General features: G+C 43.4%; 2 protein-coding genes and 1 non-coding gene across 4 annotated transcripts; 2 read left to right on the forward strand and 1 right to left on the reverse strand.

Moving 5' to 3' along the window:
- Nucleotides 1–1,379: 1,379 nt before the first annotated feature.
- Gpalpp1 (GPALPP motifs containing 1) lies at nt 1,380–25,963 on the reverse strand. The gene is made up of 8 exons (NM_026177.3): nt 25,765–25,963; nt 22,469–22,601; nt 21,202–21,300; nt 17,594–17,699; nt 14,208–14,339; nt 13,602–13,766; nt 10,155–10,253; nt 1,380–5,894 (listed from the first exon to the last, which is right to left on the reverse strand). The coding sequence occupies exons 1-8, from the start codon at nt 25,850–25,852 to the stop codon at nt 5,676–5,678; spliced, it is 1,041 nt and encodes a 346-aa protein (NP_080453.2). The 5' UTR covers nt 25,853–25,963; the 3' UTR covers nt 1,380–5,675.
- Nucleotides 25,964–26,038: 75 nt separating this feature from the next.
- Nufip1 (nuclear fragile X mental retardation protein interacting protein 1) lies at nt 26,039–52,527 on the forward strand. 2 transcript variants are annotated; one of them, NM_013745.5, is made up of 10 exons: nt 26,039–26,474; nt 27,072–27,145; nt 29,323–29,421; nt 30,126–30,188; nt 30,932–31,008; nt 39,634–39,726; nt 41,286–41,479; nt 45,961–46,077; nt 48,120–48,346; nt 49,934–52,527. In NM_013745.5, the coding sequence occupies exons 1-10, from the start codon at nt 26,081–26,083 to the stop codon at nt 50,048–50,050; spliced, it is 1,455 nt and encodes a 484-aa protein (NP_038773.1). In that variant the 5' UTR covers nt 26,039–26,080; the 3' UTR covers nt 50,051–52,527. The 2 variants fall into 2 exon arrangements, with proteins under 2 accessions (NP_038773.1, XP_006519135.1); XM_006519072.1 differs by lacking the exons at nt 26,039–26,474; nt 27,072–27,145; nt 29,323–29,421 and having other exon boundaries at nt 30,917–31,008; nt 49,934–50,235.
- A 15,394-nt stretch (nt 52,528–67,921) lies between these two features.
- Nucleotides 67,922–67,993, forward strand: n-TEttc6. Its single transcript has one exon. It is a non-coding gene; the product is annotated as a tRNA-Glu (tRNA).
- The last annotated feature ends 3,270 nt before the right edge of the window (nt 67,994–71,263 follow it).

Below are 71,263 nucleotides of genomic sequence, written 5' to 3' on the forward strand. Positions count from 1 at the left end.
GAACAGCTTCCTGTGCAAGAACAATCCCTCGCCTTCTTGGCTCTGAAAGCATACATTTACGAATGATCTAACTGCTGTGTCTGAGAGGCTGGAAGCACCATAGCAACTTATTTAATTGCGAATGATAATACAACTGTAAATTAAAAATGACCTCTACTCAAATCCACTGAAAAGCCATGCCTAACTACTCCATGCTAGGCTTTTGCCAACGGTAGGTTTCTCTTTTCCCTCCTCTAGATTTTGTTTGCCATGAATATACGCCATTGTTCTGAGAACCATGCCTTCCCTTCCTCTGAGGGATCCTATGGTTCAGAGTCAAGAAATACACACAGCACTGAGAGAACCCAAGGACACCCAGTCCAAGTCACCCTGACCCCTGATTGACAGCTAACTTCGGGTTGCTAACACTACATCCTGTCTTGGGCTTGAAGGAGTGAAGTCCAGCCTGTTTGCTACCCTGACTAACCTGTATCCAGGGCCGCTGTAGCCACTGCCCTTCTATGTAAGAGATGTGATTGATTTCGGGGTTGGGGCTTTCTGGCTGCTGACTGGGTTGGAGTTGGAAATCCTATTTTTTCATTATTTTCTTATTTGTGGAGGGGAAAGTCTAAATATATCCTTTTGAATTGCGGTGTGATTTATAAACGACAGCAGGCTGTGGTGAGCTAACTGCGATGGCCTTACTCTCCATCGTCCCTGTTTGTGGTAGATGGATGTACTTCTTGATGTTAGGGGTTTGAGGGCGGTGAACGAGGAGGGGACGAGCAGGCATTTTAGACACAGTCCATCTCCTGGACAGCACCAAACACCAGCCCCAAAGCTAATGTGCGCCCTGTGTGCCTGCCCCCTCCCACTGCTGTTCTACACAAAGATTCTGAGACATGGGTTAGCAGTTACCTACTGAAAAGGAGATTCACAATGGGCAGACGTGGACACTGACAAATCTGGGGTGAACTCAGGACTGATTGACATACCTACCATAAGAAACACTGGAATTTTCATTAGAACCCTGGCGGGAATCAAAGGTAAGATGGACTCCATGGTCCCAGCACAGGCTTTTGACCCTGCAGTCAGTTCCATGATAGTGCTTCTCGCTCATCGCAGCTGAACTGGAAAACATGGTGCAGCCCATGCAGGCCTTTAGCCTGTGATTCTCCTGCCTTAGGCTCAATAGTGGGGTTGCAGGTCTGTGCCACCAGCATCTTCACTCCTCCTCCCCCACCCGAATTCTTTTTCTCCTTCCCATCACCTGCATAATAGTCCACAATGACTGGCTAACCAGAAGAAACCTGTTCAGGATATTCTTGCTGCCAGTACTGCTTGCTTCAGGAAAGCTAAGAATATCAAAACAAAGAAAAACAAAAAAGGAAGATTCCAACTTCTCAGATATAGAGGACATTTTATTCATATATGTATATATAAAACTATACTTCAAAATGATCCTTTTCTAAAAGCAGCCTTTCCTAAATGAAACGGCTACAAGGAGTATACAACCTTTCAACCTTGTACACACCATGGTCACAGTTAAACAATTTCTGGGTGGTGCTGAGAACTGGGGATGGAGCCAGGACTTCACGCTCACCCACATGCCTGGGCCCCGTTAGAGTGGGTTTTTAAAGCTGTAAACAAAACAACAACAACCAAACAAAAAGCTCTTCTACAGCAGCACAAGGCTCTGTATCTGCAGCCCAGACGAAGCCTCAGTATGGCAGCAGAAGTCAGGTAGGTGGTGCTTCGTGGTCTCTCATCTGGAGCCACTTTCCTCGATGTAGACTCCTCCTCTCAGGTATAATGCCCTGGAGAGGCTTTTCTAGAAGCACCAATAACACCATGGAGAAGTGGAAGCGGACGAGGCCTCGAGCTTATGAGCTCTGCACCACTGTCATGTATTTCACAATGGTATCAACATGATTAGTCTGCATAAGAACCATAGTATCATGTAACAGCGAATGATTTATGTGACTCTGAAACATGGAAGGCTCAGATCTATACACATAGCAATCTCACACCTAACAAAGGATAAATGAATAAGTGAATGTGTTCTTAAAGCTAAATAAATGAAAAAACTCATGTAGACTATGTCCCCCACCCCACAAGCAGAGCTCAGTTTTCCCTGTGGAGGCCAATCTGAAAGTCTTATCCTGGGTTGGCCAGGTCCTCTCTTGTTTTAGTCCCTCATCTTCCCCTACTACTAAAACCAACCGTCTGCTCACCAGTGATGTGAATACTGTTTGAGGCTGAGCAGTCGGACCTGGACAAGGCCATCCAGGGAATTGATGGCCAACGTTAGTGGTGAGACACCAGGGTTTGACCTGGTGCTAGTAACTCCTTTCTTCTTCACTCCCTGTAAAACATGGCCAGGGGTTGCAGGGCTGCTTTTATTAGGAAATGCTGACTGTCAGGGCAGTGGACTCCAGCAGGCCTCTGCTCTTTGGAAGATGGGATGATATGAGGAACATCTTTCTGTAATGCACACAGAGCTGCTTCATTTTTTTATGGTCAATATTAATTGAGATTTATGTCTCCATGTGGCCAAACCTCCCTGGAAATGGCATATACTTTACTGCAACTGTCATCTGGGTAACAGAAAATAGCACTGGCTCCAGGGTGCCAGCGAGGTAATCATACATCTGGTGGGCTGTCCTTTATCTGAGGTCACAGGAAATAGTAAGCATAGTACAGATATTCCTAACCCCTTCCACTGAGAAAGCAAGGCCAATGAGTGTCCAGAAGTGGTATTTTTACTTTTAAGATTATTTTTAAAGTTATGAGTCTGAGTGTCATTTTGTACATGGGCACAGATGACCATGGACCCCAAGAGGGGTCAGACCCCGTGCAGCTGGAGTTACAGGGAGTGTGGACACCAGGTGTGGGTGCTGGGAACTGAGTCAGGTGATTTGCAAGAGCTGTACACGCTCTGCCGACAGCTACCTCCTTTAAATTGATTGATTTCTTAGTATTTTAACTTTAAAAAGAGGCTGGAGAAATGGCTCAGCAGTTAAGAACACCGACTGCTCTTCCAAAGGTCCTGAGTTCAAATCCCAGCAACCACATTGTGGCTCACAACCATCCGTAAGGAAATCTGATACCCTCTTCTGGAGTGTCTGAAGACAGCTACAGTGTACTTACACATAATAACTTTTAAAAGTAACAAATTTCACAAAATATGTTAGGTTTTCTAATAGCTAAAAAAACATTTTCCTCTCATGGGGGGGGGGATAATCACAATATGAAAAGGACAGAATAAATACTCCTTTTTCTTGGATTTTTGAGACAGGGTCTCTCTACACAGCACTGGATGTCCTGGAATTCACTCTGTAGAGCAGGCTGGCCTTGAGCTTACATAGATATGCCTGCCTCTGCCTTCCAAGTGCTGGGATTAAAGGCACTCATGACCATGCTAGTCAGAATTAATACTCTTGTATAAAGTTTTATATGCAGAAACCCATTCACTTTAGCCAAAGGGTAGATCTATCTAAATCTATGGGGACAAGAAGTCTGTTTAATTTACTCAAAATAATTCAGGTTTTAAGAAGCAGCAGTCCTTGAATAGGCTGTTTATACCAGTATAAAAATTGTGCCACTATTAAGAAATACTTTATATTGTAATTTGAACAGTTTGCCTAATTTTTATAAAGTTCACATGAATTGGGAATCAAAACATTTTCCCATTACAACTCTATGCTTTGTGAAAACTAGAATACAGAGTCGGCAGAACAAAAAAACCTGCTAGAAATGCCCAGAATTCGCATTTAGCTTTTCTCTCCCTCATTAGGAGTGTCTGTTTAACAGCTCAAGAGGCATTGCTTACAGCACTAAACCATATAATACTCCCACTGGGTGGTTGCGAGTACAGATTCCCCATTTCCAGTGATTATTTGGTTATTTTTAAAAGCCATCCAGAATTAATATTCCAGTAAACCAGATACAAAGTGCTATATACATATATGAATCAGATGATCACATGTGACGTTCCAAGATGCAGGCAGCTTTGGTGAGACCATGAAGACAGCATCCTAGACTTCACATGAATGAGAATAGGTGAGTATAATGTCCTTCAGATTGCCTCCCCTACAAATATTTACTGTTAAAATCACAATATTTCCTTAACCTGAGATAATCCAAACAGCTTCTTTACCTTAAAACCAATAAAAACAATTAACCTGACAGGAACTAAATAAATACAACAGCAGGAAGGACAAACCCCCATGCTCTGTATAGACTAGGTTCAGTTTGGAAGACAAGCTAAGAAATTTAAAATTGATGGATTTGCAAGGGCCTGTGTGATGGTTTGTATGTGCTTGGCCCAGAGAGTGGCACTATTAGAAGGTGTGGCCTGTTGGAGTAGGTGTGTCACTGTGGGTGTGAGTTTTAAGACCCTCATCCTAACAGTATTCTGCTAGCAGCCTTCAGATGAAGATGTTGAACTCTCTGCTCCTCCTGCACCATGCCTGTCTAGATGCTGCCATGCTCCCACCCTGATGCTAATGGACTGAACCTCTGAACCTGTAAGCCAGCCCTAATTAAATGTCCTCACAAGAGTTGCCTCGGTCATGGTATCTGTTCACAGAGGTAAAACCCTAACTAAGACAGCCTGACACAATGATTCTAGGGCAGGTTAAATATATTTGAAGAAAAATGTCCAGACTGTGGTAGAGAGTATACAGTCTCACCCAGAACTAAGGAAACATGTAAGACACCATAAAAAATTAGGGGCTGTAGTATTGTGGGGATGGACTCTTAAAATAATTACATGAAGAAAAGCCAAGAACACCCAAAATCATTCCATTCTATATAAGAACACAGATTGTCTGTCCCCATAGTACTTTAAAGGATACAGACCATGGCAAATTTATATGTTTTTAAAGATCATTCTCTAACAAATTATGGTGGCCAGACAAACATCACACGGGGAAATCTCTCTTATGTAACAATGCAGTAAGCTGAAAAACATTTTAAAGTTCATATTATCCTTTAAAATCACACCTGAATATCGATATCTATTTCATGATACTACAAATCACGAGGAACTTAAGAAGCATCCTCAGCTCTCACACAATTCCTTAACCAACATCCCAGACTCTCATAGATGGACCCATGGGATTATGGATATTTAAGGCGTACCAGCTGACACTCAACTTACAGAGGCCTTCTGGAGCAATGCATGTTTTTCTAACTGTAATGTTGTTCAAAGAACGGTATGGTGGCACTCACCTTTAATCCCAGCACTTGGGGACAGAGGCAGGTGGGTCTCTGGGAGTTTGAGGCCAGCTTGCTAGTAGTATACACAGTGAGTTCTGGGCCAGCCAAGGTTACACAGTGAGACCCCGTCTCAAAAATCAACAAGCAAGTGAACAATTAAACACACACAAATGCCCCTAATGGACCACATGACCCCTCAAGCTGCACACCACACTCTGTGAAGAGCCCTTTCTCTTCATTGAAACCCTTTTCTAGTAGCAATGTTCTGTTGGGCTATTGTGAAGACAAAGCTTTTTTTTCCCACTATCTCCCCTCCCCCAACTTTTCAAAAGTCACAATTTATAAAAATGTAGACCCTGAATCTACTTTATACAAAAGGAGACGTATTTGTGCACATAATTACTATTGACAAAGGTATATTCTGAGGGGTTCAGGCTGATCAGTATAAGTGTACCTCACTGAAGTACACTTACTTATAAAAACATGTTGCCTTTGCCATGTGAAAACCGGGTGTTTAGTTCTCTGGATTTCTTTATTAGGGCTTTTTTCTGAGCCTCATCAAACCGATTAACCTTGAGATCTTTATCACGGTCAAATGGTATTCTCTCCTGGTGCTTGTTTTTATCTTCAGCAGCCTTACTCTTTAACTTCTTATGATGAATGTCCATGAGGGATTCTGATCTTTTTGATTCCTAGGGAAGTAGAACAGAAGTGAACACCTTAGCTCAGGTATGTTACAGACAGTCTACAACCATGAAGCAGACAAGACCAGTGCATGTGAATAAGAGATGTTTGCAAACCCTGATGGGGTCTTCTGGATCCAAGACAGCATGTATGCAGAAAATGTACACCTGTGGCAAATATGACTCAGATGGAACGAAGACATCTACCAGCTACATGTAGCAAGAGTTAAAAAAGGAAGGCAGCAGGGTCACATGGTTACTTAAGTCCTAACAGGAATGTAAACCAACAACAAGGGTGTGAAAGATGGACACTCTTATTCTCACGTCAGAGACGAAAGAGGCACTAACAGGTGGGAGCCAAACCAGAAGTGAGTATGAAAATGCAGAGCACAGATGCGGCCTAATTCTAGGCCTGCACAGAGAGTGCACGGCCAGAGCTCAAGGGGCCTTACCCACTACTTTGCTTGTACTCCCCCCCCAACCCCATTCCTCTTAGCTCCTGCTGATGCTCACACTTTCAGGTCTATCTAGACAGCATTTGCAGACAAGGTCTGTGCTAAGCAATTGGTTTAAGAAGTTTAGGGATTTGCTGTAGACCTCTGAGTAGACTAGCCTGGGACAGAAGGACCAGGGATTCCTCCAAGCCGGGTGTACATGTACACACACCCTGGGCTGCATAGAACGGGCATTCAGGACCAGGGAAAGTGGGAGTCATTTTAAGGTCATTCACAATGATTGCTAGTTAGTTAGTTTCTTTTCAAAGATTAAAAAAAAAAAAGTGTGTTCATGTGATCGTGCATGTGCTTCTGTGCACCACATGTATGCAAGAGTCCACAGCGGCCAAAAAGGGATTGGAGTCCCTGGAACTGGAGTCATAGGTGGTTGTGAGACATCACGGGGTGCTGAAAACTGAACTCAGGTTCTCTGCAAGATCAGTAAGCACTTTAACTGCTGAGCCAGCTCTCCAGCCCTCATTTAGTCTTTCTTAAAACAAAGCATCTGTAAAGGGGACCTTCCTTTAAGGCTATGAAGGGACAGGGCCTCAGGTAACCCAGGCTGGCCTCCAACTTGCTTGCTGTGTAGGCAAAGCTGGCTGTCAATTCCTGACACCCCCCCCCCTGCTTCCACTGCCCAATGCTCCACCACACCTGGCTCTTTTTCTAATTCTCAAACACTGTTCTTTTAATTTTTTTTAAAGACAGATATAAAATATTGGGTTCTATGATACATATTTCCTCTAAGAGCATAGTACTTTTGTTGGAATGCTTTAAAAAGAGGGGGAATGGCAAAAAGGATATATTTTGTTTAAAAATTGTAACTGTTGAGGCCCTGACTATGTCAAAGAATACCCATGAAAACAACATAGTAAAGACAGCTCAGCGAACACAGAGCAAGCGAACAGTAAGTGATGTGGAGTGGGGTTGGGTATTGGGGGTGAATCTGCAACCCTGGCAGAGGTGGGAGGATCCAGAGTTTGAGGTCAGCCTGGACTACAAAGAAAGTTCTAGGTCAGCCTGACATCCGCTCAGTTGTGAGCCTCTGTCTTGAAAAAAATCAAACGGCAACTGCCTGTCAAGTAGAGGGTGTAGCCTAGTGGTAGGGCATATACAAAGACTGTTCAATTCCCAGCACCCGAACCAAAACAATGCTTGTAATTTCCGAAATTTTAGGAAATTGAGAGCAATTTACCTTGAATACAATGGCTTTCACATTCTTTATTTTTTGTGTGTGGCTGGGGTTGTTGGGTTGTGTGTGGAGGTCAGAGAACAACTAGTGGGAACTGATTCGTTGTCTACCACGTGGATCCCAGGGACTGAATCAGGCTATCAGGCTTGTGGCAGGCGTCTTGACCCACTGAGCTGTCTATGGCCCTAGGGCAGCTTTAGCATGGCTTCTGAACGCTCATGCTTACTTTCCGGTTGACTGGCTTTTATTTGCATGGCACTACAAGAAAGAGTGTCCAGTTCATCAAAAGGAGAGGGTTACACAGCAGTTTCATAGTAAGACATATTACTACTTTGAACAGTAAACATCATAGTAATCGGAATTTCATAGAAGATTAGAATGTTCATTTCTTGGATGCATTAAAAGTAAACTGCAGAAATCACTATATGCTCCCTAAACACTTCAGCACATTCATGGCCACACTCAATATTCATTTATATTTCCTCCTAACAGTGAAATTGAACATACAGCTAGTAGGTGTACATTCACTGATATTTTCTAATTCAACCCCTCATGAGGATCTTGGCCATTTCTACATCATTCCAGTAAGCTCTCAATGTCACTCCTTGATAAATCCTCCTGTTCCAACAGCCACCACTGGACAAAAAAAATCCACCCTGCACATGGCAAGTTCACCCAGTGAGTGCTCCTGGCTGGGTCAGACTCTACCACTTGGGGTAATTACTCTGGCTCACCGGTACTGGTGCAGTCACTCATAATCTATTACATTTTATTGATGAGTATTCCACTTTATGCCTCCAGCTTTTCTTCCTTTCTCTGGTGGACACCTAGGCTGTTAGAGCGATAGCTATTATGAATCACCTCCTGTTGATATTTTTGCATCTTCTTGGGGCTACTGCAAATAGTGTTCTATTTTTTGGGAGCCATGTTTCCAGCGTCACACTGCAGGTGTCTGGTTTTATAAGAATGTTGGTTTGGAAAAGATCCAGCTAATGAATTTTTAGCCATTCTTTCTAAGATAGCCCATTATGGTTATAAACATATGTCCCACATGTTTCAAAAAGTTATGTTCTTTTTCAGGTCTACATATCCTGACTTTCATTTTCATTTCCTCTTTGGTTTTTTTTTTTTAATTTATTTATTTTATGTATATGAGGTCACTGTAGCGGTCTTCAGACACACCAGAAGAGGGTATCAGATCCCATTACAGATGGTCGCGAGCCACCATGTGGTTGCTGGGAATTGAACTCAGGACTCTGGAAGAGCAGAAGAGTCAGTGCTCTTAGCTGCGGAGTCATCTTTCTAACACCATTCTCTCTGGATTTTTATGTTTCCCAGTTATGGATGTCTTTTAGGTGATCCTGAACCCAGGCAATGTGGTCTACATGACTATAGCTCTTCCAGCTATACTGGGACTTGACTCCTGAGCTTGTTGGCTTAAGCAAGGGTTTCAGTTTTTCAAACACATTTCATGTGTGTTTTACTGTAACCAGTAAACTGGCTCCAGTCACACATGGTCAAGGAGTCAGGTTTTACACAGCTTTCATGAACTCAGACCCCCAGAGCAAAGGCACTTCTCCTAAGTGCCTCAAGCAACACTTAGTGTTTGCACTAGATTACTCCCCAGGGTTTGAAAGAGAAGCTAGGACAAAATATGAAAAATGATATATTAATAGGGACCTTAATTTATAAACCTAGATTCAATTAAATTTTAAAGTTTTTTTCTCCAATAAATCTTCCCACCAAATTTGCATATAATTTAAAAAGCTATACACTAAGGATCTCTATGAGTAAACAGAGCTCTTGCTTTCGGATCCAAGTGCCCCTGGTAGTAATTACATTGTGTGTGTGTGTGTGTGTGTGTGTGTGTGTGTGTTTGAGACAAGGTCTTACTATGAAGCCTCGGTTGACCTGGAACTCAGTGTGTAGACCAGGCTGGTCTTGAACTCACAAAGATGCTCCTACCTCTGTCTCCTGAGTGCTGTGATTAAATGCATGAGCCACCACACCCTGCAGGGATTAAACTTTTAATAAAAGATTTGGTAGGTAAGAATTAAAAGTTGAAGACATCTTATCAAATATATGAAAGGTTCTTATGCAAATGTTCATAGATAACAGAATCAAGTCTTTTTCGGGACGGAGACAGATATGTCTGAAGTAAAAGGAGATGAATGTGGCAGTTTAAACATGCCTTTTTTTTTTTTTTGGACTTGCATACTTAGCTGTTTGGAACATAGTTGCTTCCTTCCTAATTTTAAAGATAAGACTGATGCCTCACATCACAGTGTTCAGAGGTGAGATGCTGGTCTTGCTATTTTCATTCTTTTCCTTTATAATCCAAGTAAAGCTGGTTTTAAATAATCAGTGAGAGAAACAGAGAGACAGAGAGAGAAAAAGTAAGAAAAATAAAAACAATAGAATAAAAACAGAAAAATATGAGACAAGCAAACTGAAGGACAAGTCAAGAGGGCAGCCTGGGCTATGTAGTAAAATCTCAGCACAAAACAAAGGAAATGGAAACAAGAGGAAGAGAGAGAAGGGAAGAAGAGACTATATTTGTATGTATTTTATTTTCTTACTTACATTGTATGAGGATACTTGCTCGGCCAGTCTCTTATCCCTTCCTGACAATATGTTTTCTTCATCTTTCTTACTGAATGACTTCCTTGCTTCTTGTATTTCCTGAAGAATGAACATAATAACATCACTTAAAATAAAATTAAAAAGAAATACAATTAATTTTACTTAGATTAAATGACAGGAAACTGAACTAAAGCCAGGCCTGCTGAATTCCTCCAAGTCAGAAATAGCAACATTCCTCCTTGAGAAGGAGTCAGTCAGTGCAAGAGCCTGGGGTGTCCAGAAAAGGGGAACAATAAGATCAAAGCAAACCATCACCAGCTGGGGGAGACTCAGGGTGAGGCTAGACTAGAAATGGCGAAGTCTAGGAAAACAGCACACAAGAGCTCTTCCACTGCTGTTTTCAAAAATAGTAAAAGGAAAAATCACAAGCTATATACATCCCGACAAAGGAGGAGGGAAAAAAGAAAAGAAACAGAGGACACTATCACCATTCAGGGGTGGTTTGAGTGTCTATAGAATACCCAAGAAACCTGCTAACAGACTGTAACAGAAGCAAGGAGAGCAGAGGTTCGTGACACAAAGTCAGAGAGAGAATAAACCATGGCAGAAAGAAAATAAACATCCCATTTGCAAACACATGCACGCACACACTTGGATGACCCTGTAAAGGGCTACAGTGATACCCTAGAGATACCAGAACGAGACAGCTACACAACAGGAGTGGAAACCATTCTGAAGTTATATTTCAAAACTGTTTTCTGCTTATGAAAACCTCATATAATTTCCGGCATCCTCATGGAGACTCGCAACTATCTGCAACTCCAGTCTCAGGGATCTAACAGCCTCTTCTGGCCTCTGTGAGCATCATGCATGCATATGGTACACAGACAAACAAACAAGCAAAATACTTGTCCACATTAAAAAAACAATGAAATAAAAACTTTAAAAATAATCAGCTAAGAGCAGTGGGCAGCTTATGTCTGTAACCCCGGCGCTGGGAAAAAGGCAGGAAGAGTGCTGAGTGAGAGACTAGCCCGAGCCAGAGTAAAACCTCGCCCGGACAAAACCAAACCAGGCACTCAGAACCACTAGCCTCGGATTACTTAGAGTTGACATCACGTGTTGTTTTTCCTTCTCCTGTGCATACTGCATTACCTCACCTGTTACCATACTCAAATTTCTTCTCATCTTTGAGACCAAGAGTAGTGATGATGTTGGACAGTGTACAGCAGTTTGCTAGAGTGTGGAGAACGCATCACAACACCCACACCTGACCACCTTTACAAATAAATATCTTTTCCATTTTAATTCAGGGCAGGGGGACCCATGCCATGGCGGGCAGGCACGTGGACATCAGGGGACAACCTATGAGTCATTTCTGTCTCTCCACCCCGTGGGTCCTGGCGATTGAGCTTAGGCCATCCCACTTGGGAGGAAAGCACCTGTACCCACTGGCAATGCCACTGCCCGAGCCCTTAGCACTTCTAACTCATAAGCAGCTCTTCACAGAATAAAGTTTCACAGACGGCTTTCACCTTATTTTTTTCTTTCTATCACTTGCAACCAAACACTAGACTTCAACTCCCAGCTACATGTGGTAAACAGAAATCCTTAGATGCGGGGGATGATAAACAAGATAAAATAAGTCAAATATAGACCTGTTAGATCAGAACTGACAGAGCGATCATTACAGGTAATAGACATTTAAGACTTACGTGGAACACTTGATAGAAATGAAAACATTTAGAGGGAGTAAGTTTAATGAGCACCGCTGGGGACCTTGGTTCAGATCCTGACACTCAATAGAGTACTTCTTAATAACAAAAGTTTAATACCTAAGATACTTTATGTATGCAGGCTTTTATGTTTGTGTCCTTTGTTCGACACAGCAGTGGAGGTGCTTTTTGGCTACACTGGAGTTACTGAGCTTACGCAGCTGATGCAGTCGCTCTGAGCGATCCCCAGGTATCATTTCATTCACTGGGTTCATTTACTTTTAAAGACATTTAAGTTATCATTCCATGTATAGTATAACAGGACACAAAGGCCAGGGAATTTGAAGTTAGAAACTTGAAGATGAATGTTTTTCAGCGGTTACTTACTAGCTCCGTGACAAGCCATGAAGGGTGGCTTCCTGTCTATAAAACAAGGGCACTGAACCCAGACCTGGAGCCTTCCTTAGGTTTTAAAAATGGTAGCAGACTGGAGAATGGGAACAAGGAGTGGGACTTTCCTTCTATTCTGCAGAGGGTGATTCATGTCTTTGCTTCAGAACATAATCTCAGAAGGAAGTAATGCAGGGGCTGGCACGATATGGGCAGGAAGGGAATGGGCCCAGGGTGAAAACGTCAAGAGGGTGGGTGGTGTGACAACGAGGAACACTAAAGATTCAATGAAATACCAGGGTGACGATAATGAGGAAGGGCACAGGATGAAGAAAAGAGAAGTTGCAGCAAACACGAGGGAGCCAATCGGGTGATTGCGGGGCTCTGTCCAAAGTCTGCTGTTCCCCATCAAAACTGCTGAGGACTGTCACTCTTTTATCCTTTAGGTATCCATAATTGTACAGACTGGAAGTAAGGATAGCTTCTAACAAGAAACTTCCCCCTAACTGGGCAGTGCTGGCACATGCTTTTAATCTCAGCACTTGGGAGGCAGAGGCAAGAGGATCTCTGAGTTCAAGGCCAGCCTGGTCTACAGAGTGAGTTCCAGGACATTCAGGGCTACACAGAAAAACCCTGTCTCAAAAAAACAAACAAACAAACAAACAAAAAAAAAGAAAAAAGAAACTTCCCCCTAGACCACAGACAAGTGCTTAGATGTAAAGAAACCAGTACTTTGTGCAGCACTTCGAGGTGGCTATGAGAACAGAGTGCATTTGGAATAATTAATTAACAGCACTGAAACACAGTGAGAAACAATGGTGGTGGCTGACAGCTAGCAGACAGTCAAGGGCAATGGCTAACAGAGCTTAAGCCAGAGAGGAACACGGGAGGCTTTGACCATCCCTAGCTGGGCTGCCAGCACGTAACAGTGCATCTCTCCTACTGGACCATGGAGCATGCGGGCTATCCATTAACTTTATGATAGCCCAGAGAACTAATCAACTTTGTAGTAATTACTGGATTCTTGTCTCGTCTTAGCTTCCAAAGTGTAATAACCTGAGACAAGGGAGTTCTTGGAAACCCCTACCCCTCTCAAGAGTTCCAATTTCTCTTAATTTCTCACTTTTCCTCAATTTCTCACAGCTCTGTAACTCTCCTGAATAAAACTTGCTTCCACTTTGCATAATGCCACTGGTACCCGTGAACTCAGAGCCACCATCCCAAGTCCTTGGGTCATGTACAACTGTCCTGCTGCCCTCAAAACCCTGCACCAGTAGTACCCCTAAGTAAACTAGACAGAACACACGAACAAAAATCAAGAAAAACAAAACCACCCTGTTACCTTAGCTTTCCTCTCCCGGTCAGCTGGGGTGTCTGTCCAGACGGATCGGTCTCCGGATTTGTCATCTGCTCTTCTCTTAAAGGTTCTTGGCCCCAGACCAAATTCTTTCATTTCTGGTGGAAGCTCAGTCATCCAGGACTCTCTTGTAATTGGTTTAGATGAATCCTGCATGAGAAAGTGAGAAACAAGGTAGTAGGTGTGCATGGTGGTTTGGGCCTTGGGGTCCAGCTCTGGGGAGACAGGCTAGCAGATTTCTATGTGTTCAAAGTCAGTGCTGGCTACATGGTGAGTTCTAGGCTAGCCAGGACTACAGAGTGAGACCCTGTCTCAAAACGAAAACCCAAAACTCTACACAAACAAAACAATATTCATGCATGCACACACACTTGGAGGGTAGAAAGTTGATTCAGCGGCTGCTTGCTGCTCTTGTAAAGGAATGGGTTCAGTTCTTAGCACTCACATGGTAGCTGAAAACCATTTGATTCAGTTCCAGGGGCTCTGATTCCCTCTTTTAACCTCCTCAGATACCAGCATGCACTTAGTATGCATGCAGGCAAAACACTCATTTGCATAAAATAAATCAATAAAAAACCTTTGAAAACTTACATCATCTCCTTTGGTCAATTTTTCCTTCATCCTCTGGGCCCTTTTTTCAAACTCTGTCGTGACGCTATAGTTAACTGGTCCTTTTGCAGGCATTGGTCCAACAATATCCTCATCTTCACCGCTCTCTGCTTCCTTTAAAACAAGATAGTATTAATCTAGGAAGAGACCAATAGGTTATAATGATCTTAAACTACCTGGATTTTAGCTGTGGATTATACATAAGCAATAAGGCAAAAACAAAACAAAACAAAACAAAGCCACCAACCAAAAACCCCATAAACCCACAGTGCTAGCCCATCACTGAACAATGAGCTTTCCCGTGGCTTCCTTGATGACAGTGCCATAGCATGTAGATGTGTCCCATGTCTCTTCCTATGTCATCAGGGACCTCATTATATTATTCCTAGTCATTCCTGTTCTCTATCTGTGTGTGTGTGTGTGTGTGTGTGTGTGTGTGTGTGTGAGCTGTATTGCTGGTAGGAACCCAGGCTTTGCATGTGTTAGGCAAGGGTGCTACCTCTGAGTCACACCTCCAGGCGTTCAGCCCTCTGATTGATGGACAAAGAGCTGGTCTTAGAATCTTTCCACGTAGCGTTCCTGATATTTATTGCCAATTGGTCAGAAATGACACATTTCAAAACTATTTTATTCTCTGTACATCAAATGCTCTTTGGGATATGGCAAGTGAATCACGATGTCATCAGCTATTGCGAAACTAGAACTACGTAACAGCTTCCAAAACACTGACGCAGACACATCTGCTCAGTTCCCAGCACGGCCCACTCAGTACCAAGTCACAATAGCTCTGTGTTAACCGCAGACTTCTTGCTTGAGTTTTAGATCTGGCATTCTTTGACTGAGCTATCCCTCTCTGCTCCCTTGTCTTTGACACCCGCGATTCTTTCTCATGTCCTGAACTTTGATGGTGAGGCTTAAGTCTGAGGTTGTTTGACTTGCTAAACGTTTCATTTCAGTTTGCGTTTTCTTTAGTGACTCTTTGTTAAATTCTCCATTTAAATCTTGAATTGTTTTCATTATTTCATTCAACTGTTTCTATTTTCACAGACTTCGTTGAGGGATTTATTCATCCCTTCCTTAAGATCCTTGACTATATCCATAATTGCCATTTTAAGGGCCTTTCCTTAGGTTTCGGCTATATTGCATTTCTCAGGGCCTACTGTAACAGGGTCACTGGCTTCTGGTAGAGGCACAGTATCTTGGCTATTTATGTTTCTGTTTTGTACCAGGACCTATGCATCTGGAGCTACAATGTGTTGGTGTCCATATCAGGTCTTGTCTTTGTTGGGTGGGTTTTCTGTTCTCTGGTTGCTGTTACCCTCTCTGGATACTGAGCAGGGGTGGTGGCAGTGGGCCTCTGGTAGACAGTGCTTCTGTAGGGTAATGGGTGAAGAAAGGACTGTAGATGGGCTAGGAGGAAAGGCTAAGAGGGACTATGGTAAAGAGCTAGGGGTACTAGGGTCCACATGAAGAGGCAAGTCCTCAGAGAATGTACGTGGGTGATCAGAGGGGCTCCTGCAAGCAGGCTGCTACGGGACTAAGAACAGGTCTGGACAGGTCCTTATAGAGGACAGAAAGGACAGTGAAAATCGCCACCCCCTGAATTCCAGCCCAGTGTAGCCATGGAGGCCCACAGTAGGTGTTCTGCTGACACAAAAGAGTGAATGGGCTAGAACTGCATCCTGTTCTGAAGTCACTTCTGAAGTCACAGTGATAAACAGTTCCCAGGTATGACTCTGTGACAGATGCTGTGATATCTCAAGGCTTATAGTTTCTCCTTGCCTCAGCAGATTTATTACATCGAATAACAACATGCATGTCCTTTGGTTCTGACAGCTTCTGCGCCTTATTTAATTTTTTTGAGCTCACAGGATAAGGAGTTCATTCATACCCTTTTCATTTCCCCTTTAACCTAACAATAGCTTTCTATCTGGGGCTGTTCTCGTTAAACTCATACAAGTATAATTAAATAATTTTATCCCTGCTCTTGTGGCTTACTTTGAAGTGCACACACACACACACACACACACACACACACACTCACAAGAGTAACTGTGGTGGGCTCTGTCATTCAATGCCACAGATGGTTCTTACAATAAAACTATGAAGTAATATTCTTGACTTTTTTTTCGTAGTGAAGAAATGGAGCTTTAAATCAGTCTGTTAAGAGGACTAGAGAACTTACATCAAGTTTTAAACTTAGTACCTAAGAATAAGCCTTCCAGGGCTAGGGCTCTCTGCGCTCTCACAAGAGTGTCCGCTCTCTTCTTGACCCCATCTGCTCATGCGTTAGCCTTAAGTGTCTGCCGCTTACCTCTACAGTAGTTAACTGTGCTGCCACAAACACCTTCAGACTTTTTAATAATAATGATGATGATAAAGCGTGTGTCTAGGCAGAGAACAACACTATGGAGTCTTTCTCTCCTTCCAATCTCACATGCATTTCAGGGATGGAACTCAGGTGGCCAGGCTTATGTAGCAGGCACCATTACACACTGTGCCAGTTCATCAGCCCACAAACATTATCTTAAGTGAATGTGGAATTTTCTATAGATAGACACCTTTGTGACATAAAGTATGCAAATATAAAGCATACAATGAACCTTTAAAAGAGATGTATTTTTATTTATGTGTGTGTTTGTTTGTGTGCATATTCCACATATGCATAGATGCACACTGAGGTCCACAGCTGACATTGGATCCTCTACAGGTAGAGTTATACCCAGTGTCGGTGCTGGGAACTGAACTTGGGTTCTCTGCAAATGCCCTAACTGCAGAACTATTTCTCTATGATGAACTTTTAAAGTTTTAAAAAACATTAGCATTTGGGGCCAGGCATGGTGGCACATGAGTTTAATCCCAACACCTGAGAGGCAGAGGCAGGTGGATCTCCATGAGTTCCAGGCTGGTTTACATAGTGAGTTCTAGGATAGCCAGGGCATGAAGATACCCTGCCTCAAAACAAACAAGGGAGGGGTGCTAATGGGTGGGTGAGGTATCTATATTGCATTAAGGTGGAAAGAGCCTCCCACTGGTGGTACCATTCCCTAGGCAGAGGATTTTAATGGGTAGCAATTTCCTCCAAAGTTAAAACCTTCCACCTTAAAAGAGGAAATGAAAAGTAATGAAAATACTACCCTTCAAAGATAAGGGGCATAGGCCACAACACCTGACTCTCCTATTTTGTTCAGACTTGCAGGAACAGCTTTTACTTCATCTCTGGGTGTCCTACTCTCACAGGAAGCTGACAGCGTGTTAAGAGAGTCATATTTGGAGTCTCCTATCACATGTGAGCCATATGATTACAGATACCATTCAAGCTCTGAGTTTGTTATACATTTTATTCTTTAAACAAAAAAACTCCAAACCTCTGAGTTGAAGAATGATGACACTTGCCCTGGATCCTCTCTGCCTTTGTCATTTTTCTGTGGAGACTTAATGAAACCAGGTGGCAATGCGGGACCTATTATAGGCCTGAAAATAAAATATACCATTATCATCCTCTCTTGACCTTAAAAAGCTATTTTCAGAAAATAGTTCACAGTTAAAAGAAAGCTAGATAGTAACAAATGTTGAAAATAAGAATTTTTTGTAGCCGGGTGTGGTTGCTCACACCTTTAATCCCAGCACTCGGGAGGCAGAGGCAGGAGGATTTCTGAGTTCGAGGCCAGCCTGGTCTACAAAGTGAGTTCCAGGATAGCCAGGGCTATACAGAGAAACCATGTCTCGAAAAACCAAAAAAAAAAAAAAAAGAATTTTTTGTAACATTACTTTCAGCAGTAGTAATAATTCTCTAGTAGGTATTTAAAAACCTAATTTTTGCACCTGTTATTTTCTACTTAATTTTTAGAAAAAATATTTTTATTTATCTATGGGTATGTGTGTGTCACAGTACAAATGTGGAGGTCAGAGGGCAAGCTTAGGGAATGGATTCTCTTTGTACTCTAGAGCTGGGGATGGAACTCAAGTTCTCAGGCTGTAGGACAAGCATCTTTATCTGTTGAGTTATCAACTAGACACTAGAGCATACAGTTTCAACCTTCTTGGTATGACTGTCCTCATGAGGGTATTTTCCATTGTGCTTTGACTTCCACTCTGTTTTGATATTTCTTATCCACTGAAAAATTCCATTGGGTCTTATAATTCAATGCATTCAATGCCACAGTTGATTCTTAAAATAAAACTGTGAAATAATATTCTTGATTTTTTTTTTACTACTTAAGTAGAAAGTGTTTTTCTTAAGGACACCTACCGTAGGTACACACAATAGATACCAGCAGTCAGTGACAACGCACCACAGCAGGACACACCTACACAGTCCTTGCTAATAATCCAGTAATGACCCAGAAGCACAGAAGAATGCAGCTGGTCCACCGTGCCCCACAGAGGAGGGAGAAGGTCCTGTGCCAATCACATTTCACCTAGTTGTATGCATCTTGTTCTTTCAACAACCCTTGTCCATGTAAGCCACAGCAGTTTGGGAAACAGTAATAGCCAAGATTAACACAAGCAGTGAGGGGCTGAGATGCAGTCTAAGCCCTGGGCTTTCTGATATCAAATTTCACCATTCTTTGAGTTGCATTACTGCCCTATTCTTAGGGAGCTATCATCAACACAAGAGGGAATGGCCTCGATCCTGAGCCTTTGCTAGAAAGGAAAACCTACTTTCTTCTCATCTCATACTTTCAGTCCCTTTATCCAATTTGTCCTTGTGGTTCTTGCTGGTTAGTGGTGACTATGCCTATGCCACTGAAGTCCTTGGCTGCACTCCCAGGGGGTGCATGTTACTTGGAGCCCCCCTGGCAGGCTTCTTGGCAGAAATCAAACAGTATTGAGAGTTATCCGTTCTGACCTCTTAATAATCTTGCCTTGGTTCATGAACCAAGTACAGAATAGTTTTGTATATGAATGGGTGCAGTTTCAGATTATCAGAAAGACCCAATTAGTTGTCATTTACAAGATACAAGGAAATGCTTGAGTTGCTTTTTTCCCCCTAAGTATAATCCTTAACAGAGCCACACGGACATTAATTGTTCAATTTTATGACTTTAGAATTTGTGGAGATGAAATCCATAGTAAGATCTTAGAAGACAGTAAATCTATTGGGTCAGTGAGAAGGCTCGGTGGGTAAGGAAGGTTCTTGCTGCCAGGCCGAGGACCTGAGTTTAAGCCTGGGACTCACAGAGAAGAAGGAGGAACTGACTCCCACAAGTGCTGTGACCTCCACAGGTGCAGTGGTGTCATCTGTGTACCCTTCATGAATAAATAAAGTGTAATAAAAATTTTAAAACATCAAAAAAAAATACATAGTAAATGTAAAACAGATATGACATTCTATAGTTGTTATGAGTTTTTTTACTTTATTTCACACAAGGATTTTATTGTCCAAAATGTTTTTTTAATTGAAAATAGCTTTTTTTCCATATAATATATCTGATTATGGTTCCCTTCCCCCAACTCTTCTCAGATCTTCCCCACTTCCCCACCCATCCAAAGCTACACTCTCTCATTCTCCCTCTCATTAGAAAACAGGCACCTAAAAATAAAATAAGGAAAACTAACAGAAAAAAGCCAAAGAGAAAACACAAGAGCATATCCAGATGCAGACTACACACTGGCACACACAGAATTCTCATAAAAACACAAGATCAGAAACCATCATATATGAGCGAAAGACCTGTAAAGTTAAAAAAAAAAAAAAAAAAAAAAAAAAGCTAGACCAAGCATCAAGTGTAATTTTCAAGAAAGGAGCTGCCAAAGGTTAAGTACAAGTTAAAATGTACTTAATCCAAAATGCTTAGACCACAAGCATTTCCAATTTCAGATTTTTGGATAATTTACATATGTATAATGAGAAACCTTGGGGGAAGACCCTCAAGTATAAACATGAAAATTCATTTGTGTTTCATATATATACCTTCTACACATAGCCCCAAGGCAATGTATATACTATGCTAGGTGATAATTATATACCTAGAACAAGGCAGTACATGCTGGCTGTGCTCAAAGTCTGGGATCTGGAAGCACGCTGGATTACAGAGTTTCAACTGAGAACTGCCCATCTATAACGGGTTCCTCTGGAAGGCATGTTACATTGCAGGGCCAGTATTACCTATGAAAGGTGGAAACAGAGCCTAACTTGTAGGCTTTGAGAGCCACATCTGTGAAACTGGAGCATTTGTACTATTCTTAAAATATGTAAAAAGCATTATTTGTTTGGGGATGACACAAAACAAACAGCAGTAGACTGGTAGTCCCGCTACACTTAAAAGAGACAGAGTTACATGGACATTAGGAATCGGCATCTGAGATCCTAAACTCTGAATATAAAAAGAAACAGCCACTTCTTCCATACAGTCAGGCATGTGGCATGCATTATACTAGAAAACTGTCATGTACTCCCTGAAAAGTGGTTTTGGAGATGGGTCCCACTTCAGAACCAAGCACATTTGTCTCACAGTGTCCTGCAAGGCCCCTTGTCCAAGGACAGGTGGTCCCTGGCCCTGAGAGATGGGAAAAGAAGAACAGAAAGCATGCCCCTCCCCCAAAACTCATGACCTTGAAGTTCAGAAGCAGAGTAGATTGGTTGGGTAGAAACACTGCTCTGCACACAGCTGCAGGGCGAATGATCCCCAGCCTCTTCCCAGAGAAAACTCTGCTTCCGTTTACCCTGTTGTGGGAATGGCTAACTGAAGTCTGAGCCAGGAGGGGACCTCCTGCCTGCTTCCTCTTGCCCATAAGAGGCTCTAGCTGACTGCTTTCCCAGTGCGTCTCCAATCTCTCTGCAGGGTGAAGTGAGTGGGACTTAATGCTCGCCTCCAAGCTGCTGTTTTAGCCTTCTAGTCTCACTTGCTATACACTTAAAAAACTTAACTCATTCAAAACTAAGAGGATGGCACTCATGGGCTAGTCTCTGTATAAAACAACATAGTGTTATGAACTTTAAAAGAATGGCTGACACATTCTAATTTATCACCTGGGAGGAGAGTCATCCTGCTTCTTAAACCCAGGAGGAAGGGCTGGTCCAAAAAACCCATCATCATCGTCATCATCATCTTGATTTCGCCTCTGCTTTCTGAAAACAAAAATAGAGTAACTTACATTAAACATACCTGAAATTTTTGCAAAAACAAAAGCTTTAATTTTGATAGAAAAGATTCAGTAGATGTATTTAGACACTGGAACAATAAATCAACCCTGTTCCCCACACAAAACAAAGAAACAAACAAAACAACAGCATACTATAACCGTTCTTAATCTTTTCTGGAATTTATCTTCAGTTACTTATTTGTCAGCACTGGATCAGCATTCTTTATCTTGCGGGGCGTTCACGATCCCACTAAGTGAGAAATCTTAAGTCTTTCTGGCCCTTTCTTCCTGAAACACATGAGTTCAGCTTATTCTCCCTCTCAGAAGCACTGTAAGTTTCCTTTTCTGCTTCATAATCTTGAAAGGGTATCAAAAACCTTAGTCATCTGAAAATGAACGTTCAATTTAATAATCTGCCCCAGGGTCAGGAAGATTAGAAAGGAATCGTTTATTTAAACAGAACATCCATTGCCACACATTACTAGAATAAACTGCTTTTCATTTTTTTGGAGACGAGGTCTCACTATGTGGCCTTGGCTAGTCACCAACTCACAGATCACCTGGCTCAGCCTCTGGAGTGCTGGGATTAAAGGTGGGCACCACCATGCCCAATTAGAATAAGATTCTTTATAGAAGATGTAGATTGTGTGAAATGCCGTCTGAAATGACATCTTCCCAGTCCACACAAATCCAAAAATAGTAGCCAGTGGTTCCAGCCACTATAGGAGGTGTGATGGTGCAGGATAGTTGATCACATTGTGAACTGGAAGAATCTGTCTCTAACTGTGGCTCAGCCTTTGATCCTAGAGCTTTCTGTTTGCTGCAAACAAGTCCTTATGCTACGTTCCAGCCCTAGCAAGAGCTAAATACAGTCAACCCTAGGTCAAGAGGCCGAGCAAGCAACCAGCTGATGTGGGAGTGAACAGAAAGGGGGGTCTTTGAGTTGGAGTGGATTTAAGACAGCATGGAAAAGGGTCTTTTCCTTCTGGCTGAGGAGGAAGGTCATCTGGGTGCTTTCTCTGCCTCTTTGAGCGAGTGGGCTTTCACCACAGTGTCTGACTTCGGAATCTTTACTTGGTAATTCGAACAGCAGGGATTTTTGTTTTTAAAACAACAGTGTAAAGCTTGGTTTATTATATAATTTAGTGACTTACTTTGCATTTGGACCAGTGTCCTCTTCTTCAGACTCTTGATTGCCTTCTTCAGATAAAGAACTACTGTCCTCGTCACTGTCTGAGGAGTCTGAACTGCAGCTTCTGTAATTAGGGGGCAGAGCTGGCCCTGCAACTGTGAAAGTTTAGATGGATGTGTTACAGCCCTTTCACCAAATCCTCCTGATGGAAATGGGTCTTTTCATAGCCACAGTAGGCTAGCATTTACTATGGACTTATGTCTTCTAACTATCTATCCACCTACCAACCCATCCACCCACTGAGGATGTATCAGTAAATACAAAGAAACCAACGTAAAAAGGTCAGTCCAGACAAAGTGCTTATATTGAAACTTTAAAAACATGTGTCTGTGTGGAGGGGGGCAATTTGGAAGACAGTGGCCAGGGCAGGTCACTCTGACAAGGCATTTGGTAGACTTAAGTGACAAGACAACAGTGGTCATACAGCAATCCAAAAGAACATTCTAGACAGGAAGAGTCAGCAGGAGAGAATACACTATGTACTCGCCACCAATGCTGGAGGCTGAAGAGGTTGTACTTCTAATACAAAGGAGGGAAAGGCTGCAAGCTTTGGAGCTGGAGTCTTTGGCTTTGAATCTGGACTTTGCCACTTACTAACTATATGATTGTGTAAGTTAAACTGCTTGTGTTACTTTGTTGCTCTGTAAAATGTGGCCGATAAAGTTTAAATCTTAGACCAGGAGTCCTCAATAGAAGGAAACATTGAAGAATGTTACAGAGATGAACCCTGAGGGCATTTATGAAAAGTGCTACTTATAGTAGCTGACACCATTTGTAACACACATACCATCCACCATCTTTTCTTATACAGTTGATGGAAGGGTTAAACAGACAGACTGTTTGAGCCCCACACCTCCAAGGTACTTAATTCAGCATATTCACAATACAGAACAGCAACTATTAAGAACTGTGGGCAGGGAGATATGGGGGGTTGTTGCTCAACTTTCAATTCCAGAGATGAAGTGGTAGTGGCAGCTACACAAACAGTATGAATATAACTAATGCCACTGAAAAGTATGCTTTAAAATAGCGAATGTAATAGATCCAATAAATATCTTATGATAACATGAAAGAAAAAACCTAGTGCCTTAGTTAGGGTTACTATTGCTGTGATGAAAAATTATGACCAAAAGCTTATGTCAAGCTGACAAAAAGACCACTAACCAGCAATAGCAACACCTGCATATCTGTGTTTACTGATGCCCTAGTCACAACACAGAGGAAGGAAATGAAGCCAGTCTAAATGTCCATCAACAGATAAATGGATAGCAGAAATATGGTGTAAAATACACAGTGGGATTTTACTCAGCTGTAAATAAAAATGAAGTCACAAAAGTTCTAGAAAAGTGGATATAACTGGAAAGTGTTCTATAGTGAGGTGACCCAGTTTCAGAAAGGCAAATACACAGTCCTCTCTGATGTTCATACAAGTGCATATTAAGTGGGCTGAGTACGGATATAAGCTATGAAACTAGAAAAGAGATTATGAGGGGGTTAAAAGAGGTATTGAAGAATAGGGGACACACATGAGACACAGAAGGGGAAAGGAGGTTATGGGAGATGCCTGAAGGCTAAAAGAGATAAGAGGGGGTGGGAAGAAGAATTAACAAAAAGTTTTGTTTAAAAAATGACATAATTCGGTCTTAAGGATGGCTCAGGCAGCAGTTAAGAGTGTACACTGCAGAGGCCCCAAGTTCAGATCTCAGCACCCACATCTGGAGGCTCCCAACTGCCTGTAACTCCAGTTTCAAGGGTCCACACAACTCCTGTTCTCTTCAGGTACTTGCATTCACACGCACATACCCACACACAAACACATGAATATAAATAATGGAACCTAATGCTGTGTATGCCAATTTTACAAACTACAGATCAAGAAGACAAAAGAAATTTCAATAAGAAATAAGCAAAAGACTATCAGAGCACAGTGGTAAAAAGATAATAAAAAATTAGAAAAGTGTTCAATTTAATTTCTCACAAGAAAATACAAGTTTAAATTACTACAAAATATGGCTTCAAAACACCAGATTGAAAAGACAGAGGAAAATGATTAGGGAGAACATGGAACAATCAGAACTCCTATACTCACTGAGGGCTTTGGTAAACTGGTAGGATTCTGAAACTGAGGGTGTATAACAGAGGAGATAGATAGACGGACAGACAGATAGATACACATGCACACACATACACAGTGCATAGTGGCACTCTTTGTAAGAGTTAAAAACAAAAACAAAACCAGAATCTACCCAAATGTCTGTTACCTGTACAATAGGTAAAGAAATTGCAGGGGATTTACCAAATTGAATTCACTCATACTTCTTCAACCTAACTGGGTAGAAATTTCCTTCCTAAAACAAAGAATAAAGGGAATTTTTAAAAATAACGGCACTAGAAATAAGATCTGGAAGGAAGAATCTGCCGGAGACATAGTCTCTGGGTAGCCAGAAAAACAAAGTCAGATCAACATTCTGTCAGTTTTGTTCTTTCCCAAGTAGAGTCAGCGCCGGCCTTCAAACTGGAACAAACACTAAAGCCGGAAAAGCATGAAAGAGTGTGCGAGGTATTGATGTGGCATAGATGCATGTTAAGGTTGCAAGACACAGTGAATTGGTGGAGACTGAGATATCCACAAATTAGTTGAACAGAATGTGTTAAATATTAGCGTAACTGGGGAGAGGAAAACCCGGAGGAAGACGTGACAATGCTCGGGAAGGTGACGCTTAAACTGGTATATGAAGGACGTTTTGTCAGGCATTTAAGTACAACCATAGCACCCCCAAAAGTCTATCGTCAAAGCATAAACTCGAACTGTGTGGGCACTGGGCTGCTGTGTAAGATGGAATGATAGAATGAGGTCGGGAAGTCAGGCCGGGGAGGAGAGAGGCACAGGATCTTTGGCAAGAGTCTTGTAAATCTGAAGATATAGAGATACTAGGTTCTAACTTGGGCTTCATCACGGACTAGCTGCGTGTCTTAGGCACCGATTCATCAGCCGCTGTCATCATTTGTAACACATGCACCATCCATCATCTTTTCTTATACAGTTGATGGAAGGGTTAAACAGACGACCGGACGAAGATTGATCAGTTAGCACAGTCCTATTCGTAATAATAGCAAATTGGGACTGTATAGTCATTTTAACGATGATCGGGTCCCAAACACTCAGGCGTTGCCCAGCTTTTCCCCCAGGGCGGACCGCGCCCACTCCACGGTGGTCGCCAGTCCTTCCCGGGAGTGCAGACGCCCGCTGCTGCTTACCCGGGCTCGGGTCCCGTTCCTCGTCCTCAACTGTCGCGTGCTCCTTGAAGCCTGGCGGCAGTGCCGGCCCGATCAGGTCCCTAGCCATTCGCTGCGACGCACAGTCGCTCAAAGCCCAAGCCAACCTGCACACGCAGTTTAGCTAAACCCAGGCTGGACGGTGTAGACCAGGATTTGCTGCAAGGCCCGAAGGTTTTTCCGGCTTTGTCTGATGACGTAAGCCCGCGATGGGCTCATTGGCCAGATTACTGTAACGGAAGTGACGCTTAATGATAGTTCCACAGTTGCACTTTGGGCTCGCTGCTTGCTAGGTGGCATGGCTGAACCGGCACCCGCCGTGTGGCCTTCGGCCCCGGATCTGACTCCCGCGCCCGGGACTCCGAGCGAAGCTGCGCCGCCGCGGGACAACTGGGTGTACTGGGCCATGCTGCCGCCGCCACCACCTCCTCTGTCGTCCCCAGTGGCGGGCTCGGAGCAGAGCCGGAAGGGACAGCCTCACGTGCTGCCCCAGCCTCCCTCCGGAGCGCTTCCACCGTTCGATGCTCAGATTCTTCCCGCGGCGCAGCCTCCTTTCGATGCCCAGGCTCCGCCCGATGCTCAATCTCAGTTCAGCGGCCAGCAGGCCTGGAATTTGCAAGCCTCCACGCCTTGGTACTGGGGATTGTCTCCTAATGGTTTTTCCACGTACCACACGTCTTACCAATCTCCGGGTAAGCTGCAGTTCCTAGTGGCCCTACTTTACTTTCTCTTTCTTTCCTCTCCCAGCTTTCTCTTTTTATCTCTCAGCTTTGCGCTGTAGTTTTGGAGGCTGGTAATGAGTATTCAAAATGTGTCTCACTAGGTTTCCTGCCACCTGCTCATCCAAAATTTTATTAATTTAACCCAACTATAAAACTGGGGACTACTTGCATAGCAGTAAACAAAACATACAAAAATCCATACCTTTTGAGAGCTTCCTATCCCCTCAGTGTAGGAAGACGCGATACAGGAGATAAAACTAGGTATTAGGAAGTAATGATTGTATGTATGCATTAGAAAAGGATTGATTGGGGGGGAGGTGGAGAAATGGGTTGGCGATGAGACTCTATTGCTCTTGCAGAGGACCAAAGCTCGGTTCTCAACATCCACACTGGGCTCTCAACTGCCTGTAACTCCAGCCTCAGAGGAGCCGATAGCTTTCTTCTGGCCTCCAAGAGTACCTGCACTCCATGCTACCTACACAGTTTTTGTTTTTAATCTAAGAAAAAAATGATCAATAAACAATTGTACCTTTGCAATCTTAAATGAAACCCTCTTTTCTTTTTTAGTTACACATTCTTATTTTCCACGATCACATGATGCAAAATTCAATTTGCCTCAAAACAGAAAACAGAAAACGAAGGTAATTCCAAGATGATAAATGTGGCCTTTTGAACTTGAATGTTACTGCTCTATATATTAAGTTGTAACTGTCAGTGTTTCACATCTGTGGTGGACATGGAGAGCTTTACTTGGGTAGTATGTTTAAGGAACTTAATTATAAGTAAAATGTTGAAACAAAATAGTATTGAAAAATAAATGATGAAATTATAGGAAAAGAAAGAACATTAAAACCGTCTTGGTGCCAGGCGGTGGTGGCTCACACCTTTAATCCCAGCACTCGGGAGGCAGAGGCAGGTGGATTTCTGAGTTCGAGGCCAGCCTGGTCTACAAAGTGAGTTCCAGGACAGCCAGGGCTGCACAGAGAAACCCTGTCTCGAAAAAACAAAACAAAACAAAAAACAAAACAAAACAAAAAACAAACAACTGTCTTGGTACAGACTTAGTAGGGGTTATGCTTACAAATAAATGTGAGTGTTAAAACCAGTGAAGTTTATTTAAAACCTAGGGGTTGAAGAACCCGTTCACAGGGATTGCGGATCAGATATGCTGCATACCAGATGTTTACGTTACAGTTCGTGACGGCAGCAGAATTACAGTTATAAAGTAGCAGCGAAAGTAATTTTAGGGTTGGGGGGGTCACCAGAACATGAGGAATGTATTAAAGGGTTACAACATTAGGAAGTTTGAGAACCACTAGTTCAAAAAACTATGAAGATTGGGACTGACAGCTGGAACTTTAGGAGAAGACTGGGAATCCCAAGTTTTTCTTAACTGAGTTGGAAGCCAAGCCAAATTGTAATAACAAATCTTTTATTTTTCATAATCTTGCTGTTTTTTGGTTTTTGTTTTTTTTTGTTTTTTGTTTTTTTTGTTTGTTTGTTTGTTTGTTTTTTCGAGGCAGGGTTTCTCTGTATAGCCCTGGCTGTCCTGGAGCTCACTTTGTAGACCAGGCTGGCCTCGAACTCAGAAATCCACCTGCCTCTGCCTTCCGAGTGCTGGGATTAAAGGCATGCGCCACCACGCCCGGCATCTTGCTGTTTTTTGAGACAGGATTTCTCTGTTTAACAGATCCCTGGCTGTCTTAGATTCAATTAGTAGATCAGATTCAGCCTGCTTCTACCTCCCTTCTAGTGCTGGGATTAAAGGTGTGAGCCCCCATGCCCAGCAATCTTGGCTGCTTTTTAGTGTAGAAGAATCTGTGAAATAAAAGCAGAGCGCCCCCCTTCCTTTTTTTTTTTTTTCTTGTTAAATTCAAGCTATAATCTAATGTTTCTAATTTAGGAGAGTTTATATTTACCCAAGTTGTGTGCATGTCTTAAATTCAGACAGGATATATTGTGTTATTAATGTTTTTGTTCTGGTTGTAAGGTTTTCATCTTTTCAATACTGGGTATTTGTCATTGTTATGAAAGCCTTTTTCTTATTTTACATTTATTTCTGTTGGGAATGGGTGTGTATGTGTGGAGTTAAGAAAATACCTTGCAGGTGTCAGTTAGCCTACCATGTGGGTCCCGGGGAATTGAACTCAGGTCCTAAGGCTTGGCAGCAGGTGCTTTTACCCGCTGAGGCCTCTCTCTGACTGGGCAACCTTTTTTTCTTTTTTTTTTCAAATGAGGAATGATGCCTGGTTATGCCTCACAAGCAAATGCTACATTAACACGGGTTTTCTTTATTATTTCCTGAACCTAACTTACAGACCAGGTTTCCTCTTCTTTAAGTCACACAATTAGTTTAGAGTAAGTTGACTAGTGTCTAGAACATGAAATTAGTGTCCTTTTACTGTGAAAGCTGTGCAACTCATACTGTAAGTATTACAGGAGTACAACTTATCAATGAACAGTCCATTTAATGTTAACAGTAGCATAATATTTAAAAAACGGAGAGTACTTCTATGTCAGTTTCTAGCCTAGTAACATCCTCTATGAGATATGAGTACTTCTGGAACGTGACAGGTGCTGTACCGAATCTTCATTAGGTCTCCAACTTGAAATCTATTTAGAGTTTGCGTTAGCTCTTTTTAGATTTAAATTTTGCCTATTGTGCTTGAATTTTGCTATATTGATTTTTTTTTAAAGGAAGCCTCCCCACCCCAGGGGTATGTTTTAAAACAAGTCAAATATGTATTCCTGGGGTCTTTGTGTTTGGTTAAACGGAGATTTCCCACCATAGTCTTAAACTGCTTCTTTTGTTTTGCAGAAAAGAAAGGAACCGGTTTTCCATTTTTTCTGTGATACCTGTGATCGTGGCTTTAAAAATCAAGAAAAGTATGACACACACATGTCTGAACATACAAAAGTAGGTTTTCATGGTTGTTCTGAACTGATACAGAGATGGCCTTTAGTTTGTATTTTTGGTAAACTTACTTTCCTCATAAGTTAGATTTTAAAGAAATGTTTGCTGACTTGCTGCATGGGGACAGTACTTGGGGTTTGGGGTGGGGAGCCCACTGCTTCATGGAGAGGAGGGCCTGTGGCAGCATTTGCATATGTGCCCCTCCATGGCTACCTGGGAGGGAAGAGAGCTGTGCCTCCCATGTGGTCACCCTAGGAGAGACTCTGAGTGCCAGCCCTCTGTAGCTGTCTTGACCTGCAGCTGTACCTTGTGATGTGTCATTACTTGCTGTCCTCTAAATACAGACCAGACGCTAAGTGATTTTAAAATGTAAGCCATTTAGAATGCTTGAAAAGGTTTTGTGTTTGTTTTTCAAAGGAGCTTCTTGGTTTGGATAGATTCATTCTGAGGAGTGCCTGTCACTGTTCGGAATGAGGAACATTTTAGCTTCACTCAAACTGAGAAGGAAGTGAGACTGGTGGTTGCGCTGCTCACCACGGGGATGCCAGTCCTTTCTAAGTGCAGCTCTGTGTCAGAGTGATCTTGTTTGCTAGTGGCCTAAGAATGAAAGAAGGGTGTAGCACAGGTGGAATAATTGTTAGACCAGAGTCTGGAGACCCCTGGTGGTGTGGATCATTTAACTATCCTTTTGCTGTTAAACTTTTCAGTGCCCTGAAGTAGATTGCTCCTTTAGTGCACATGAGAAGATTGTCCAGTTCCATTGGAGAAATGTAAGTTCTTATGGCCTTTTTCACCCTTTTAAAATGTTTCTCTGTGTATGCTAACAATTAGTAATATCCATGCAGGGTTTTCTACTTTGTAAGGAAGTTTTATATCTCTTACACTATTTTAGTCTCAAACCATGCAAAATAGATAAATATTAACTTCTCCTGACAAGATTAGAAAGAATGAGTTGCCTGCTCAGAACTGATTCTTGCACTTGCAAGTTGTGTGTTGGTTTTCCCATACCATGCTTCTTAAAATGATCCTGTCTGTGGATGCTGACAAGGTGGCTCAGCAGTCAAGAGCTTGTACTGCCCTTCCAAAAGACTCAAGTTCATTTCCTATCACCCACATTGGACAGTAGACAGCTGTCTGTACAGGATCCTGCTTTGGGGATCCAGTGTCCTGGTGTCTTGAGGGCACACACATGAGCACACATTAGAATAAAAGGAAAAACTTGCTTCAGCTGTCACCTTCAGTTTTTCTTGCTAAGTTGGTCACTTGGATGTGTAATATCAATTAAATGTGTTATGTATCTGTAATAAAATTTAAGCTGCTGCTGTCCATCGATAGCACTGTTCTAGCTACATGAAAAATGGTGCTCTTCCTTTAGAGATGAGAATGAGTTAGAATGAGAATGGTGGCTAGCTTAAGATATGTTCTGCTTGTAAGTTCAATGTTGAAAACAATGTCACGGTTAGTTAAGCTCCCAAGCATGCTTCCTGATGTTCAGCAGGCTTTCTGCCCCTAGATGCATGCTCCTGGTATGAAGAAGATCAAGCTAGACACTCCAGAGGAGATTGCAAGATGGAGGGAAGAGAGACGAAAGTGAGTAAAGAATTATGAACCAATAAATAACTTTGTTTTACTGGGTAAGACTTGGGTGTTGCAACATCATGGCCGGGCTGGTTGTAATGAATCTGAAAAGAGAAGTGTGATCTTTATAACACTGTGTATTCCACTGAAAGGGACTGAGCCTCGTTTTGTGTTCTTCAATAGTGGTTCATTGTGACAGAGAATGGTGTTAGTTGATCGTTAAAAAAAAAAATCTTTATTAGATAGTGAAGTTCATTGAATTATTTTATAATGGTGATACTAAGAGAACGGTGGTAAGTTATATTGTATGAGGCTATTGAATATAGTTTGGAGAGATTTATAGGAACTTTCCAGTTAAATAACAGATATACTACACAGGGACTCTAGGGACTCTGAAGAGTCCATGCCACCTACTAAACGTTCAGTGGCTGGGGAAATAATGGGCTTCTAATATTTAAAGTGCACAGTACATTGCTATGTTTACTTTTTTGTCTGACCACATAGCTGAATGATGTCTTCTGCTACGCAGAACGGGGGCAGTGAACAAGATGGACATGTGCTTGTCCTTACCTGTAGAGAGTGCAGGACTCATTCCTGTGATAATGTTTAAGAGGTGTGAGCCTTGCTGTGTAACTTATGGCTTTGCATTATATTAGCAGAGATGGCGTAGTTGATGTCTGGCTGCAGTGCGCTTGGGAACAGTCTGCCTGGAGCTCCATTTGACTTCCTCTCACGTGTTTGATTCTGTAACAGAAGACAGGGCTAGAACTGTTAGCTTGATTGTGCACTTTGAGAAGCAGTTACTGTGTTAGTTTGTTTTCTGTTGCTTTGATAAAATACCCACAAGCAACTTAGGGAAGTTTAGTTTGGCTTATGGTTCCAGAGATTTAGAGTCTATAATAACAGAAATGGTGTGGCAGGCAGCAGGCAACTGCCTCGGGGAGCTGGCTGATCACATTGTGTTGGTAAACCAGGAAACAATGTGAGCTAGAAGTGGGGGTGAGGCTATCACCCTTGAAAGTGAGCTGCCGGTGACATACTTTGTCCATCAAGGCTTCATAACCTCTTCAAGCAGTGCCACAGTTAGGACTGAGTGTTTCCATACATGAGTCTTGGGGGGCAGTCTCAGTTAAGCCACCGTAGTACTGCTCTCTAGAACTAAGCTAAGGAAGGTCAGACACAAGAGCTCATTCACTTGCTTTAAATGTGTTCATTTGTAGCATTGGGATTGCACTTAAGGCCTTGCTCTTACTAGACAAACGTTCTGCCACCATGCCACAGTCTCTAGCTGTGTTAATTATTATTTTATGTGTCTGACAGTTTTGCTGGTATGTATGTCTGCACTACATGTGTGCTTAAGTGTCTGAGGAGGCCAGAAGGCGGCATTGGATCCCCTGGAACTTGGAGTTATCAATGGTTGTGAGCCACTATGTATTTGTTGGGAATTAAACCTGGGTCCTCTGGAAGAGCAGCCAGTGCTTTTAATCTCCACCAACTCGTTAGCTTTAAAATCGGGACTGGCTCCGGTGTTCAGGCTATGTTAATTCAGGTAGTAGCCCAGGTTGTTTGAAGTCCTGATCCTTCGTCCTTAGTCTTCTTAGTAGCTAGGATTACAGGTCCTTGCCCTCCAGCCTGACATGAAATTAGTCTCAGAGTTTGAGAAAGCTACCTGAACCTCTTAAGCATAGAGCATAGCTTGTAAATACAGCCACTCTGTGGCTTCTTGTTTTACCTCTTATGGCCCCACCTCCCCACTAGCACTGGGCTCTTCTGTCTTTGTTATGTGTTGATCAGATCTTTCCGTATTATTTTGTATAGAAGGATAAACAAGTAGTGACTCCACCTTCTGTCTGACACTCAGGGTCTGGAAAGCTCACAGCAGGGATAGTGAAGGTGGTTCCCTGCTAGCTGGGATAGAAATGACCTGTTGGACACTAGCTTTTCTCTGCGGTAGTTGGATGACTTGGAGGCTGCTGGTCTAGTTCAGTGGTGCTAGCTTTCTTTATAAATGTTGAATTCTTTTGAGGGATGTGAAATGGCTTTCCATCCATAGCTCTGATGGTTGCAGTGAGCCCTTCTGGTCTTCGCACGAGCCCCATCAACATCTGAGCTCCACTGTTCCATTTTTCTTCCCTGACCTGCTTTCTAAGCTCTGTTCAGAAAGCCACACAATTGTGATATACTCTGCAGGTGAACTGGTGGTGCTCGCCCACTTGAGGGACTGACTAGACTAGTGAGAACCTCAGTGTTTTCTTGGTTCTCCTGTGGTAGAAAATGAGATGTTCATTTTGTAGTTGTTATTCTGTTACACAAATGACCGGCTGTACAATTGCAACATTTGCCAAGCACATTTTCTCTTAGCTAAAGTGTTGAAACTCTTAGAATACTGGTAATCACGATTCTAAATGTGGGCTGTCCTTCAGGTAAAACATTTCTACATTATTTCAAAGATTTTGGTATCGGGTAGACTTTTTGTCTATGTCACATGGCCTTTTAGACCGTTTGATGACTTTTGTGGGTTTGGTTTTTGTTGTTCTTGTTGTTTTTATTTTATTTTATTTATTTTGCAATTTTTTCTTTCTGTTTTTCTATCTTAAGGCAGACTCTTACTAAATATACTAAATAACCCTGGCTGCTGGAACTCACTATGTAGAATAGACTAGTCTCCAACTTATGACAGCCCTCCTGCCTCAGTGTCCCAGGTATTGGGATCACAAGGGTATGTCACCAAGCAGGGCTGAACTCCTCACTTGTTCCTTTTGTTTTGATGCTGCTTCTGTCTCAGAGGGAGACCTTCTCCATCCCTGAAGTCCTGCACACTGGCTCAGCGACCAGACTCCTGCCTCTTTTGGGGTTTTCACAAAAAAGCCTTGGCCGTCTTTAAATACTGTGCTGTGTCCAGTATTGTCCCATTTTGGAGAGCTATTTTGCATTTTGTGTTCTTGAATAAGTTAATATTGGACCAGTAAGTACATCTTTTACGTGGCTGTTTATGTCACCCAGTGCCATAGGTAGAAGTGGTGTATGTGATGTATGTAAATGGGGCTTGAAATTATCTATCTATTTATTTATTTTGGTCTTTTGAGATAAGGTTTCTCTCTATATCCTTGGTTGTCCTGGAACTCACTCTGTAGACTAGGCTAGCCTCCTACTCGGAGATCTGCCTGTCTCTGATTAAAGGCGTGTGTGTGTATATTCCTGGGGTGGAATTCAGGTTGTCAGTCGTGGTGGCAATTGCTTTTATCCTCTGAGCCATCCAGTTGACTCACTGCTGTGGTTTTTAATAACAGATTGTTATCACTAGACAATCAATTTAAAAGCCTGCATTCTTAAGTGGCTTTTCTCTCTGTGAAGGTGAACTTTGCCCCCTTGTGGACCATACAGCAAGTGACTCAAGGAAAAACAGTCTCTGGTGGAAGAGGTGATTGTCAAGTGCTAACAGGAAATCTTAGACCATTTGTTAATGGAAACCGTGTCTTTTACTAGTTTCTTGGTAATATTTATCTTGAAGGTTAGAGGTAAAGATTTTTAACTTATTGTACATCTGTGTCTATATATGTGTATGTACGTGGGTATGTGCATGCCAAGGCAAGTGTATGAATCCAGGTCAAAGGACAACTTAGAAGTTGATTTTGTTTTTCCACCGAGTGTGTTGCAGGAATTGAGCTCAGGTCATGAGACCCAGCCACAGGTACTGTTATCAGCTGAGTCTTCTCATAAGCAGGCATTTTGTAATTGAGAAGTTAAACATTTTGCTGTTTATAGCTAAGATTCCCAAAGCCAGAGACTTTCACTCTAATGGGAAATAGTGAACAAATATATGAGGTGCCTAGAAAGCTACATGCTATTGAAACACTAACAGTAACACGTGGGGATAATACTGCTTAGCCAAACAGTTCTTTCATTAGGCAAGAGGAGGCTTTGGAAAGTAGATTTGTTTGGGAGGGCTTGCTGTGAAAAGTGAGCTACCCACCCTCCACTCCACACCTAGGGTATAATACACATAGCAAGTAACTTTTTAAACACCGTTATATGGACACTATCACAAGTAGCCATAGAGAGTGTTACATCCTGCCTCGCCCAGTTAAATCATGCCTTCCCCGACCACTTAGCAATTGTGGTTCTGTACTGTCAAATCATGTATGTGGCACCATGCAGCATGTAGACTTCTGAGGTTCAGAAGTCATGCATGTTGGGTGTAGTACTAGTTCATTCTCATTTCAGAGTATTTTTCTGTCCCATTGTATCGCTCTATCAATGACAGTGGTTTCTTCATCTCCCACTTGAGAGGCGGTGAGAGTATTTTGGCATTGCTAAAGCTTCCATAAACATTTGTGTGTGCGTTTGTGCTTTGAATATAGGCTTATGTTTGTATTGGATAAGTACCCAGAAGTGGTGTTGGGTGGTCATGCAGAGATTATATACTTCACTTCAAAGGAAACTGCCAAACTTGGTTGGGGAGAGGTTTGGACTCTAGCGTTGCTGGTTGACCTAGGGAAGCATTCAGAGGAAGAGTGCCTGAAGGTCTGCATCAGTTAACTGTGTCCTCCAGGAGCCTTGCGTCCACGTCTTACTTGAAAGCGGCCCATCCTTCCTAGGAAAAAACAAGCTCAAGGTACTGTTGCTGCTGCTGGCGCTGGGGAGACTGCACTGCTCTTCACTGCCTGTTCTGATTTTGCCTGACAGAAGGTTCACATCTGTTCTCATATTACTCCCACACTCTAGACAACAAAGGAAACAGAGCCTAGTTTTCAGCTTCTCATTAGGAAAGCAATAGGTGTGCGTCAGCTTTAAGTAGATTTCCATGCAGACCTCATTATCTAGAAGTAGACTGTGTTAGTGGGCGTGAACTTGGAATGTCCCCCAAACAGAATTGCCAAAAGGGAGAATATGCAGCTGTGTGTTACTGTGCGTGGTGACACAGTTTTAAATTGGTTGTGTTTCAGAACTATGAGTGAAATTCATGGGCAGCCCCTACTCTCTAGAATAAAGGAGGGCTGGGACAAAATTTTCCATGCTTTCCATGACTTCTCTCACGTAGAACTTTCAGTGTAGATTGCAGGTATTCAGTGACCATCGTCAGAAGTGCTGGGAGATGAATGGGTGCAAGATACTGAGTGATGAAGTGGAACTAGGGACTTGAGAGCATGAGGGGTGCCAGAGAGGACACGGGAGTGGCGGTTGGGGTGACATTTATTGTACCTGCGATGTTAAGTGTTCTGTGCACCTTTTAATTCATCTGAGGTTCTTTCACATCTTACTTCTTGGGTCTTGCCCCTTCAGGTATTCAGGAGCGTTAGTACATACTCATTAGCAGGATAGGGAACTAGGTGTGGGATGTGTGTCGGTAGTCCTGGTGTTCAGGAGGCTGGGGTGGAGTGTCTGACCTTGTGCTGCTCTGCCTGTAAAATATAGAAAGCAAGGCATTTTAGAAAGGGAGAAATGGGGTAGGTTGGCAGGAAAAAAAAAGACATGGGAAATATTTTCTTTATTTTGGTTCATTTGATAGATTTATAAGACATGTACTCTAATATTAAGCAGTTTAAAAATATTAAATTTTATTTCTAGCTATCTATTCTCCGCTTATTTTATCTTTATTTTTCAATGTGTATTTTTAAAGAACTGAAAGATTCTTAGATTTGTTTTATGTGTGACTGGGTGTTTGCCTATGTGCTTGTTGTTACCACTTGCATCCCTAGTGTCCAAGGAGGCCAGATGAGGATGCTGGGTCCCCTGGAGCTGGAGTTACAGTGGTTGTGAGCCATGAGGAATTAAACCTGGGTCTTCTGGAAGAGCAACCAGTAACGGCCTTGCTATCTGTTCAGCCCCAATTTATTTTATCTTTAAACTTTCATTGTATATATCCATATAACATCATATTGTGTTATATTCAGACATTTCCATTGCAAGTATGTATTTTACATTGCATCAGTCTCAGATTTTGAAGAGTGTACCCTAAAATGAGTGAATTCCACATTGGTACAACAAAATGCTTTTTAATTTGAAGGTTACTGTTCTAGTGAAAGGTGCTCTTCTGGAGGAAGCCAGTGTGTGTTTTGGCACAATAGAGTGCTAACATCTGTGTAGCCATTCTGCTAGAAAAGTGAAAGAGACCCTGGACTATGGATTTAAAGCCAGGAAAAAAAGTTACATCTTTATGTTATCTTTCAGACTAACCAAAGTTGGAGGGCCCACTGTGCTTACAAAGTAGGAGAGCCTGTCTCCCAGGCAATGTCCACTAGGTGGAGCTTTTCTCTTCCCATCGTTGCCCCTGTCTGCTGTTCCCAGCTCAGGCTGAGTTCCCTGTCTACCTCTTATTAATGGGTGTATGTTTCTGACGTTCAGAAAGACTTTGAAATTAAACTACAGTGGCATAAGCTTGTGTTCGAGCGGTTTTTAATAAAGAGAGAGAGAGGAGCTGTGCTCTGTCTGGGATAGGCCTAGGAGAAACAGTAAGAGTAGCAGCAGTTTGAGTGCAAGGAAAGCATTGGCTTACTGTGCAGAGTAGCAGTTTCACCCACTAGTGGACTCCATCCTGTAAAGACATCAGTAGGACGCTGAACTGCCCCCTTTGCATGGAGGGCATTGAGTAGCCCTGAACTTGGTGCTGAGCCACCACAGGGCCTGTGGTGTCTGGCTTCTCTACATCCTGTCTACAGATGGGGAACAGCTGTCACCCATTCTCCCTGAAGGCTGTTCTCTAAGCATTTCTCTCATCTTTTACAGGCGGGCATGCAGGGCATGGCAGAGATTTTGGTTTCTTTAAAAAATACAAAGAGCCCACAAAGTAGCTCTACTAAGGCCAGCTCCACTGCCACAGTGCTAAGGTCGGCTCCACTGCCACAGTGCCTGTCTTCCTACGAAGGCTTTACTTTCCCCCCTCCTCATCAGCTTGGAGTTTCTACTGAGCCACTCCAAATTTTATTTTTCCTCAGCATTGCCCTGAATGTCGGGGAAGAGGTCACGCTCATCCAAGTGCCAAGAGTCCACTTTGTGAAACCTTAGGTCATGCTTGCTTTTCACGAGTATCTGTTGTTGTCAGGTTCTCATCTTGTACGACCTTGCTCTTTGCCTGTTGTGCTTATTCATAGCCCGTGCAGTCATCATCTCTTCTTTATGGACGGCCACTATTTATAGCTGGGTACATGCTTTGCACTGTCCTTACTGAAATTCACTGCCTTTCCCCATTCTCTCTCCACTCCCCAAAGCCATTTCCAGTCTTGTCTCCAGACTACGGGATAACTGACAATAGTTGTCACTGTCTGTGCTCCACGAGCTGATAATGCGGGTGTGTATGTTAGTTTAGTGCTAGTGACGGTCAGACCAAGGGCATGTGCATGCTAAGCATTCTCCCTCTGAGCTATGTCCCCAGTCCAGTGATAGATGGAAGAAGTGGCAGAACTTTAGTTGGTGTTTCTGATGATCATCAGCCTGAGTGGTGAGGGCTGTGTTTCACTCCTTCATGTTTCCTATACTATGAAGATTTGTTTCATTGCCAGATTTTAGGGCTGGCATCTCCATACATCTTGTGCTAAGAAATGGAATCAGTGGTGTGCATTGCCTAGGATTCTCATTCATTCATTCTCTCTCTCCCCTTTTTTCTTTCTTTCTTTCTTTCTTTCTTTCTCTTTTTTTTTTTTTTTTTTAGACAGGGTTTCTCTCTATAGCTCTGGCTGTCTTGGAACTCACTATGTAGACCAAGCTGACCTCAAAATCAGAGATCTGTCTGCCTCTGCCTCCTGAGTGATGGGATTAAAGGTGTGTGCTACTTTGTCCAACAAAGTGGTTTATTTCGTGTGTATGAATGTTTTGCCTGCATGTATGTCTCTGCACCATGTGTGTACCTGTTGCCCAGGGAGGTCAGAAGAGGATGTTGGGTTCCCTGAAAATGGAGTTACAGATGTTGTAAGCTACTAGGTGGGTGCTAGGAATTGAACCTGGGCCCTTTGAATAACAGTCAGTGCTCTCAACCACTAAGCCATCTCCCTAGCTCTTTAGAACTTTTCTGTGGTTTGCTATCACCTGTTGGATTGAGTACAACATTGTAGGTTGAGCCTCCTTTGGCAACTCAGTTCCCTGTAGGCAATTTATGTTTTATATAAAATAATTCCCTGGTGGTAGTGGCCACTCTTTCTGTGATCTTGAGTTGTTTGTATTACTTAGCTTACTGAGAACAAACTCCAAACCTTTCCACCGAGTGCTCTCTGTTGGCACTGTTTCAGACCAGTTGCTTTCATGTGCATTTCTTTGTGGATTTCATTTTGAAATAATTCACCCCACCCAAAGAAAAGTGTATTCTCCTGGGTGCAGCTATGCTTAGGCTTTTTCTGTCCTCCTTAGTAGACTGTTGTTTGAGAATGTCTCTTATGTTGGTGACTTTGTGTGTGCATGGTGTATCTCTGCAAGAGTAATTGGCTAGGCAGGTACTTTCTCTGTGTGTGGTGCATGCTAAGCAGAGACGTTAGAGCAGTTCGCACGTGCTGCGTGAGTTAGGCAGTTGTAATTCTAGCACACGCTCCTTACCTGGGTGCAGAGTTGTGTGGACAGCTGAGACACTGACACATGAACTGCATTTTCTCTCTTAAATTTTAGAAGCAATTGGAAGTTTGTGATGTTTTTACATTTTTTTTTCCCTAGAAACTACCCAACTCTGGCCAATATTGAAAGGAAGAAAAAGTTACAACTGGAAAAGGCAAAGAGAGGAGAAGTGTTGACAACCACACAGTATGGGTGAGTTCCTGGACGCTGTCCATGTGCGTCCTCCGCGCTCCTTCAAAAGCTTGTGCTTAAGAGGAAGAGAGGGAGCACGCCAGCCTCTTCATACCCCCCCACCCCCGCTCCCATTCTGACTGTATCTTAAATACGCTACCTTGTACATGTGGTAGGGTTGGAACAGTCCTTTCCCTCCATGCTGCCCTGTGCTCCTTCAGACAAGCAAACTCTTATTTGGATGTTTGTAGGAAGTGTAACCAAGGATGCCCCACAGGATTGTTTCAGTCAATCACCTGTTGTCATTCAAGCAGTTAGCCAGTTGCTTATTAATAAAAAGTAGATCTGTCATACAGCCAGCCATGCTCTCCTGTCAGTAAAACATGAGGTCTCCTTTCCCTCCACTCTCACTTTCTTTTTTTTTTTTTTTTTCCACTCTCACTTTCTTGTTCAGAATTTTTCCATTTTATTCTACTGGCCTTACATATACAAATCCTATATGCACTACTTGTTTACATATACAAATCCTATATGCACTACTTGATGCTAGCGCTCTCTCTGTCTCTACCTCTCTCTCTCTGTCACACACGCACATGCGCACACACGCACACACGATCTTTCTGTCTGTCTGTCTTTCAGTGCTTGGTAATGTTACTAACAATATCCAGCATCTTATGTACTTATTCATTTGGCGAAATATCTCTTCAGGTATTTGTTTTTAAATTTTCTTTTCTAATTATGTGTATTGAGGGGGCTCTGAATTGTGCGCATAATTACAATGCCTATAGAGGCTATAAGGGGGTGTGAGATCTCAGGAATTAGAGTTAAAGGCGATTGTGAACCACCCAGTGTTGATCCTGGGAACTGAACTCCAGTTCTGGAAGGGACTGATGTGTTCTTAACCACCAAGCCGCCTCTCCAGCCTCAGAGGGCTTGCCGTCCTTAATTTTCAGGAGTTATAAATTTGGTTGCATACATATTGATGTGGAGTGGCTTGTATACATTAGGGATGTACTTCTTAACTTTTCTTGTATCAGGAAGTACTTGTCACTGGTATTTGGGGTCAGGATGGTGTCAGACACATCTGCTGGTGGTGACACAGGTCAGACACAGTTCAGGACGTGGTGGCTAGTGCTGTTAACCCTAGCTGCTTACTTGTTAGGTGTTCTTCGTTATACAGAGCTGTCAGGCATCATTGTCCTTTTACTCAGAGGACCTACTTGAGTGTTTCTTAAAGAGAAGATCTGCTGAAGGTGACATACTTATAAATGCTTTGCAAACCTTGAAGCCCTTAAAAATAAGTAATTTTTTAATGAAATAAGAATGGGTGTGTTTTATAAGACATGCTTACATACAATCTGAGAATGGCACACGCTAAGAAAATCTGCCAGTGATGGCACAACAGAGCCCTATTTTAGGAAATACTTGGAAACTTGTAGCTAGAAGTGAATGAGACTTAGGTTGTGGGGTGTGAACCTTTAAGTCTGGGCCTTTCTTTAATTTGGGCTCTTTCTGTCTTAGGGAATAAGTGGTCAATTTAACATCCATGTTTCTTTTGCTCCATTTTTTTCTTACTTCAGCAAAATGAAGGGCATGTCCAGACATTCACAGATGGCAAAGATCAGAAGTCCTGGTAAACATCATAAATGGAGAAGAGGTGGGGCTAGGCAGAGAGCAGTCGTTGGACTAGGAAATCATGCCAGAGATTCGAAGCCTGAAGTTCCATCCAAGGCTAATGTGGACCCTCTAGGTGCTTTGATCCACAGCGACTCTGGTAAGCTGAATGGGAGATAACATAAATACGCAGTGTGTGCATTGAGGGAGATTGGATGGGGAGGGGTCTTGGCAGAGTGGAGTGTTGGGTTAAGTACAGAGGGATAAGATTAGGAGGAATGGAAATAAAAAAGTAAGCACAGCTAATAGTTACTGAGTAAGGTATGCCGTGCTCCGTGTGCTTTGGGTGTGTTACCTCTTTCCCATGGAAGGGCCTTTTATGCAGGTGGTATTCTGATTTCCATTGAGAGAAGACCTCAGGACCAAGCAGTTCACTTTACTCACACTGTTAGCTGCTGCAGAGCCCGAACGTGAACCAAGGGGTCTGACTCCTAGTTCAGCACTAGTACTGTACATGTACTCTGATAAGGTCTGAGTTTGTCTGAAAAATGTGAATATAGGAGCTGAAGATGTGGAAAGGAGTTTAGACAGATCCTTTCTGGCTATTCCTGTAGTTCAGTGGAGGAGCTCTTGTTTGGCGTGCACAAAGATTCACTCCAAATAAAAATAAAACAAGCCGGCTGGTGGTGGCAAACGCCTTTAATCCCAGCACTCGGGAGGCAGTGGCAGGCGGGATTTCTGAGTTAGAGGCCAGCCTGGTCTACAAAGTGAATTCCAGGACAGCCAGGGCTACACAGAGAAACCCTGTCTCGAAAAACCAAAAAAAAAAAGGATTTTTCCTTTGCTCCCCAAGGTTTTCTACATCAGAGCCACTAAGGAAACATCTTAACTTTGCTAACAGTCTGCTTCTCCAGATTCTCTCTAAGGGTGATGGCCATTGCTAATCTACATTTCTACCTTCTTTCCTAGGGTGGTTATTGAATTATTAATCTGCTCCAGCAGCAATGCTTGATAAAGATTAAGCACTGTTACATTGAGTGCCAACTGAGGGGTGGAAGCCCCTTAGAGTTTTCATACAATTCTTAGATTAAGAGAGAGGTGATGTGAGGGCAGCAAGCAGAGTGAAGCTCTGCCTCCCTGGACAGCAGTCCTGCTGCTGGCATAATAACTTAAATTGACTCTGTGTGTTAAAGTCACGAGAATCATTAATGCAGGTGGTGGTTTGAATGAAAATGGCCCCTCTGACACATAGGTTTGAATACTTGGTCCCAGCTGATGGGACAATTTGGGAAGGATTAGGAGGCGTGGCCTTGTTAAAGAATGTGTGCCCTTTCGGGTAGGCTTTCAGGTTTCAAACTCCTCCCCTCCCCCACCCCCAGTTCTTTCTGCCTCTCACTTATTGTTTGTGATGTAAGTAAGCTCTCAGTGTTTCCTGCATGCCTTCATTCCACCATCATGGACTCTGTCTGTGAGCCCAACTCACTGCTTTCTTTCCTAAGTTGGTTTGGTCATGATGTTTCATTACAGCAACAGAAAAGAGTGCTCATCCTTTAAATCTCTTTCTTAGAATCTGAGAGTGGAAAGCATAGTTCCCATGTGAGGCGCTATCTGTGTGAATTTACTTTCTCTGTGGATTTCTGGCTGTCCTGGAACTCACTTTGTAGACCAGGCTGGCCTCGAACTCAGAAATCCGCCTGCCTCTGCCTCCCAAGTGCTAGGACTAAAGGTGTGCGCCACCACCGCCCAGCTGTGAATTTACTTTTTTAAGTATAATGCTTTTTTTCCCACCAACAGTAACCAACTCGGGGCCTTAAGTGTGGTAGGTGGGTAACGTACTACTAAGCTGCACTTTGTACACATCTGTAGGCTGCAGTTTCTTTAGTCAACTTATAAATCCTGGGCCTAGAGGCAGTATTTTGTGCTCTGAAATTTGATTTCATGATCTTCTTTGGTAATCTGTTTATACTGGTATTTTTATTTCAGAGACTGGGTTTAACTGTTTTTGTATTGTTTTATTTTTCCTGAGTTGTTTTATCTTTGCCTTTGATAGTCTTCAGATTGGGTGCTAAAGTATTTAGATGAGAACTGGTAGGCAGACCCCACAGACGTTGGGAATAACTCCTTTCAACTTCTCACTGTCTTATTTTTCGAGATAGTTATTGTAGATTAGGAGGAGGAGGCTTGTTTTTTTGAGATAGGGTTTCTTGCTCTGTATAGTCTAGGGCCTTGAACTTCCCAGTTCTGCTTCTGCCTTCTGAGTGTGTGAATTACACATATGCACCACCATGCCTGGTGTACTTTCAAAACTTATTACTTGTGACGTGCCTTTTAAATATGTAAGAGAGATAAGAGTCGTGTGTGTACATTAATTTTCACCCCTGTCTTTTGGGGAGGTGGTCAGGTTTGTGACCCTCCTAGAACAGTTAACACTTAAGCTGTGAATTTCAAATACTTTTCTCCTGAAACTAGACTCTTCTAGAGAAATAGAAACCAGGTCAGAACAGCACGAGGTCGGCCTCGAGCAGCTCATGGAGCATGAGAACATACAAAGGTCGCAAGTGTAGCACCTTCCGTGATCCCAACACTCAGAGGCTGAGGGCCTGGGCTGTCCAGTGAGAGTTTGTCTTCAGTAAATAGACAGTGTAGGACAGAATGGGCTAATACATGCTCAGAAGGGTGCTATAAAGCATTCTCAGTGGCTGAAGTCACAAAATAGTAGTAAATTATGGCCATCCCTCCCAAAAGTAAATAGCCGTGAGTCTGTACTGACTTAAATAAGTATTGGAATAAGTAAATATGAAGGAAAGAGACAGATTTTTTTTTAAATTGTGTGTGCGTGTGCGCATGCAGTACCCACAAGGACCAGAAAAGGTTGTTGGGCCCTCTGGGCTGAAATAATAGACAGCTGTGGGCTACCTTATGTGGGTATTGGGAACCAAACCTGTTCTCTGCAAAACAGCAAGTGTCCTTAACCACTGAGCCATATTTCCAGCCCAAGGCATTAGTGCTACAAGTAGAACACAAAATGAGAGAAATATAAAATAACCATTAGAACACCTTAGTGATAATTGTTTAAAGATAATTATATTGCTTCAGGACACCTGTTCTTCTAATACTTATTAATTACTGTGTTTTTAACATATGTCAAACGTTCTTCGCTACTTTTTACTTGAGTAGATACTCAAATTTTAATGTAGACTGGTAACTCATTTCAAGGAATGGAATAATGGAGAAGGAAATCGTAACTTTATAAAAATAGAGAAACTAGATCAGTCACTCAGAAATTAAATAAGTCCGTGACGTAATGGACCTCTGATAAGCTCCAAAGAGCTTATCCTTTGTGTTATTTGTCAAAAACCAAACTGCTGTGGGTGTGTGGGGGTCTGTCTCTAGAATCCTAGCACTTACGAAATTGAGGCAGGAAAATTGAATAGCCATATGCTATCTCAGGGTTGATAAGACCTCAGTGAGGTCTTGCTGTTAAAGAATACAACATTGGCTGTTCTGTGTTTGGTGTCTGTCTTTAGGCTCTGGAAGAGTTACTGTTGTCTGGTCTTGCTCATTCAAACAGTGGAGGAACAGACTGCTCACATTGGGGTAGACTTGCTTGATTTGTCGTAATGTGCATATAGAAACTGTGTTCCCCTTCTCATTAGTATACAGGACAAGTTGATCACCTGGCTTGAAATCAATGAGGAATCTTAAAATATTGATAGCACATCAATATTTGGTATTTGGTAGTGTTGGTGGTGGCTCTGTCGTCACCCCTCATGTGTGCCTTATGTGCAGGTGCAAGGCCAACCACATGATGACATTCCAGCATTTCCCAGTGACAAGTTTGGATTCCCTAGACTGGCTTAATGAGCATTGACTGTTCAGTCTTGAAACACTTCCTATTGGTTATGGGCTGAATTTGTCCATTAAGTAGACAAGTTACTTATTGCCTTCAGTCCAGCTTTGTTTTTATGGTGTGTTTAGATCAGAGCTAATGTTTTAGAACTGCCAAAACTGAATGTAACAGGTGGTGACCTGGGGTACGTACAAAGAGTATTTCTCGGTTATCATTAAACTCTTTACCTTTGACAGGCTCTTACTTGCCAAATTATCATGCTGTCTTGTTGAATTACGTTCTTAGAAGTTTTCAGCACATTCATTTCAACTAACTCATTGACTAAATCATTGAATGCTTTAAGTAAATTGATTTATTTCAATATTGAAAGTAAAATTTTTATATTATATTTATTTCTAAATCTAGTTTTCCAGAGTTAATGATCTTGGCAGAATAATGTGAATGCATGTTTTGACTGTCCCACTACCTGTAAGTTAATTGCAGGGACTGTGTAATTAAGTTAATTGAGGAAAGGCCCAAATTCCATAACCTGCAAAGTATGGTAAGTTAGCTAGGCTGTGTACGGTTAAATTTCTCTCTGTCTCCATTGGAGTGAAGAGCGCCTTAGCGTAAGATTTAAAACAAGGGCAGCTCTCAGCCCTCCCAACATTATTTTTTGGGAAAGGTTAAAGGAATCATCAGAGATGACTTTTTCTTATTTCACTTACAGATGAGAAGATGCCAGCTTTCTTTTTGATGGTGGCAGGCACTCTGGGCCCCTCTGTGAGTCACTGTTCTCTCTTCTGTTGCAGAGTCTGATAAGGAAGAGAAAGCGCAAAGGACTGTAGTGCCCAAGGAAGTGACACCAGCCTTGTGTTCGCTGATGAGCAGCTACGGCGATGTCTCGGGGTCAGACAGTGAGCCAGAAGGTAAGGTGGAGGCGACTCCTTGGATTTTGCCTTTGGTTCATGCTGGGCGGGGCTGTATCAGCATGCAGTATACTACCCTGTTTTTAGGTCCCTTGTTATGTTTTTAGTGGCTTTGGTAAATGAATAGCATTCCCAACACTCAGGAAGATTAGAAAGTTTGGTCATCCTCAGCTATATATAGTGAGCTTTTGGCCAGCCTGGGCTACATAAAACCCGGTCTCTAAAAATAATGAAATGAAATTTAAGTCTGTATGGGTCAGTGCTGTTTATAGCATACATTGATTAAGCTATCTCACTTGGAATGCACAGTGACCCTGATCTTGTGCTTGCATTAGCTTTAAATAGACAAAGTGTGCAGAGGCCCAAGGTCCATGTTCAGTGTCTTTCTAAAGCCCTCTGTTCCTTTCTTTTGAGATAGGGTCTCTCACTGAACCCAGACCTTATCAGTTCATCCAGGCTGGCTGGGCAGGTAGTTTTAGGAATGTCTCTACTCCAAAGCACATGCTACCACACCCACCTTTTCCCTGAAGGTCGTGGCCCAGGTCCTCAGGCTTGTGTGGCAGGCCGTTTACCTTCTGAGGCTCCCAGGCCTCACCAGTTTGCTGTAAAGGGTTGAAGAAGTGGAATCCTTTCATGAACCTGAGAAGTTAGTGATGCCCCAGCATCTCTTTTAGGGCCCCATACTCAAGCTGTGATAGGCTATTGATCTGAGACAGTATCGATTTAATCCAGGATTTGCATCAATAATGTAGTGTGTGCTTAGTGAATACACCAGTGTTCTGTAATTGGCAAAACCTGGACCTGTGAGGTCATTGACTTTAGGCTTTTCCTACTATGTGTTTGCTATGGAGAAGTTGTGGGCTCAAAATCAGAGCTGGGATAAGAGAAGAGATCAAGTGTTCATATAGAATGAAAGGGACGAGACTGGATGAGCTTAGCAGTTCTTTGAGATAGCCAGTGTTTGTGTTCTTGAAGGATGTAAACTATGGAAGAGTGGAGCTTCCATCAGAAAGTTGATGCTTGTATATCTGTCTGTAGCATGGGAGCTTTTCATATAAATGGGCTATGGGCTATTCAAATAGTTGTTGACGCTTACTTGAATTTTGAAATATAAGCTACTTTGGCTTTATCAGAGTATTCCTTAACAGGTGGTAGCCTTTTTAAATTTTAAGAAAAACAGTATTTATTTCTTACTCTTGTTTCTAATATACTGATAGGTAAAAGAAGTTATTCTGTAAGCACGTATTACATTTCCTCCCTAGCAGCTGTATTTATAACATGATAAGAAGGGAAACTATTAGCAGATTACTGAGTCTCATAAAAACAAGCTGAACTAATGTTTCCTTCTTTACCTCTGAAGACGAGACACTTAATACTCAGCAAACTCAGGTCTTCCATTTGAAGCTGCCACTGTTTTTAAATTGGAAGGAAGAAAAGAAACAAGAGGCTTTGAAAATCTCACACCTCTGCTGTATGTGTCATCAGGGTTAGAGAGGATAAGTTTGTTAACATTTGTGTGTAGTAGAACCTATGTAAAAAAAATCTAGGTTTGGAGACTTAATAGGTGAAAGAAACCAACTATGTCATATCCCCTGTAGTCCCTGTCTGTCCGTCCATCCTGTACCTGTACTGTTGGACCTGCTGCATACAATCCATCAGTTGTGTGCTTCCCTAGAGTGCCTGCATTTCTTAGTCAGACAGTTGCGCCTTGTTCTTATTATTTCAGGTGTTTGGGCCATTCAGAGATGGCTGTCTATTCATAAAGCTTGAGATGTGTGGAGGTGTGCTTACATTTTCTCTCTTCTTATTAAAAATTCCACCCGCCCTGCTTCGCTGCTATTTGTTTAAATGGTCATTGTCTTTCTTTTTTTCCCAAAGACCATCTTTATGTTTATGCACACATAAACATATACGCAGAGAAACTCTGTCTTGAAAAACAAAACAAAACAAAAAGAAAAGCTGCTGGGTAGCCAGTATTGTGGCTGGGAGAGTTAGTGCACCTTTTGGTTGTTTTTAAATTGTTTACCTGGTGTTTACATTAGAAGCTCCCATCAAGACTGAAGCAGAAGTTCTGGCAGAAAACCATGTTCTTCATAGCAGTCCTCCCAAGAGTCCAAAACAAAATGTTCAAACAACTGGTAGAACAGTCTCAAGATCCAAGTGGGAGAACCAGAGGAACGGACTCAGAAAGATAAGCCTTAAGCGGAAAAAGAGCCACTGTCACCCATTATTTGAACCAAGAACACATCACCCATATCTCCTGGAAATGGTAAGAGGTTTTTGTTCATGTTGTGTCCTAAAAGTGGGGTCACTGGGGTGCTGTGTGTGTGTGTGTGTGTTTTCAGGCTACGTGTGTTCTTTGTGCACGTCTTGCTCCTAAGGCTGCATTTGGCATATATCTGGTGTTGAGTACATGCAGGACAAGTTTCCATCACTGCCTAACACCAGTATATTAAGTATAGATTTAACTGATGTGTTGAGGTTAAAATTTTCATTGGAAGCACAGCTGAATACAGTAGCAAGCTGAAGCAAAAGGAAATAATTCATTTTCTAAAAGTTTTAGAATACCCATGCCTGTTGAGAGCTGCAGAGAACTGGCTCAGCCGTTTAGAGCACTGACTGCCCTTCCAAAGGGCCCTGGTTCAGTTCCCAGCACCACATGCTCGTTCGAACTGTGTGTTCGCAACTCCCATTGTAGGGGACCTGATACCCTCTTCTGGCTTCACAGGCCTCAGGTGCACATGCATACATGCAGGCAAAACACCTGTACAGATAAGATAAAATGAATGAATTGATTGTTAAATGTCAAAACAGGTCTTGAAGTGGCCTACTGTAAGTCTCATTTCCTTTGCCCTTCTTCGCCCTGCCTTTATTTGTATCTGACTTCTTTCTGCTTTAATAGTTTCATCAGCATTGCATATCCAAACACTTAACTCACGCTTGAAGCTGTAAGGAAGGGAGAGTTTGTCTTCCTTCTGAGTAATAGGAATGATGCTGTTGAGAGGGAAGGATCCTCCCATGTCTAAGGGAACCCCTAACCTCATCGTGTCAGTGCTTATGCAGTCGCAGGGGTGTCCTGTCTGTCCTGACAGGGTCGCCTGCACACAGCTGCTTCATAGTAAATAGGACCTAGAATATATGCTGTGGTGTGATGATTACTAGATACAGCCAGATGCAGTTTTCAGTTGTTTATCTGACTCCAAGTTAGAGGTGATGCTTCTAATCTGTATTTTAGATACCAGAAAAACATCTAGATGAGATAAAGTCCCTTTTGGCAAATAACACTATTCCCTGGTCGGTACTTTTGTGGCTACCAGGGGAATGAATCTTAGCCTTCTTTCAGTTGTGATTTCAAAAATGGGGAAATATGAAAGTAGGTGTTTCTAGAGCTAGTTTCAGCTCTCGCTGCATTTGCCACACTTCGTTTTTATCATTTATAGACTTGGATAGACTTTAGGGGATCCTCTGTATTATTTCTTACCGACTTTTAAAGACTCAGGCTGCCAGGGAAATCCTGTGCTGAAGTGGTGCCCTTGTCCCAAGGAGCCGAGTGCAGGGAGAGCTGCACCATTGAGGGAATGGTGGGACTTTGAGAGGAACCATCGTGACTGTAAATCTGCTTTGCTACTCTCTGCTGTGTGTCCCTAAAGAGGAGCCAGTGTGAACACATGTGCTGCTTAGAGAGCCGGTATCTCAGCTGTAAGTCAGATGGGAGGGAAGTGCATTTACTATTGTCTTCTGATAAACCTGTCTTACTAGCCTGTGCTCCGTCTTGAAGGAAGGGATACTTAGCATTTTAAGTTGTATTTCTTGGTCTCTGCTTTTAACTAGCTAATCTTTTTAATTTACATTTTAGCTTCTAGCTCCAGATATTCGACATGAAAGAAATGTGATTTTGCAGTGTGTTCGATATATCATCAAAAAAGACTTTTTTGGACTTAATACTGATTCTGTGAAAACTGAAGAAGTGTAGATGTCTCCCGTTTCCACACTCATCTGTAAAGCACCTGAGAGAACACCATCCTTGAGTAAGGAGAGAAAATCAGCAACTTCTGCAGCTGGGATCAGTAATTGAACTGGAAGCCTCATGGGCGTCATGTTGGATTTTAAGTCTGTCCTCAGGCTTTATGCAAATAAATGCATAGCTGGTCTTTTTTACATAGTGTGTCTGTGTCATTGGGGGGTGGGAGGTAACTGAGTAGGCTTTTTTTTTTTTTTAAAGAGATTTGTTTATGTATCAGTGCTTTCTCTGCATGTACACTTGTGTGCCAGAAGAGGGCATCAGATCTTATAGATGGTTGTGAGCCACCATGTGGTTACCGGGATTTGAACTCAGGACCTCTGGAAGGGTAGCCAGTGCTCTTAACCGCTGAGCCATCTCTCCAGGCCCCGCTGAATGGGGTTCTTAAGCTTTCCACTAGTGACCTCCTTTTGTCCAAGGAATCTCTGTATGACCCCAGGCTTAGATAAGTAACAAGACAGGTATACAAATCAAACGTCACTGGTAGACAGGTATACAAATCAAACGTCACTGGTAGACAGGTATACAAATCAAACGTCACTGGTAGACAGGTATACAAATCAAATGTCACTGGTAGACTGGTATACAAATCAAACGTTACTGATAGAAAGCCGTAAAGGAAATGACTTTAATATAATTCTTTGGTGTGCATATAATTTCATTTATTAAAGAGAAGCATATTTGCATACCAATCAGGTGAATGATCCTGTTTCGTTTTTTTCATTTAAGAATTACATCTTGGCTGAGGTTGATGTTGCAGGACGTAGAACATCTTCAGACTTTTCCAGAGTTGACTGATTTTGTAATTGTTAATGTTGAAACACTGCTTTTGTATAAGTATGTATTGCAAAATGGCAGAATAATGTAAGATGCCATTTTAGAAATTGATGGAAATTCTGTCCTAATCTCAAGCCAAAATTATAAGGAGTTTTGTTTTGTTTTGTTTTGTTTTTTGATGCTCAAGTCAGCAGTGCAAACAGCAGTTTTTAAAATCAAACACCATGGAGCCTAATCATACACTGATTTGATATGAACGTGTGAAGCATAGCAAGAGGCAAATATTACAAGTCTTGGTTTTCTATAGCCAAACCGTGAGAGCAGAAGACGACGTCGTAAGAGAGGCTGCAGTTCACAGACCTACAGCTGTCTGGAGTCTGAGCTTAGGTTTGAGGTGCCATTTGTAGTGTGATGGTAGGCGCAGTGCGGAGTGTGTGCTCAGGCTTAAAGCCACAGCGAAGTCACAGGACACAGCCCCAGCGTGTGCAGCCAGAATCACTTTAGATTCATTGCACATTGGATTTTGAATTGACTTGTGGTCATTGTGCATTTCTGCCTTTTACTGTTGCCACGCAGTTGCACACATCCACAGTTGAAGAAGCTGGCTGTGTAGCATTTGCTGGGAATACCTTATTTATTTATTTATTTATTTATTTATTTATTTATTTTCCATATTGCTGTCATGTAAGGAAGGAAGACTGTGGTTGAGTTAATTAAGAGTTGAAGATACTGGGTAATAGGGAAAGCTTTTTAAAATGCTTGATTTAGCCAGATATATATAAGGGAGATATATTTTGTTTCAATTCAAGAGTTATTTAACAGTGACCAAGGGTAGTATTTTAAAGAGGCTCAGTGGGTAGAGCACTTTACACACAAGCCTGACACCGAGTTCTGTCTCAAAAACCCTACATAAAAATGGAGAGAGCCAACTCCACAGAGTTGTACCCTTGACCTCCATGACTGCTCTGTCTGTCTGTCTCTGTCTCTCACACACACAAACATACATATGTGCACGCACACACATGTGTACACACTCATTATACACAAATACATATATACACACATGTATACAACACAACACATGTATGCAAACCTATGATGATTGTGATGGTTTGTATATGCTTGGCCCAGGGAATGGCACTGTTAGGAGGTATAGCCCTGTTAGAGTAGGTGTGTCGCTGTGGGCTGGGCTTTAGACACTAGCTGCCTGGAAGGGAGTCTTCTCTTAGAGGCCTACAGATGAAGATGTAGAGCTTTCAGCAATTCCTGCAGCATGCCTGCCTGGATGCTGCCATGCTCCCACCTTTATTGTTGGGAGCGACCCTGTTTGTTAACTGCCTCGTCAGCCGTAAGTGCTTACTCACAAAGCTTTGGCCTTAGTGGACGAGTACTAGCTTAGAGATTAATATGAGATTTCTGTGGGAAGAAGTTGAGGCCTCTGTGGGAAAGTACTACCCCCAGTTAAGAACAGGTACCTAGCAACCCATTCTGTTCTGTTTCCCCTGCTGACTTTTTACCAATATCCTGCTTTTGGGAACAGGTGTGTTTCCCCCAGAAACAAAGCGATTCTGCATCACCCCCCTCCCCATATCCTGCTTCTGTGGGCATAAAACCTGCCTGGGAATAATAAAAATTTGACAGCTTGATCAATCAGACTTGCTGTCCGTCCTTGTGTTTCTCGCCTCTCATTCTCTCCACAGGTGGTTCATCAGACCCTGTTAGACTGTCCCACGGGCCAGGACACTTTATGATACTGGACTGAACTTCTGAACCTGTAAGCCAGCCCCAATTAAATGTTGTCCTTATAAGAGTTGCCTTGGTCATGGTGTCTGTTCACAGCTGTAAAACCTGAACTAAGACAATGATAAATAAAAACTCAAAAATAAACATCAAATTAATCAGGAAGATTCAGCTTCTGCTATGACACTTTATCATACTGACTTCCTCAGTCCTGCCTGCCCCCCAAACAGTCCCCTGTTTTCATGTCATATGTCCCTCCCTCCCAAACCCCCCCCCCAACTGACGAGTTATTGAGACCTTGTCTCCTGTGATGCCATGGGATCAGGTTTTCCACCATTATATTAGCATTCCACTTTAAAATTATTATTTTATTTCATGTACGTGGATTCTACCTGCATCTATGTCTATGCACCATGTGTGTGCCTAGTGTCTGGAGATCAGACAAGGCCCTCAGGTATCCTGAGATGAGTTTCAGAGAGATGGGAGCTGCCATGTGGGTACTGGGAGTTGACCCCATATCCTCTAGAAGAGCAGCCGGTGCTCTTAACCACTGAGCCACCTCTCTAGTCCCACTTCTACCTTTTGACAGGTAGAGAGGCTAGGATTCTGAAAAACCAGTCTGTTACTGTAGTTGAAAAATCAATTTTATCTGATATTAGATTATTGAAGTTTGTAGATCTTATTTGCAAGACAAAAGGGGAAACTGCTTTGTGTTAGCCCTGGCCTCTCCAGGACCCTAGAATGCCCGGCATCACTGATCACAGATAAAGATTCAGGATCGGGCTGGTGAGATGGCTCAGTGGGTAAGAGCACCCGACTGCTCTTCCGAAGGTCAAGAGTTTAAATCCCAGCAACCACATGGTGGCTCACAACCATCCGTAAAGAGATCTGACTCCCTCTTCTGGAGTGTCTGAAGACAGCTACAGTGTACTTACATATAAATAAATCTTAAAAAAAAAAAAAAAAAGATTCAGGATCAGTCAATTCCCAGACCAGTTGTACTGGTTCATCCCATTTTCCCAGTTAACTTTACCTTACTTGGGAAAGCTACTGTGCCCCGTCATTCTGTGCTCTTGTCATTCTGTTGTGTGCTTAGCTGTGGGGTACAAGTTGTTTGTGGTATAGGTGGAAAATTGAGTAGGTCTTCCTTGAGTTTTAGAAACTGCTTGCTTACCCTTTGTAAGTTCCCTGCTGTGATTCTCAATGCAGTTCATCTAGGAAGAAGGGCCTCAACAGCCTAGCTGATCTGTAACGTACAGTGAGTCAGCGGTTCACAATAGCACAAGAATTCCACGAGCTTAGAGTTTATAAGTGGATCACAGATGCCTGCATGAAATACTACATTTCAGTATTTCAGAGAATAATAACAATTAACAAGTATATCTGGATATGAATCATTTTACTTTCACCATTTATTTCTTTTTCTATCTTTTTCTTTGAAACAGGGTCTTACTGTGTAGCCATGGCTAGCCTATAACTCACAGAAATGGACCTGTCTCTGCCTCCCAAGTGCTGCAATAAAAGGTGTGTGTGTGCCACCTCAGCAGCTCATTTGCGTGGTGTTGTAATAGATGTATTTAAGACTAAAACCGCACTTCTGAGTTCTGACTTGGCTGCATCCGACAGGCTTTTGATCTAGAATCTGTTGTCTTTCCAGTGAGGATTACAGACTGGTTGTCGTGTGTGTGTGTGTGTGTGTGTGTGTGTGTGTGTGTGTGTGTGTGTGTGATCATAAGCACTTGGAGGATAGAGGAGGGTCGAGGCTGCAGCTAGCCTGCTAGCCAGTAATCCCAGATCCTCCTGTGTGTTCCAGTGCTGCACTGGTGTTAACAGGCCTGAGTGTGGCCACGCCCAGCTTGTTATATACTTCGTGGGAATTTGAACTTGGGTCTTAACGCTTGTATAGAAAGCATTAAGGATGGGTCAGAGGATCCATCTCCCTGCCCAGTTTATTTTATTTTATTTTATTTTATTTTATTTTATTTTATTTGGTTTTCTTCTAGACAGGGTCTCTGTATAGCTCTGGCTGTCTGGCTGTCCTGGAACTCACTCTGTAGACCAGACTGGCCTCGAACTCAGAAATCCGCCTGCCTTTGCCTCCCAAGTGCTGGGATTAAAGAAGGCGTGCACCACCACTGCCCAGCTTTTTTTTTTTTTTTTTAAGATACATATATTTTATTCATATGAGTACACTGTAGCTGTCAGACACATCAGAAGAGGACATCAGATCCCCATTACAGATGGTTGTGAGCCACCATGTGGTTGCTGGGAATTGAACTCAGGACCTCTAGAAGAGCTGTTAGTGCTCTTAACCACTGAGCCATCTCTCCAGCCCCTATCTTTATTTTTAACAATAACTTTGTTTGACATTTACAAATGAGTAGAATATATCATGTATATTTTTCTTGTGGAATAAATGTTAAATATTTGTAAATATTTGAGCTTTGCCAGTTTGGGGATACAAGGGTTTGGGTATTTTGCTCGCTAATTACTCAGACCTGTTATTTCTATGGTTTTGCTCATTGATTTCTGAGAGCACTGTATGACTTGGCAAATTGTACCTTTTATAATTGAAATACTCTTGTCACTAGTATCTTTGATATTTTTAACCCTTTTTTCCAATTAATGTAATAAAAGTTCTATTTATTTATTTTTTTGTTTGTTTGTTTGTTTGTTTTTCGAGACAGGGTTTCTCTGTGTAGCCCTGGCTGTCCTGGAGCTCACTTTGTAGACCAGGCTGGCCTTGAACTCAGAAATCCGCCTGCCTCTGCCTGAGTGCTGGGATTAAAGGCGTACGCCACCACACCCGGCTTTTATTTATTTATTTATTTACTTACTTACTTAATTACTTACTTATTTTAAGTGTATGTGAGTATATGCCACTTGTGTGGAGGACAGAAGCTGTCAGGTCCTTGGAGTTACGGGAAGTTGGTGCTGGGACTGGAACTTGGGTCCTTGGGAAATGCTCTGAGCTGCTGAGCCATTACTCCTGCCTTGGAACAGCCTGAGGAATTTCATCTGCTAGCATTAATTGAAATTCTTGAAATGTTCAAATTATCTCCTATCACATTGTTCTGTATTTTCTATGTATCATGCTTTTCTCTTTGTTTTCTCCTTTGTTTTTCAAACCTACTTCAGTCCCTAGGGCTGCTCTCAGCACCCAGATGTTTACAGGCAGCACATTCTGCCAGTGCTTGGCAGATGTAACAGCCAGGTTAGATCCATGTAGATTTTTTCACGTGGCTGTCAGCCACAGAGAACATCTGGAGGTCAGTGGTGGACACGTGTCCGTGTGTGCCCATGTGTGAGCCTAGGGTTGTGAGAGCTACCTCATTTCAGACACCCAAAGGGTTATCCGTGCTTCCTGACCAGTTTCTCCAGCACATTCTGTCCACAGAGAAATCCACAGCCTTGACCTTGGCACTTGGTGGCCCCCCAGGACACATGGGAGAACTTGGCTGTGGACTTAAGGCTTCTCGTGCACTGGAAGCCCTTGTCCTTTTCAAAGCTACAATTTGTGTAGCTCTGCAGCTCCGTCTCCCAAGCCCTGGCCCCTGCTCTATATCCTGGGAGTGTTTCCTGCAGGCCTCATGCGAGGCTTTACTCACGCCACAGTAGCCGGAAAGAGCTTGTTTGGATTCCAGCATCTTAGATTGGTTGAGTCCTGCTTTTTCTATTTGTTTGTTTGTTTAGTTGGTTTGTTGGTTGGTTTTTTGAGACAGCGTTTCTCTGTGAGTATCCCTGGCTGTCCTAGATTCAATCTGTAGACCAGGCTAACTTTGAACTCACAAGCAATCTAGCTGCGTCTCATCTGCTTCCCAAGTGCTCGGACTAACAGCACGTGTTTCCAGGCCAGGTGCTTTTTTCTTATTTTTATTGGTGATCTGGACAAGTTTTATTGTGCCTTTTTTCCCCCGCCTTTTGTTTTTTTTTGTTTTTTTTTTGACAAGAGTCTCTTGCGGTCCTGGCTGGCATCAAACTCAGTATGTGGCTGAGGCTCGTTCTCTGTTTCTGATCCTCCTGCATCCGCCTTCCAAGTGCTGGGAACACAGTCTGCACTTACTCAGTTCAACACTCTAGGTATCTTTTCTTAGTGTCAGCTGAGTTGCCACATATATGCATCTACCCACCTCAGCTTGTCATTTCCCTCTCCTGACCTCCTCTGATATTATTCCTGAGATTTTAGCTTCAGGTTAAGCTGTTACTTTGTTAAGACAAAGTTTCTCTAAGTATCCCTGGCTGTCCCAGCACTCCAAAGGCCAGGCTGGCCTTGAAACTCAAGAGAGATCTGCCTGCCTCTGCCTTCTGAGTTATGGGACTAAGAGTCCCATAATCAGGCCCTGCAATTTCTTACCTTTTGTGTGTTATAATTTGTATATTTATTATATATATAACAAATATATATAATATTTATTTTAATATTTTCTATTGGCCTTTTTTCTTTAGTTTTTTTTTCTCCTCTTTCCCCTCCTTCCTTCCCCTCTTTTCCTGTCCCTCTTCCTCCTCTTTGCCCTTGTTCCTTTTCCTTTCCACTCCGCACTAGTTTTCTAGTTTGTCACAACTTGTCTTCACATAATCAAGTTTCAGTCCTAATTCTTTTTTTTTTTTAAAGATTTATTTATTTATTATATGTAAGTACACTGTAGCTGTCTTCAGACACACCAGAAGAGGGCATCAGATCTCATTAAGGATGGTTGTGAGCCATCATGTGGTTGCTGGGATTTGAACTCATGACCTTCGAAAGAGCAGTCGACGCTCTTAACCGCTGAGCCATCTCTCCAGCCCGAGTCCTAATTCTTTAATCTTCATTTCAGGCTAAAATACTTTTCCTTCAGAATTTTGAAGGCAGTTTGCTGTCTGCTAGTTGCTTACTGTGTTCAGAATTGTTTGTCAGAACCAATCTCATTATTTATTCATTAATTTATTGTTTGATAAATTACCTGCTCTTCTGTCATGAAGACCTTTAGGGTTGGTGTGTGTACGCATGTGACAGGCGTCCTAACATTTCACCAGCATGTGTCCATTTATACGGGGTATTTGTGGTTTATACTGCTACCTCAGACCTTTCTTCTGGAAAATTGTATCTTTCATGAAACCAGGGCCTTTTCGTCCTAAGAACCAGGTTCTTGCTGGTCTTTAGCCCCCTCCTGCTCCAACCCACTGCTTGGCTTTGAAGAAGTTCTCTCTTCTTACTGCTGACTGATGCTAGCGTGGCCTTGAACTGCTTTGACTCCTGGTCTTCCCCGGCAAGTCCGAGGTGGTACCTTTTCTCATTTCTTGTCAGTTGGCTCAGCTTTATAGCGGGTTCTAACTACCTTACAGAGGAATTCCCCTGGAGAGCAAGCTCTATGCTAGATTGAAAGGCCACACTCCCAGAGCTAGGAACTGTAAATCTCACTCCCACCCCCACCCCAGAGAAGACTGAAGAGGTGGCTCAGTGGTTAAGAGCACTGTCTGCTCTTTCAGAAGTCCTGAGTTCAAATCCCAGCAACCATATGATGGCTCACAGCCATCTGCAATGGGATCTGATTCCCCCTTCTAATTTGTATGAAGAGCGCTCATATACATAAAATACATGAATACATTTTTAGAAGTCTGTTTCAAAGAATTAAGGGGTGCTCTGCGATGCTGATGCTATGTGCGCGTGGGGGGGGGGAGTCAATGGGAGGGATGTCGGGGTCCTGAGAAGTGAGAGGTTCTCACGTTCACCAGCATGTATATGAAGCACATATGCAGCCAAAACACTATACACATAAAAAATTAAGTTAAAAGAGAGGAAAGCCTGAGGGGGTACAGCTCTGTGGTACAGTGCTTGCCTATCTGAATATTTTTCTGCATATGTGTATGGCTGGTGTGTGTGTGTGTGTGTGCGAGTGCATTGCCTATGGAGGCCTGAGATTGGGACCAGGTAAGTTCCTCAGTCATTCCCCACTTTATTTACTGAGGTCGAGTCTCTTGCTGAACCCGGTTTTGGCATGCTCAGCTGGTCCAGCTAGACACCATGCCCCAGGGTCCTCCCAAGAGCCGGGGTTACAAGATCCAAGCCCAGATTTTTTTTATTCAGGTGCTGGGGACTGAACGTTGGTTATTACACTTGTACAGCAAATTCCCCATCTACCGGAATTGCTCCAGTGCCCAAACTAACCACAGGAAGAAATCAAGTGGGCAAAAAGTGAAGATGGCAGACACGCAAATAGACCTGTTCTGTGATGTTATCAGAAGACAGATGGTGGTCAAATTCCACAAAGCCATCGAGGGCCATCCCAAAACTGCCGAGTTACTCAGACCCAGATATTACATCCCTCACCTAGATAATTAAGGACATTGTGTCCGGATGTACCATGTACGTACAAGTGAAGCCCAATGGGAGGGAGAGATGTCCAGGAAGGACTCCACAGCCAAGGAAGCACTTCTGAGTAACACTGGAAATGTTCTCGGTGTTGGCACATCCCGTTCAGGCAGGGCAGTGAAGATCTGGAGAGACCACACTGATGACAGGACTGCCTAGTGGGGGCTGAATCTGCTGCCCTGTTTTCCCTAAGCCTCTGGGGAGTCCCCCTTCTGCAGTAGACAATGGCTACCTCATCCTTTCCAGGTATCTCTGACTTGTCTTGTATCTGTCTTTTATCCATTTCCCCAGCACCACGATTGCTCAGGGCAATCCTTTTGTTCTGTGTTTCCTCTACAGAGTCAAGGTTATCGTAAACCTTTTGAGCGATGTCCAATAATTGGGACCTATTCACACCCTCAAACCCTTCCAACTTCTTTATAGAGATAAAACCCATGGTTCCTGGGTATAAGTATTTGTTAGATTTCCATAGATACCTTCTCTGGATGGGTGGGAATCTATCCCAGGTGCACCCCATATTTGGAAGGTCCTTACAGACTCTGCAGCAGACCCAGAGGCCTGTGCATCTGAGTCTGCCCACAAGTTCCAGCCTGGCGACCTTGTAGGGGCAAAGAGGATCCTGACTCGGTGCCTAGAGCCAACATGGAAAGACCCATACCCCGTTCTCAGCACCCCTACTGCAGTGAAGGTCTCTAGTGTTCCCTACCACACCTAGCTAAAGGAGACAACACAGGTCAGTGATAGATGGGTTGTCACCAGGTCCTCTGACTTCCTAAAGACAAAACTAACACAGGCCTATGACAATGGTTCTCCTATTTTGTTTTCTCTGTCTCCTCATGGGAAAGGCTATTAATCCCCATAAGCCAACCAGTAAGGGGTAATTAGAGAAAGTTTAGCCATGGTCAGAAATAATCTTAAGAAATGAGAAAAAAAAGCCGGGTGTGGTGGCCCATGCCTTTAATCCCAGCATGAGGGAGGCAGGTGGCAGGCGGATTTCTGAGTTCGAGGCCAGCCTGGTCTACAAAGTGAGTTCCAGGACAGCCAGAGCTATACAGAAAAACCCTGTCTCGAAAAAAAAAAAAGAAAGGAAGGAAGGAAGGAAGGAAGGAAGGGAGGAAGGAAGAAAGGAAGAAATGAGAAAAAAGACATCAAGAATCTGACAACTGGTACCATAGCAGGCAAGCTGTGAATCTCAGCAGCTGCCCAGAGAAGAAGGAAGAAAGAACCATACTGTTTGTAAGCAACCACTTAGCAGGAAAGGGACAAGGAGACGGTCAGAGGAAGAGTCAAAAACACACTTAGATTCTGGCCAGCAGACAGAAGAAACAGAAAGAAAAAGGAAAAGTTACAAATATTTAAGTCAGTCTTCATAGCTAACTTCACCAGGGTGAGTTTTCTGGGAAGGAGAAATACATTAAATCATTAAAGGAATAATTATTCCTTCCATGCCTTTACCATGGCTAAAGATGAAACTGGCTCCCTGCGGTATGGTATCTTAGCCTGCTGAGTGAACTACTCAACTGGATAAATACTTACAAATAGGGTTGCTTGTGATGTTAGGGTATACCCAAGCTAGAGAGCTAGCTCTCCTTAACTGGCCTCTACAGACCCCTTATCAGGGTTTCCATAACCTTCTTCTCTCTGAAGAGGTGCAACAGTCACAGGAGAAAATGGGAACTGAACTGAAATTAAGAAATAGATACAGTCCACTGTTACCAAGGACCTAGAGATTCAGTTTTGGCCACTAGAAGGGTTAGAAGCAATGAGGTAAGGTATGACTGGAATTTTGGTCACACCCTTGAGTAGCACCCTCTAGGCAAGGGTGTTCATTTAGAAGATGAGAAACCAGAACTCCCTTCTGGGATTTTGCTGGAGAACCAAGGACATTCCTGGTCCTTCTGATTCCCAGGTCTCTACCCCCACTGCCCCCATCTTCCTAATCAGCTTATAATTCCTTTTCTCATCAAAGCAGGAGTGCAGAGTTCTGAAGAGCCATTGGGATCTGTGGCTGAGAGTTCATGGGACTGAGAGATGGATTTACACCGAGCTGCACAATTCACATTGCACCAGAGATACAAAGGCATCAATAGCTGGCTTAACCATGTTCTCATTCCAGTGATTTCTCACGCTCATCTGCAGATGTTTTAGCTCAGATTTTAGTCTTAGTGCCCTTTGTTCTTGAAAAAAAAATTTTTGCTCATAATAGTAAGTACTGCCAAAAGGTGATAAGGTAAGGCGTGTGTGGAGAGGGATCTCTGTCTTTACAAAGATAGGACGGAAAAGCTGGTAAGACGTCATCTTCGAGATGAACATCAGGGTGTAGCTCTGCGCATTCCTTATAAAATTAGCAAGCCAGATGGACACGTTGTTAAAGTTCCTGTTAAATATTTATGTTTGTGCCCAGAGACTAATGTAGCTTCAGCCTTACTCAGAGAAGCCTCTTTTCACAGTGGGCAGGTCACAGTGGGACTCAGGACCGCTTAAAGTGCGGAAGATAAGAAACTGCTAAATGCTCTGCCCCAACAGGGCATCAACCTCCCCCACTGCGAGGCCCAGGGAACTTTGGGGAAGGAGGTAAAAGAGTTGTGGGAGGTAAAGGTTGAGGGAGGGGAGTGCGGCGGGGTGCAGTCTTCTGGACACAACAGGGAGGTTGCAGTGGTGAACACACAGCGGTCATAACTGCCTGCATGGGAAGACTGGGAGGGAGGGAGGGAGGGAGGGAGGGAAAAAGGCTGGAGAGATGGATGGTTGCTCTTCCAAAGGGTTCAGTTTCCAGCAGCCATGTGATGCCCCTTGTATCTCTAATTTCCGGGAACTGATACCCTCTTCTAACCTCTTGGGCACCGGCACACATGTGGTAAACATACATACATGCGAGCAAAACACACATAAATCTGAGAAAAACATTTCTAAAGGAAGGAAGATGGGAGAAAGAGGAGGCCTAGTTGGTAAGAGGAGGTTGGGAGAGGTAGGGAGGTAAGGGGGTGTTGCCGTGAGAGTGGAACAAAGTACATTGTATACAAGTATGATGTTGTCAACCTTTTTAAATTAAGTTTAAAAACTGGGAGGTTATTTATATCAACTGAAAATGGAGTGGCAAACATGCTAAGCTATCATTTTTCCCAGAGATGGTGAAATGTTTTCAAATTCTTGTGTCAAATTGACAAGCAAGCCTATGTGTTTTCTCTGTTTGCGGGGCTGTGTTTGACGCATGCTACTGTTTGCCCCAGCCAAAGCTTGCCATGATCTCACTTTCATTCGGAATATTGTTATGATTTGAATCACTGTATTGCTCATTTGGCTTTCACTTTGAAGACTCATGTTTAGCTCCTTAAGTAACTGGTTAAAGCCACCAAAATGCTAAGCCCCTGAGGCAGCGTTCATCATCAAGTTCTGGCGTGGATTTTTGTTGTTACCATAAATTTTATACTTAGTAGTATCAAATTTCAACATGTGACCTCAACTCAGCACAAGCCCTTTTAGGACGTCCCTGGCTTGGCAAGGTTTATTCTCTTGGTCCCTGAAGTAGTCATGGTCGTGACGGTGATTTGCATGATGTTAACCATTTTGAACTCTATGGTGCTTAGATGTTACTCATGTTCTTCTATACAATGATACTTCATTCAGTGTGAGTTTGGGGCATCAATTGCACCATCTTCCATTAGGTTTCTGAGTCCACCATCAGTAACTGGACCAAATACGTAGACAACAGACAACGACAAGCACCTGAGCTTGTATCCGTGCTGCTTCCTATAGATCGCATGGAGCCATCTCCAGTGGCATCGTGGTCATCAGCAATACCACCAGTGGAGACGGCAGATGAAGCCAGTGTTTGTAGTATTCACGCTGCCATCCATCACCAAAGATTCCACTGAAAACGAATGGTTCTGCTCTCCAAACTTCTTTGGATAGATTTTCCCAGATTCTTTCATTCGTTTGGCTGTTGTCTGGTGAGACAAACCCATTATAGAAACATATCCCTTCCCTCCCCAAGGCATATTATACCTGTCTACCCTTCTGTCTGTATATTGCTTAATAAATTTGCTATCAGTAAATGGATTTTTTTGCCATCAGATATGCCCCTACATAAATAGTGTTTACAGTGGAACCCATCTCAGTTTTAATTTTTTAAAAATTGGGGAAGAGGGTTGAGTTTAGAGGCTAAGAATGAACATTTGCTGATCTTCCAGAGGGTTCAAGTTTAGTTCCCAGGATGCAGGCTAGGCCAGGCAGTTCACTGTAACTCCCACTCCAGAGTACCTGGCCTCCCTGCTCATGTGACACAAAGTCACACATAGATACAGATACATATAAACCTTTAGGAAACAAACACAATGTTGTGTTGCACAATGTTTTGTTGTTGTTTCTCAGCTCTGCTCTGTTGTCTTGTATATATGCCTTTCCAGTCAGTCTGCTACAATCACACACATTCCCACAGATTAAACAGAATCTCGTCAGAAGAAAGCAATCTGTCTTTACTCATGACTCTTTTTAGGGGTTCTGTTTTCCTTTCCTTGAAGAAGCCATACTGGGATTAAAAATATAAGAATAGAAAAGGGACTGTATGCATTTTACCATAAAAATTAATTTTAGGGAAACGGAAAGTGAAGTTTAGACCCTTTCACATCTCGGTTGCTGGTGGAATGCAAATCAGAGGGCTGATGACAACATGCAGTGCAGAATTCGAGAGGCCTGCCTGAGGTGTGGAAACTCCCTTACCAATCAAGTAAGACTAGTGCCCAGTCTACCAAACATTAGCTGCCTGTCGTTTGCACTGGGGCATTAAGACATTACTAAGGATTGATGGATGTATCACTCGCCAAGTCACCTAGAGCGTCCGACGGTGCCAGTTCAGCTCCCCTCGAGGAGAACAGCGGAAGCCACTCATGCCACGAGACTGAAACCATTCTGTGTAAACAGCAACGGTACATGTATACTTATTTTGCACAACATCACCTATAAACCAATGCTAGAGAACTCCACAATTGAACTGCCCCCCCCAAAAACCCTTAAAAATGTGCTCATGCTTATGTTAAAAAAATGAGTTTATTGGTTTCCTCTAAATCTCATTCAAAGCTATGGAGTCATGCACTTTAAGAATTGGACATCCCAGTCGGGCGTGGTGGCACACACCTTTAATCCCAGCACTAGGGAGGCAGAGGCAGGCGGATTTCTGAGTTTGAGGCCAGCCTGGTCTACAGAGTGAGTTCCAGGACAGCCAGGGCTATACAGAGAAACCCTGTCTCGAAAACAAACAAACAAAAAGAATTGGACATCCCTGCTCTAGATGTTCATCGTGTATGTACAGCAGCCAAGACTGTTTCTCTGAGACTGATTATTGAATAAATGAAGGGACCATCACTCAGACACCAAGGAGTGGGCTTGTGATGGCTAATCTTGGTTGTCAACTTGAGTTCAACCCAGAGTTACAATGATCTGAATAAGTTGTTGGGGGAAGCTTTGGCCTCCCAACAGCCTTTTGAGGTCAGACCTGGTCTTAGAAGCTGGACCTGGTGATGTCAGGCTGTAGAGATTAATTTGCCCTGGTGCTCACCAGGGGAGGGGCTGCTACCCCAAAGAGCTCCAAGGTTAGTTCGGGATTCAGCCTTAGCCCAGGGTCCAGCCCGAGTCCACTGGCAGGGACTTGCGATCAGAACTAACAGCTACGTATTTCTAATGTTCTTCTAAAAGCTAGCTCTCCGGCCCCCTGACATGAAAAGCACCTCCAGCCCTGGGTGACTGGCAAGCAGGCCTGAATGACAGCCACATCCCCTGGCTACTGTAGTGTCTGGCAAGTACAATATGTTTGGGGCTTTCCCCCAGTGTCAAACGGTAGATAAAATGGGAGAGAATCAACCATGTATTCACCCGGCCAGAAATAACTGTTCCTGTGTCAACAAGAAACCTTTGTCTGTGTGTACGTTTCCTTCTCCCGGGGAACATTTTGTTCTTGCTGCTGGTTAAAAGGTGGCGACTTTTAGATAGAAGTACAGCAGGAAGTATTTAAGTTAGATAAAAAACCGAGACTACTCGGCCAAATGATTGACTACGGGATTAGGTTCCCAGGGGTTTTATGGAATCTGACTTAAACTCATGAACCTTGTTGAGCAATTCCAGGGTGGTGAGAGATCTGCCTTGATGTGATTCTTTTGAAAGCGTGTGTTTTGGGATTCCGAGAAAATGGGCGTGGCTTGTGATCGGGAGCCCTGGGAAGGTTTCCTGGAGCTGAACTGGCCTCAAGGTTGGCTCAGAGTGGAGAGGCTGGCCTGGCAGAGGGACAAGGAGGGCGGAGCATGTAGACTGTTGTGGGGCTGGGAGCAGGCTGTGCCAGGGCACAGTATGGAAAGAGAGGCTTGCCTGGGGTATTTGGAGTTTACAGACAACTAGAAATGGAGACGGACCCAAGTTTCTGGGCTTCAGTGGCACCCTACTTTTAGAGCCAAAGACAGTTTAGTCCTATGCATTGGTGAGACTCAAAAATCGAAGGACATCGCAAGGGCAGGTGTTTGCTAATGGTCACACTTCCACCCACCCAAACCCCCTTTTTAAAAAAGACTCTATAGCTGTCTTCAAATTTGTGAGCCACCGAGCAGTCAGTATTTTTAACCGCTGAGCCATCTCTCCAGCCCCCATACTTCCACCCTTGCTCCCTGAAGTGCTCTTTTGGAAGTCCCCGGTAGATGAAGCTGGGACTCTGGATTAACAAAGTCACTGGAAAAGTCTTCTGGACTCCCTGTCTCTCGGGCCCAAGCAGGGCTGCCTTCTAGGAACCCACGTCGCGTCCCACGTCCCACGTCCCACGTCGCATGAGAGCCAGCCCTAAAGCAAGCACAGGCCTGAGAGCAGTGAGTCTGGGCTGCATTTGACTCCTTTCTTTTCTCCATCTGGCCCTCATGCTCCGCCGGATCCTCCAAAGGAGGAAGCCGCAGGAAGAAGTGAGAAGCAGGCTGCCTGCCTCTGGTGTGGTATTTAACTACTATATCACTAGCTCTTAGTTAGTTTGCTCTCTAAGGAAAGGAGTTTATGATGCTTACTCATTTCCATGGTCTCAGTGTGGCTGTCTCCAACTACCAAAGTGCTGTCCTGAAACAGAGTCAGGAAGAGAAGCCCACAGTAAACATGGAGAACCAGAAGCCAGCAATTACTCCCAAACCTAGAATGGGATAGAGGTCAGAGACTTGTCTATAATCGATTGAATTGCTGTCTGTTCTTTTTACTTAAAGAACCTAGAAGGTTTCTGGTAGTTACTGTCCAGTGGTTAAAACAAAGAAACAAACAAACAAACAACCCCGGGAGTTTCAGTTTTAGGAAGTAGTGAGACAAAAGCAAACTTGTTCGGGAGGGATTGGGAGTGGGGGTGGGGGTGGAGTACCTCTATCATGTGATTTACAGTTAAGATTGAGGGAGGGGGTGCTTTGCTGAACTCAGGAGTCTCCACCCATTCCTGAGGAAATATTGGGTTAATGGCTGCTGGGGGAGGGGAAGATATTTTCCTCAATGGTATAGCCACTGGCCAGGTGCCCATGAACCTGTAAACCTTTTCCCAGTGTTCAGGTAACTATCCCTAAGTATGTTGGTACACACACACACACACACACACACACACACACACACACACACACAGCCTCAACAGAGGAAGAGAACCAGCAGGATCCGGTTTGTCAGGAGGGTATGGGGTGAATATGATCAAAATACATTATGCACGTGTGAAAACGTTACAATGAAACCCATCACTGTACATTTAAATATATAATAACGAAAACTTTTAAAATGTAAACTTTCAGCAGGGCGAGGTGATGCGCGCTGTTGGTCGCAGCACTCCGGAGGCAGGTTTGCATGAGCTACGGGCTAGCTCAGTCTATATAGGGAAACTCTTGTTTTTATTTTTTAAAAGAAAAAGTAAACTTGTATTTGGTTATATCCCATGGATGGCAGCCACCCAACGAATAGGTAGCATTGGTGATTTAGATCCTTGAAACTGTAATATACCTAAATTTATTTATAATATACCTAAAATTATTATCCTGAGACTAAAAATTGGAAGCCAAACATGAAATCTCTGCCTGATCCACTCCCTAAATTCAGAAATAGGATGCAGGGCTCTCTATAGGTGGTAAGGTTAGCTTTGGAGAGTATTCTGGACGTTCCCAAACAGGTGTCGCTCAAAATGACACCTCATGGAAAAAAAAAAAAAAAAGGAAACATCAAAGCTAGTATAGAAGTTGCCGGCGGTGGGTGGACGGGCGAACTTCGGGAAGAGGTTTCTCCTGTGCATAGTAGATATTGCGGTTGTAGCTGCTAGCCTCTTTGTTGGCTGCTCAGATCCCGCGCTCTCCTAGCCAAGGATCTTTTTATCATTGTAGGGCGAACACGGCCAACTTTTTCTATTTCGGAACTGTTGCGCGCCTGCCTCTGGGTGTCACTCGGAAGCCGTAGAAGACCAGCCCCAGGCTCTTCCAAGTTCCCGGGGTCAGGACCGGAGGCAGGCAGGATTTAAGGGGATCCAACATCAACAGAAAGAACTGTGTGACTGAGCATCGTCTCTGTGCGCGGCTCCGATCCACCGAGAAGTGCCAGAGAAGGAAGGCGGCCTCCTGGCCACCGGGTTCCCGGCGTCCTAAAGAGGATTGGTGGCTGGGCACCTGGGTGAGAGCCGCAGCCAGCCTTCTGGCTTGGCGTGACTGCAGCAGTAGAGGTAGCCTGCGTGCCACAGCCGCTTCTATGCAGAGCTCTGGTCCCACGGAGACCAGCAGCATCAGGGGAGAACCGATGCTTTGTCATTGTGGATCCGATGGCGCCACAAAAGATCGGGACCAGAAAACTGCAGAGCGCAGTGTGGGAAAGTGGTTCACGCATGCGCAGAACCAAGTTTACAGTCATGGGTGGAGTCTGCAGATTATGGGAGGAGCGGAGTGAAGAGACTCAATTTGTCTGAGCTCTGTGACACACTTGTCGTCTCCCACATGGTCTAGCGGTTAGGATTCCTGGTTTTCACCCAGGCGGCCCGGGTTCGACTCCCGGTGTGGGAACGCCAATATCTTTTAGAATAAAGACACTAGGTTCACAGAAGACACTGGATTCACACTGCCCTGACTTGAGAAGTGAGTTTTTAGAGTTTATATCCCATTCTCTGAGCCGCAACGCCACAGAAAGAGACTTAAGAGAAACGGCATACAGGGCTAAAGTGATGGCTGGGAAGAAAGAAAACGAGAGATCGCACACCCCTCCCCTGGCATTTGGACTCGACCAAAGAAATCGAACTCTTTGACAGAAAGGGTGCAATTTAGGGGGATTATAGACTCGGAGGCTGCATGAACCTGTCTGAACGAGATTCAGACGTCTCACTTAACTGGGGTTAAAAGGAAAGAGGAAAACGAGATCTACAGACAGGAAATAGATTCAGGGACGGCCCCTCGCTCTTGTTGCTGGAAGACCCGCATAACAACCAAGCTGCACATCTCCTACATATTTGTGAGGAGCCTAGGTCTAGCCTATGCTAGCTCTTTGGTTAGTGGTTCAGTCTCTGCGAGGCCCAAGGATCCACGCTAGTTAACTTTATGTTGGTCTTCCTGTGGAGTTCCCATCCCCTTCCGAGCCCTCGATCCTTCCCCTAAATCTTCCACAAGACTCCCGGGGCTGCATCTGATGTTTGACTGTGGGTTTCTGCATCTGTTTCCATGGGCTGGGGGTGGAGCCTCTCCGTGGACAGCTATGCTAAGCTCCTGTCTGCAACATGACCGTGTGTGGGCGGCCTTGTCTGGCCTCCGTGGGAAAGGATGCGCTAGTCCCGCAGAGACTTGATGTGGGGTAGGGGGGCGGGAAGGGGAGGAACCCAGGGAGACGTCCCCATTCCCAGAGGAGAAGGGGATGGGGGAATGGGCCGGGTGGGGGAGCTGTAGTAGGGGAACTGGGAGGAGAGGGTGGGTCAGGTATTGGGAGGCAAAGTGAATAAATAATTAAATTAATGAAAAAGAAAAGGTCTGAGAGAGGGAAGAAAAAATAGGTTTTCAGAAATATTTAGTAGCAAGGAGATACCAACAATAAAAACACACTTTCTTCTCTAATATATTTGACTGACTGACTGAATGAATGAATGATACCTTCCAACGTTCATGCTTGACTAGAATTGGAAATTTCAGTATTTCGGTGTGGCCAGTGCTGAGATGTCTCACATCCCCACCCCCCCACCCCCCTCTCAAGTCCTTCACCCCTTCACGTGTCCTGACATGCAGATAAGAAACTCTACAAAGGTTAGAGGCCCCATTTCTCTCCACTAGGGTTGAATTTTCTGACCCCGCCCCCTCACCCCCCGCCCCCCCCCCCAGTTTGTTCTAGACTACCAACAACACTGAGAAATGTCTGTAGAAACGACTTGGCCTCCCCAGGTCTGTGAAATCCACTCCATCAAAAATTCTTTCAGATTTTAAGGGAAACAGACGTTAGTCATCCTTCATGAGGACCTAAGGCACAATATATGTGGTAGCTCATACCTGTAAACCCAGAATCAGGGAGGCTATGAGGACTGGCGCCAGTTCTCAGTCAGCCTGGGCTACACAGTGAGGCCTTTTCTCGAAACACACACACACACACACACACAAACACACACACACACACACACACACACACACAAAACAAAAAACAAAAAACCAAACCAAACCGAACCAAAATCTCTAGCAGGACTTCAGAGGAGAAAAGGATCGATTAGCCAGTTCAGCCTTTATTGAACTAGATAGAACAGGGCTGATTGGAAACTGCAGATCCTAACAATAGCAGGTGATATTCATTGAGCACCTGCTATGAGCAAGGATGATTTTACACACTTTATGTTATTACTAGATGGCATTACTTCTGTCAGGGCTCGATTAGGAGATTTGGTGGCACACTCATAGAGCGTTTAATAAAGATCCTGTGTGCCTGTGGGAGCTAGAGGGCAACCTTGGGTGTCTGTCTGTGGGGGGCTAGAGGGCAACCTTGGGTGTAGCTCTTCAGGCTTCGTCCGCCTGGCTTTTGTGAGTTCTGAGGGTTGAACTCGGATCCTTGTACTTTACCAACGGAGCCTTCTCCTCAGCTCCAATATAGGGACTTACAAGTGTCACATACAGTTTTGGATAAACAAGCATGCCAGCCCGTTACACGGATGACGTAATGCTAATTGGTCTGAGTGAACAGGACTTAGCGATAAAGAATTTTCCTGTCAGGGGATGAGAAGTAAATTCAAACAAGATGCAAGAACCTTCGACCTTAGTAAGCTTTCCAGGAGTCAGGCTGGCGAGGGACGACTCTGCTGGTAGAGGGGCTTGCCGCTAAGCCTGAAGACCTAAGTTCCGTTCCCAGGACGACTCCTAAGAGCATATTCTCACCCTCACATGCATGCCATGGTGTGTGCAAATAAATATGTGTGATAAATAAATAACTGTGATGAAAATGTCCATGGGTCCTGTCATGTGGGTCATGCAAATATATTCTGTTTAAGGAATAAGTCACTGTACCGGGTCCCTTCTGCCCCAAAAGCTGTTAGTTTTGACTGGGACCCAGAACCGGGGTGAAGGTTCTGCAACAAGTGACAGCTGTTTTGTCACTTGTTAGAGGCAGGTGGCAATGCTGTCTGCAGCCTTTGGCAAGGCCTCATAGGTGAATCATGATGAACGCAGGGCCCTGACACTTTGTCATGAGCCCATTGCCCAATGACAGGCATGGCTGGAGAAAAAGACTGACCACTACACCCAGAATGGACTGTCCTGTCTACTCGACTGTCCTCCTCTGCCGAGGTCACCTTCTGATGGGCGTTTACATGTGACACAAATATCTTCCCAGGGCCCTGCTGTCATCTGCAAACATATATCCTCCCTTTGAGAAACAACTTCTGGCCTGCTGCAGGGTCTTGGTAGAAACTCAGCACCTGACAAGGGGACCCCAAGTTACCACACAGCCTCACCTGCCATTATGAACTGGCTGTTATTTGATCCACCAAGTCGTAAAATTGGACGCATGGTAATCCACCATTAAATTGAAGTGATATATATGTGATTGGCCCTGAGCAATTCCTGAAGGTGTAGGTAAGTGACAAAAGAAGTGGCCCAAACGCCTACAGTTCATTCTGCTGATATGGAGTCTTTCACCCACAAGCATGTCCTTTGCTTCATGTGGTGGACCCTCAGCCCGGTGACTGAGGAAGAGGAGTCCAAAGCCTTAGTCACAGATGGTGCTGCACCACTAGCTACTTAGGTACCACGTGGAAAAGGAGAGTGGCAACATCGGAGCCTCTTCTGGGCACACCTCTGAGAGACAGTCTTAAAGGG

Source organism: Mus musculus, chromosome 14 (assembly GCF_000001635.26).
Source record: "Mus musculus strain C57BL/6J chromosome 14, GRCm38.p6 C57BL/6J".
Taxonomy (NCBI): Eukaryota; Metazoa; Chordata; class Mammalia; order Rodentia; family Muridae; genus Mus; species Mus musculus.

Excerpts from the sequence above, each read along its gene's own strand:
- Gpalpp1 (NM_026177.3), bottom strand. The coding sequence starts at position 25,852 with ATGGCTAGGGACCTGATCGGGCCGGCACTGCCGCCAGGCTTCAAGGAG. Across the intron at positions 22,602-25,764 it reads GGAACGGGACCCGAGCCCGG|TTGCAGGGCCAGCTCTGCCC; the intron begins GTAAGCAGCAGC and ends AAACTTTCACAG. Across the intron at positions 14,340-17,593 it reads CATCATTCTTCAACTCAGAG|GAAGCAGAGAGCGGTGAAGA; the intron begins GTTTGGAGTTTT and ends CTTGTTTTAAAG.
- Nufip1 (NM_013745.5), top strand. The coding sequence starts at position 26,081 with ATGGCTGAACCGGCACCCGCCGTGTGGCCTTCGGCCCCGGATCTGACT. Across the intron at positions 29,422-30,125 it reads ACATGTCTGAACATACAAAA|TGCCCTGAAGTAGATTGCTC; the intron begins GTAGGTTTTCAT and ends TAAACTTTTCAG. Across the intron at positions 41,480-45,960 it reads TTTGATCCACAGCGACTCTG|AGTCTGATAAGGAAGAGAAA; the intron begins GTAAGCTGAATG and ends CTTCTGTTGCAG.